At 47.2% G+C, this 72,089-nt stretch overlaps 2 protein-coding genes and 3 non-coding genes across 5 annotated transcripts; 4 read left to right on the top strand and 1 right to left on the bottom strand.

Annotated features, from left to right (window-relative positions):
- Positions 1–42,498: 42,498 nt before the first annotated feature.
- Positions 42,499–43,525, bottom strand: LOC119299720. Its single transcript, XM_037576880.1, has 2 exons — positions 43,297–43,525; positions 42,499–43,180 (listed from the first exon to the last, which is right to left on the bottom strand). The coding sequence occupies exons 1-2, from the start codon at positions 43,435–43,437 to the stop codon at positions 42,743–42,745; spliced, it is 579 nt and encodes a 192-aa protein (XP_037432777.1). The 5' UTR covers positions 43,438–43,525; the 3' UTR covers positions 42,499–42,742.
- A 173-nt stretch (positions 43,526–43,698) lies between these two features.
- TRNAR-ACG lies at positions 43,699–43,772 on the top strand. Its single transcript has one exon. It is a non-coding gene; the product is annotated as a tRNA-Arg (tRNA).
- Positions 43,773–43,846: 74 nt separating this feature from the next.
- TRNAR-ACG lies at positions 43,847–43,919 on the top strand. Its single transcript has one exon. It is a non-coding gene; the product is annotated as a tRNA-Arg (tRNA).
- Positions 43,920–44,632: 713 nt separating this feature from the next.
- Positions 44,633–44,705, top strand: TRNAR-ACG. Its single transcript has one exon. It is a non-coding gene; the product is annotated as a tRNA-Arg (tRNA).
- Positions 44,706–44,825: 120 nt separating this feature from the next.
- On the top strand, positions 44,826–47,042 carry LOC119299719 (mitochondrial import receptor subunit TOM5 homolog). Its single transcript, XM_037576878.1, has 2 exons — positions 44,826–45,029; positions 46,647–47,042. Exons 1-2 carry the CDS (start codon positions 44,943–44,945, stop codon positions 46,722–46,724), a joined length of 165 nt encoding a protein of 54 aa, XP_037432775.1. The 5' UTR covers positions 44,826–44,942; the 3' UTR covers positions 46,725–47,042.
- Positions 47,043–72,089: the final 25,047 nt, after the last annotated feature.

The following is a 72,089-nucleotide window of genomic DNA, read 5'->3' as shown; positions in this document are numbered from 1 at the left end:
TGGAGGCGACAAAAAGTTCGTCGTAAAGGGTTATGTCGATGCAAACTTTGACACTGATCCGGATGACTCTAAGTCTCAATCAGGATACATATTGAAAGTGGGAGCAATTAGCTAGAGTAGCTCCGTGCAGAGCATTGTAGACATAGAAATTTGCAAAATATAGATGGATCTGAATGTGGCAGACCCGTTGACTAAATTTCTCTCATAAGCAAAACATGATCACACCTTAGTACTCTTGGGTCTTAATCACATAGCGATGTGAACTAGATTATTGACTCTAGTAAACCCTTTGAGTGTTGGTCACATGGCGATGTGAACTATGGGTATTAATCACATAAAGATGTGAACAATTGGTGTTAAATCACATGGCAATGTGAACTAGAATATTGACTAGTGCAAGTGGGAGACTGAAGGAAATATGCCCTAGAGGCAATAATAAGTTTGTTATTTATATTTCCTTATATCATGATAAATGTTTATTATTCATGCTAGAATTATATTAACTGGAAACTTAGTACATGTGTGAATACATAGACAAAACAGAGTGTCCCTAGTATGCCTCTACTTGACTAGCTCGGTAATCAAAGATGGTTAAGTTTCCTGACCATAGACATGTGTTGTTATTTGATGAATAGGATCACATCATTAGGGAATGATGTGATGGACAAGACCCATCTGTTAGCTTAGCATAATGATCATTTAGTTTTATTACTATTGCTTTCTTCATGACTTATACATATTCCTCTAACTATGAGATTATGCAACTCCCGAATTCCGGAGGAACACTTTGTGTGCTATCAAACGTCACAACGTACTGAGTGATTATAAAGATGCTCTACAGGTGTCTTCGATGGTGTTTGTTGAGTTGGCATAGATCGAGATTAGGATTTGTCACTCCGTGTATCGAAGAGGTGTCTCTAGGCCCTCTCGGTAATGCACATCACTATAAGCCTTGCAAGCAATGTGACTAATGAGTTAGTTGCGGGATGTTGCATTACGGAACGAGTAAAGAGACTTGCCGGTAACGAGATTGAACTAGGTATCATGATACCGACAATCGAATCTCGGGCAAGTAACATATCGATGACAAAGGGAATGAAGTATGTTGTTATGCGGTTTGATCGATAAAGATCTTCGTAGAATATGTAGGAGCCAATATGAGCATCCAGGTTCCGCTATTGGTTATTGACCAGAGATGTGTCTCATTCATGTCTACATAGTTCTCGAACCCGTAGGGTCCGCACGCTTAACGTTCAATGACAATTTGTATTATGAGTTATGTGATTTGATGACCGAAGTATGTTCGGAGTCCCGGATGAGATCACGGACATGACAAGGAGTCTCGGAATGGTCGAGAGGTAAAGATCGATATATTGGAAGCCTATATTCGGACATCTGATTGGTTCCGAGTGATTCGGGTATTTTTTGGAGTACCGGCGAGTTACTAGAATTCGTCGGGGGAAGTTAATGGGCCTTATTGGGCTTTAGTGGAGAGAGGGAAGAAGGGCCACGAGGTGGCGCGCGCCTCCTCCCTGCCCAAACCGAATTGGACAAGGGGTGGGGGCGCGGCCCACCCTTTCCTTCTCCCTCTCCCTCTTTCCTTCTTTCCTACTCCGAAAAGGAAAGGGAATCCTACTAGGACTTGGGAGTCCTAGTAGGACTCCCTACACTTGGCGCGCCCCTAGGAGGGTCGGCCTCTCTCACTCCCTCCCTTATATACGTGGGTAGGGGCACCCCAAAGACACACCAAGTCTTTTCTTAGCCGTGTGAAGTGCCCCCCTCCACAGGTACACATCTCGGTCATATCATCGTAGTGCTTTGGCGAAGCCCTGCACGGGTAACTTCATCACTATCGCCACACCGTCGTGCTGACGGAACTCTCCCTCGGCCTCAACTGGATCAAGTGTTCGAGGGACGTCATCGAGCTGAACATGTGTTGAAGGCGGAGGTGCCGTACGTTCGGTGCTTGGATCGGTTGGATCACGAAGACGTTCGACTACATCAATCGCGTTACTAAACACTTCCTCTTTCGGTCTACGAGGGTACGTGGACACACTCTTCCTGCTCGTTTCTATGCATCTCCTAGATAGATCTTGCATGATCATAGGTAAATTTTTGAAATACTGCGTTCCCCAACACAATCCAGACTTTACTAACACTTTTCTAGCAGCTTTTGACAGCCCTTGGCCCTTCCATCCAGATACTTTGCCCTTAGAGCTCTCTCTCACATATTTAAAAGAACCATCCTTTGATCTCCCAACCACTGTTGGGAGTCCCAAATAGCGCTCACTTAGGGCCTCAGAGTCGATTCCGATAGCTTGCTTCAATGGGTCTTTATCCTCCTCTTTGCACCCTTTTCCAAAGAAAATGGATGACTTTTGTAAGTTCACTTTCCGCCCAGATGCTTCTTAATAATAGTTGGCATTACTACTTGGTATAGGTTCATTCCAGATACCATAATAGGAGGGAATTTCTTGGGTAGTTACACCTTAGATGCTTTCAATGCTATGGAAAATTTAGTTGGAACCCCGCCAAATAGAGTGAACAATACTGAAAAACCTTGCGGGCATCTTATGCATAGACTTGATATAAATTGAAAATAAAATGCCAAGTATGGAGAAGTTAGAGGAAATTGATACAAAAATGCATAATCACTTCACTAAGTTAGCCTCTTCAGTAGGGAGTGCGTTGAACTTACTAAAATATTTGGAGAAAGAACCCTTTACCGATAGAGTAGAACAAAGTTCAGCTAGAATAGATAAGTTAGAAGAGGTTATGAATGTTTTGGGATCAACTTTTGCTTCTATAAAAACTAAAGGAAAAATTTATAGGGATAAAAATATGAGATTTAACAATGTGCCTCCTCAACCAAATTTGGATGCTTCACCTAGTAAAGGAAAAGAGGATTTGAAGATTTACCTATGTGCCTAGGATTCCTCAACCAATTTTTCATGTTTCACCTACTAAAGGAAACCTAATTTTTTTCTATCACGGTTGTCATTCTTCTTAAGTGTGCTCAATGCCTCTCTCTCTCATAGATTCCATTGTATGGTTCATGAGCCTAATTTCATGGTAATTTGTACAACTTTAAAGACCCCTTATTATTGAAGACTGGTACTAATATAATGTGTCTCCTTCTAGCATCTTGTATGACCAAAAAATGAGGTTGGAAAAATTAGTTAGACATACTATCGCTATGAGGCCTCTCCACACCACAACGGCTTTCTCTCTCGAAAAAATAGTCATCACTTAGCTAATATTGACAAAAAACTTTCTTCACCTTTTTTTTGGTCATACAAAAACAAAAAACTAATATTTGTCATGACCAAAAAATTAGTTGTGTAGTTTTTGGCTGTCGTCCAAACATACCCCAAAACCGAACAAGATATGAAAAGTAGGGTGAGAAGGAGTCGATAGACTATGCTGAGTATTTAAATCCCCCTACCAACTCACAGATCGATTCAGGAAACTATATGAGCGTTTGATATCAACAAAATTCTGCTATTGTTGTAAAAGATTAAAGGAAACAAAATCCCTGCATTTCCCTAAAAAACTGAAAGACAACTGTAGCTTCTTAAGCCTGCACATGGACATTTTTTTCAAAGCAATTCTGATTCTGAATCCTTTTCTGTACTTCTGTATCTGTATCTGTACTACTATTAAACAAGCAAACATATTCACTGCTAAGTGCATCCCTCTTTACGTACACACAACATCCCAGATTAATTCATGCCACACGATGGGATCCACTCATTTAGATCTAACCACTAAGATAATAAGTAACCCTCATCGAAAGTACGCTTAGAAATTTCATAGGCGGACGAATACTCTGCCACGCAGAAGTGTCGCACCCACATAATCCCAATCTGAAATTAGCGCTAACCACCCACCTAATGCCCCTAATCTCACCCCTCCCTCGAGCGTGGGTGGCCACCGGCGAAGGATCCAGCGCTCCATCCCGTGGCGCGGTGGCCCCGCGCCCCCCTCCTCTCCGGCCACACCGGTCTCCTCCCTAACCACAAAGTGGGCGCACGCGGTGCGGGCTCCAGCGAACGCGGCCACGCACGATCCAGCAGTCGGCGGCGCCCACATCCCTCGCCTCTCTGGTCGCACGTCGCCTCCCTAACCACGAAGCGGGTGCACGCGGGGTGGGATCCGGCGAATGCGGTCGCTTGTGATCGAGCGGCACCCGCATCCCTCGCCTCTCCCATTGCAGGTCTCCTCCCTTCCTACGAAGTGGGTGCACGCACGGCGGCCACTCCGCCAACCGCCTCCAGGAGCTCTGCTTTCGCAACGGCGACATCTACATCAAGCTCGTCCAGCACATCGCTCAACTGGTGCGAAAAAGAGTTCCTAACTCTGTGTGGATACGCCTGAATTCGCTTTGGATTCATCGGTTGTAAGATTGCATAATTTTTTGGCCGAGGAACATCTACTTGTTTGCTTGTACTACCACAGGTGTATGTGCAGACGATGAGGGCGCCGATGCTCAAGAGTTCGTCCACGGAGTCATCAGGAAAGAGAATGGAGAATTGCCACAAACTGTTAGTTCCTTCATTGCATGACAACATTGTCTTACACCCTGCTGAAGAAACTTGGTTGTTGTATTTATTAGCAAAACCAAACAATCAGACTGAGTGTGCTTAGTTCAGTTGTTGGCCAACAGAGTATTCACCTTGAATCAGAACCTGGATTTATGCTCAGCTTGTTTTTAGTTTAGAAGAAACTCTGACATAAAATTTGTCTTTCCCCTATTCCCGGTGGTGTAGGTTTGCGTAATTCTTTCGTGTCCCGCTTGCAGGTGCTTCTCTTGTGCAAGTCCATGCCTCCACAACACATGATGGGCAAAAAAAATTTGTCAAGGTTGTTGTTATTATATAAGAAAAGACTGCAGTTCATTCATTCACTTATGTCAAGTTTGAACTCTTCAATTATGACAGCAGAGTTCTCCAACATGTTATTTGTCTTTCTCTTTTTTGACCCCTGTTTAGGCTTACAGGTTCAACACGACCACTTGGTGGATACTTCTGTAATGGATATCGCCACCGTGGATTTAGTAGTGAATGCTCTTCATTATATTTTCCCTACATTTGACTACAAGTAAAACCATTCAATGGGTGTGATACGTCTCCAACGTATCTATAATTTTTGATTGTTCCATGTTGTTTTATTATCAATCTTGGATGTTTTATAATCATTTTATAGTCATTTTTTGGTACTAACCTATTGACATAGTGCCCAGTGCCAGTTCCTGTTTTTCCATATTTTTTAGATCGTAGGAAATCAATATCAAACGGAGTCCAAATGGCACGAAACTTTATGATGATTTTTTATGGGCCAAAAGGAAGCATATGGGCCCTGGTTGCACCTAGGGGTGCCTCGAGGGGGGCACAACCCACCAGGGCACGCCAGGAGGCCCTGACGCGCCCCGGTGGGTTGTGCCCACCTCGGGTGCCCCCGGGACTGCCTCTTTGCTCTATAAATACCCAAATATTCCCAAAACCCTAGGGAAGTCGACGAAATATTCATCCAGCCGCCGTAGAGTCCAGAAACACCAGATCCAATTTAGACACCATCACAGAGGGGTTCACCACCTCCATTGGTGCATCTCCGATGATGCATGAGTAGTTCTTTGTAGACCTTCGGGTTCATAGTTAGTAGCTAGATGGCTTCATCTCTCTCTCTCTCTTGATCCTCAATACAATGGTCTCTTGGAGATCCATATGATGTAACTCTTTTGCGGTGTGTTTGTTGGGATCGATGAACTTGGAGTTTATGATCAGATCTATGTTTTTATATCCATGAAAGTATTTGAGTTTCTTTGATCTCTTTTATGCATGATCTCTTATAGCCTCGTATATCTTCTCCGATATTTGGGTTTTGTCTGGCCAACTCGATCTATTTATCTTGCAATGGGAAGAGGTGCCCGGTAGTGGGTTTGATCTTACGGTGCTTGATCCCAATGATAGAAAAGGAACCGACATGTATGTATCGTTGCTACTAAGGATAAAAAAGACGAGATCTATATCTACCGCCATATAGATAAATGGATCTTTTCTTCATCATGTCATCGTTCTTATTGCATTACTCCGTTTTTCCATGAACTTAATAAACTAGATGCTTGCCGGATAGCGGTCGATGTGTGGGGTAATAGTAGTAGACGCAGACAGGAGTCGGTCTACTAATCTTGGATGTGATGCATACGTAATGATCATTGCCTGGATATCGTCATGAGTATTTGAAGTCCTATCAATTTCCCAATAGTAATTTGATTATCCACCGTTTGCTATTTTTCTCGAGAGAAGCCACTAGTGAAACCTACGGCCCCCGGGTCTTATTTCTCATATATTTTCCTTTGCGATCTACTTTTTCCTTGCTTTTATTTTCAGATCTATTAATCCAAAATTCCAAAAATAATTTACTGCACTTTATTTTATTTGTGATCTATTTATCCAATATGTTACAACCTTTTTACCGTCACGCACCAATTTCTGGCGCCGTTACCCGAAAGGGATTCACAACCCCTTTAACACGTCGGATTGTGAGGTGTTGTTATTTGTGTGCATGAGTTGTTTATGTTGTGTTGCTTGGTTACCCTAATGGTTCGATAACCTTGGTTTCATAACTGAGGGAAATACCTACCGCCGCTATGCTGCATCATCGCTCCCTCTCCGGGGAAATACCGACGTAGTTCCAGCTCCCATCTAGGAGAATTTCTAGCGCCATTGCCGAGGAGGATCTTCAACATAACCAGGTTCCTAATCACAAATCTTATCTCCTCGCAATTTCATTATTTGCCATTTTCCTCTCGTTTTCGTCTCCCCCACTTCACAATAATTTGTCGTTTTTTTTGCCTCTGTTTTTCCGTTCGTCGTCTTCTTGCCGGATCTGTTTTTGTGTGTCAGACACTTGTTTGCCACTATGGAGAATTCCTCCTCTACTTCTTGCACTCCCAAGAACGAGGTTTTCAACTATAAACAAAGGGGAGGAGAAAGTTTAAAAGATGATTGGTATAGAATTTGCAATGCTCATAATAGATCTATCCATAAGCAATCTACCATTGTGCTTCCACGCTGTTTTTATGTAGGTATCACCACTTGGTATAGATTCATCCTTGATACGATTACCGGTGGAAATTTCTTATTGAGTCCTCCTTTTGATGCTCTTAATGCTATGGGAAATTTAGTGGGCTCACCACCTCTTATGGTTAATGAAACAATTTTGACTCTTGAGCATGTTATGGAAAGACTAGATGCTATTGAAAAGAAAATGCTCACTGAAGATCATATGGAAATTATACATAAAAATATGCATAATTTTGCCACAAATCTTGGATCAAAAATGGGCGATATTTTTAAGTTGTTAAAAGAAAGGGGTACTTTAATCCATGAAAGAATAGAAGAAAGTCCGTCTCTGATCAATAAATTGGAAAAAATCTTTACTAATCTAAGCACGGCCTTTACTACCACTAAAATTATTGAGGAAACTCCTGTAAAGAGTAGGAGATCCAAAAATAAGGGCGCAACTCCTAGTGATAGCAATAAAGGAGATCTTAAGATGATTAGTATCTACCCTGATTTTGTTGAAGTGATAAAAGATCCTTTTTGCAAGAATGAAATCTTTGAATTTATTCCTAGGAGTGTTGTTATTGAAAATATTTATGCTAAATCTTTGAGGGATTCTAAGTGCTTGATTGAAGAGTTGGACAAGGATGACAAAACTTAGATCCTTGCTATTTGCCTAGCTAAGGGCGTAAAACTATAGCGCTTGTTGGGAGGCAACCCAATGAATAAATTTATTTTTGCTTTTTGCTTCCTGTTCTTGAGTGTTATCACAATTATGCAACTGTTATGATTGTGTATTTTATGTTTTAATTAGTGTTTGTGCCAAGTAAAGCCTTTAGGATCTTCTTGGGAAATAGTTGTTTGATCTTGCTGAAAAAACAGAAACTTTTACACTGACGAAATTAATTTTCATTTTTTACCAGAGAGCGATAAAATACCCATTCCAATTGCAGTAGATCAATATACAAATTTCTCAGGTTGTCCTAATTTTGCAGAGTTTTTGGAGTTATAGAAGTATTCAAAATAGTCGGATTGCTACAGACTGTTCTATGGTGTGTGCTTATTTTGATGGCTCTATGGTTTTATTTGATGTGTTTTTGCCATAAAAAAGTTGGAATACAGTATATATAATATAAAAACAAAATATGAATTGGTTTGATACAACACTTATAGTAGTAGTTTATTATTTTTATACTAACGGATCTCACGAAGGCTTTGTTGAGTTTTGTGTGATTGAAGTTTTCAAGATTTGGGTTATCTTACGATGGATAAAGGAAGGATGTAAGATCCTAAGCTTGGGGATGCCCCAGCATCCCAAGCTATTATCCAAGAATGAGCAACCAACTAAGCTTGGGGATGCCTCCAAGTGGCATCCCCGCTTTCTTCCAACAACGATCGGTATTTTACTTGAAACTATATTTTTATTCGTCACATGATATGTGTTTTGCTTGGAGCGTCTTGTATGATTTGTGTCTTTGCTTGTTTTATTTTTTGTTTTAAGTTATCAATCCTTGCTGGACACACCTATTTGAGAGAGCCAAAATTATGTCATGACTTGTTAGAATTGCTCTCTATGCTTCACTTAAATCTTTTATGAGCTAGGACTTGCTCTAGTGCTTCACTTATATCTTTTTGAGCACGGTGTGCTTTGCTATTTTTGAAGAAATTCTCTCTTGCTTCACTTAAATTATTTTGAGAGAAAGAAATTCTTTTATGCTCATGATCTTCACTTATATTTGGTCGAGCTTATGAAAAGCAACTCATGAAAATTAGTCCCAAAGTGATAGATATCCAAGAAGGATAAAGTAAAGAAAATGTCATGAAGATCATTGGACAAAATGAACTTGATTCTTAGTAATAGTTTTGAGATATGATGATGTGATATGTAAGTTATGTTGATGAGTAATTGTGTTCTAGTAAGAATATTGATGTTAAGGTTTGTGATTCCCTATGCATGCATGAAAGTCAATAATCATGCAATGAAAATTATATCCTACTTGTAGTGCATTATTCGGTGTTAATTATGCTTAATGCTTGCTTATGAGTTTATTTGTTTCTTGGTTGGTCGCTTCCCAATATTTTTCTAGCCTTCATTTTGCACTAAGTATGACCTCTACTTGTGCATCCAAAATACTTTAAACCAGTTTTGTCATATGAGTCCAATATTATCTACCTATATGCGGTATTCTTTTGCCGTTCTAAGCAAATTTGTATGTGCCATCTCTAATTTTCAAAATAAACTTCTTTTTGTGTGTTTGTTTCGCTCGCGGAGCGGTGAGGGGTGGCTAATATTTTCCATGCTATATGTGTTATTCTCAAGATGAGTGTTTATTCACTTGTCATTGCACGAGAGTAAGGCAAAGATATTAGGGATGCCCAGTCCCGAAATGCAAAAAGAAATGAATTTACTTTATGTTGCCAAATAATAAATTCCTTAGAAAGTGTTGGTATGGAGGGCACCCGTGGATACGGTTAGCCATGGAAAGTTAAAGTTATGGTGGAGAAAGGAATAAACTTTATTTTCTATTTGGGAACCGCCTATGGCATATCTAGTATGGAAAGTGTTCGGAACTCTAAGTCGTTTTCGTTGGTGGGATGGATATACCTCCCAAAATGTTTTTATCTCAAATTTTTCGCTTTGAGCTCTGGCACCTCTACAAATCTCTACTTCCCTCTGTGAAGAGCCTATCTTTTACTTTATGCAATTTTTATTTTGGAATTTGAGTCATCTTCCCTTATAAAAAGCACCAACTAGGAGGCAATATGATCGTGCTCAAGTATTGGGTGTAGTTAATATTCGAGTGTGTTTCATGAATGGATCAATGTTTGAGCATGATGGGCTAGGGATAACTTGTTTTAGCATTGATATTTTGAAAGACATGGTTGCTTGTTGATATGCTTGAGTATCTAAATGATTATGTCAAAACTAGATATTGCTTTGAATCACATAAAAGTCCAAATGTCCATGCTATAAAGAAAAGGATATGATATGACTTGATGAACAGTACTCCACATCAAAAAAATTGTTTTCGTCACTTACCTACTCGAGGACGAGTAGGAGTTAAGCTTGGGGATGCTGATACGTCTCCAACGTATCTATAATTTTTGATTGTTCCATGTTGTTTTATTATCAATCTTGGATGTTTTATAATCATTTTATATCATTTTTGGTACTAACCTATTGACATAGTGCCCAGTGCCAGTTTCTGTTTTTCCATGTTTTTTACATCACAGGAAATCAATATCAAACGGAGTCCAAATGGCACGAAACATTACAATGATTTTTTATGGGCCAAAAGGAAGCAGATGGGCCCTGGTTGCACCTGGGAGATGCCCCGAGGGGGCACAACCCACCAGGGCACGCCAGGAGGCCCTCGCGCGCCCCGGTGGGTTGACCTCGGGTGCCCCTCGGACCACCTCTTTGCTCTATAAATACCCAAATATTCCCAAAACACTAGGGGAGTCGACGAAATATTCATCCAGCCGTCGCAGAGTCCAGAAACACCCGATCCAATCTAGACACCATCACGAAGGGGTTCACCACCTCCATTGGTGCCTCTCCGATGATGCATGAGTAGTTCTTTGTAGACTTTCGGGTTCATAGTTAGTAGCTAGATGGCTTCATCTCTCTCTCTTGATCCTCAATACAATGGTCTCTTGGAGATCCATATGATGTAACTCTTTTGCGGTGTGTTTGTTGGGATCGATGAACTTGGAGTTTATGATCCGATCTATGTTTTATATCCATGAAAGTATTTGAGTCTCTTTGATATCTTTTATGCATGATCTCTTATAGCCTCATATTTCTTCTCCAATATTTGGGTTTTGGCTGGCCAACTCGATCTATTTATCTTGCAATGGGAAGAGGTGCCCGGTAGTGGGTTTGATCTTACGGTGCTTGATCCCAGTGACAGAAAGGGAACCGACATGTAGGTATCATTGCTACTAAGGATAAAAAGACGAGATCTATATCTACCGCCATATAGATAAACGGATCTTGTCTACATCATTTCATCGTTCTTATTGCATTACTCTGTTTTTCCATGAACTTAATACACTAGATGCTTGCTGGATAGCGGTCGATATGTGGAGTAATAGTAGTAGATGCAGGCAGGAGTCGGTCTACTAATCTTGGGTGTGATGCATATGTAATGATCATTGCCTAGATATCGTCATGAGTATTTGAAGTCCTATCAATTGCCCAACAGTAATTTGTTTACCCACCATTTGCTATTTTTCTCGAGAGAAGCCACTAGTGAAACCTACGGCCCCCGGGTCTTATTTCTCATATATTTTCCTTTGCGGTCTACTTTTTCCTTGCTTTTATTTTCAGATCTATTAATCCAAAAATACTTTGCTGCACTTTATTTTATTTGCGATCTATTTATCCAATCTATTACAACCTTTTTACCGTCACGCACCAATTTCTGGCGCCGTTACCCGAAAGGGATTGACAACCCCTTTAACACGTCGGGTTGCAAGGTGTTGTTATTTGTGTGCATGAGTTGTTTATGTTGTGTTGATTGGTTCCCCTATTGGTTCGATAACCTTGGTTTCATAACTGAGGGAAATACCTACCGCCGCTGTGCTGCATCATCGCTCCCTCTCCGGGGAAATACCAACGTAGTTCCAGCTGCCATCAGGGTGCAACTGTTCTTTGTTTATTACCTTGTTCTCTCTCTCTCTCCCTCCCTCTTTTGAGCATACCACCTCGAAAGCTTTTAGACTTATGCTAATTTTTAGAATTATTTATGATAGAGAGAAGGACTCCGATCTGCATGCTTTGAAAATACTGATGAAATGAGAGTTTGCTTCCTGAAACATCTGTTAGTATTCAATGATTCCAAACAGGTCACGGACTTTCCACGCTCTCAGGCAGCAGCATTCTTTATCCAACGGTGATGTGATTTTATCCATCTGAAGATTGTGTTATCATTTGTTTAAATTGGAGTTATATTACACATGTGGCTTGCTGGGTATATTTTACGATAGTTACTTATGGAAAATTATTAGAGGTCATAGATGGGACAGCAGAGAACATTGTAGATACGTCGCAGTTGGGCACTATGATCATTGCCCCAATATCTCCTCTTTATGTTATGAAGATATGAAGATATGCATGTAGGTTTCCTTTTTTGGTAATTTTTGGAAATCATAATGATGTTAATATTATGGTTGTACTGCAATTTGCAAGGTTTCCTATGTCTGTGTGCACAAGGTTTCTGGTCATGCTATTTTGAAAATACCTTTTAGATGTGCTTGCTTTTCTACTGCTTGTTCAAAATTCATTTTTACTATTGGAACATGATGATAAATCTGATGCAAACTAGAATTCATTTTTCTTGTACAGAAAACAGAAGGATCAGGCTGTATGTGATATATATGCCTAGAAAATGAAAAGGATAATAGATTCCTAAGTACTAGAACTAACATACCATTCCAGGAAGTTACTTCTTGATGTCATTCTAGAAAATAGAAGGATCAATAGAATGTTCTCGATGATCATTTTAAGTGTCCTTTTAGGTGGCAACACCAAGTAGCAGGGCTTCATCTTAGAACTGATCAATATTCAATAGGACCATGTTCAAAATACTACATAGGTAATCTGGTCCAAACTCAGGGAATCTGGTCCAAACTCCACATCGCTGTCACAAACAAAGTTGGAGGCACAATTGAAAGATACTAGAGGGATTCTTCTTCCTGGCATTAAAAAGAGAATCTGGCTAGAGATTTCATGGCATGTCATTCCATTTATCTTTGCTTGTGTGCTTATTGTATCTGATGATATGATTGGCATTTATTTCATAATTGGCATATACTTTAGCACATGATATGTTTTGCTTTAATTATGGACAACAAGATACGTTTACTTATTGTGATCATATAAGTGAACAAACATATCCAAGGGCTAAAGTTTATATCTACTATGTATGTTTATTTTTCATTCACACATGTCTCATTGCCTTTTTTGCACTTAGAGAGCAGAAATGGAGATTTCTATCATTAAATGAGAACATTATTTATTTATTTTTTGCAAAATAGTAAATAATGAGCGCTCTTGTTTTTTTCAACTGACCTCAGTCCAAGATTCAAAAGTAAAAATAATGAGTGCGCGATCCAGCGGCCCGGGGGCGCCCACATCCCTTGCCTCTCCGATTGGAGGTCTCCTCCCTTCCTACAAAGTGGGTGCATGCAGAGCGGCCACCCCGCCAACTGCCTCCAGGAGCTCTGCTTTCGCAATGGCGACATCTACATCAAGCTCGGCCAGCAAATCACACAACTGGTATGGAAAGGAATTCCTAACTTTGTGTGGATACACCTGAATTCGCTTTGGATTCATCTATTGTAAGACTGCATAATTTTGTGGCTGAGGAACAACTGATTGTTTGCTTGTACTACCACAGGTGTATGTGCAGACGATGAGGGCGTCGATGCTCAAGAGGTCGTTCGCGGAGTCATCAAGAAAGAGAATGGAGAATTGCCACAAACTGTTAGTTCCTTCATTGCATCACATCATTGTCTTACACCCTGCTGAAGTAACTTGGTTGTTGTATTGATTAGCAAAACCAAACAATCAGATTGAGTGTTCTTAGTTTAGTTGTTGGCCAGAGTATTTACCTTGCATCAGAACCTGGATTTATGCTCAGTTTGTTTTTAGTTTAGAAGAAACTCTCACATAAAATTTGGCTTTCCCCTATTCCCGGTGGTGTAGGTTTTTTGCATAATTCTTCCTTGTCCCGCTTGCAAGTGCTTCTCTTGTGCAAGTCCATGCCTCCACAACACATGATGGGAAAAAAGTTGATGTCAAGTTTGTTGTTATTATATAAGAAAGGACTGCAGTTCATTCGTTCACTTATGTTAAGTTTGAACTCTTCAATTATGACATCAAAGTTCACCAGCATGTTGCCAAGAACTCCGACCATCAATTAATGAGATTTTTTTGCTTGTATCATTCATCGAACCATATGAATGAATACTCATATCGTGGCTCAACCAATACTTCACCATCTTTTTGCCCAAAGCAAACAATGTCAATATTTATATATTCTAAATGCAAATATTATCGCTTGTGTGCTCAAGTAAAATTTTAGTGCTTAAAAGAAAAGAAACCATTTTATCACTCCTACAGTCCATAGGGAGAGAGACAAGGAAATAAAACCTTCCACCACAATATTGTCTTCCTACTTATTTTTACTTACCAAAAAGAAACAACAATAAAGGAATTCTTTAAGAAAACAGATAAAAGATCATTTTCAGTTAGTAATGTACACCTCCAACTTGTCTTTTTTACTTCTTTTTTCTGTGCATGTGCACCCTGTTAAATGGTATACATATTGGAATTGAAATTGCAAGCAAAACAAAGTGATGGATGGTGGTCTACAAGATTATTTGGATAAATTCATCTCCAGGGTAAAAGAAGCCAACCAATGTGCGTGACGTTTGATTGGAAATAATATTGCCTTGAAAATGTATGTGTGCTTTCTTGCCATCTGACAGAATCAAACATTGATGCTCCCTTGCTAAGCATACCTTTGTAAATTCTCTTGGGGTGAAAAAGTATAACTTGCAATTTGCAAGTTGCAACATTGATCCCAAAATACATGGTGTTCACACATATCTATTTTATGTAGCCTGCGATCAACCAGAATGTTCAGAGTTTTGGGAAGCACCATCAATGATCTCTGTTTACTAGATGGGTAGGCGTGCTTTGCCGCGCCCGATAATACCAGGCTAATAGCTTTCAGTCGGCTAACACATGTTAATTAATTATACTTTTGTGCTACTTTGGCGGCAAGCATATATGAATCTGTCCGCCGATACAATAGCAAAGCTTATGAAAAAAAGTGCTAAATAAAAAGCTATATTGATATCCTGAACCATAACCAAGCTCCAGCGGTGTAAATTAAATAAGTTAAAAGTTCCACTACAGGGAACATGTCCTAGAAGCAGAAGTGCATTACAGACATTAGACAAAATCATGTACGCAAAGTTTAACATTGGACTCCCCATGAAATCATACAAAAACAATAGATTTTAAAACTTGAAATCAGACACAGCTATACACCTTAAAAAGACAAACACAAAACAGAAGTTCGACTATGAGACTCCATAAGATTTCTCTCACTTCACTTGAACAACACAATTCTTATCATAAATTTCTTCAGATATGCACAAGCACTTCATTTGCACCGAGTTGGCATATTCTTCTTCATTTCGTATTACCTTCTCTGATAACAAAATATATGCTCAGCTTACAAAATGACACGGATTACCAGGGGATGGGCCCTGCAGCCGGGCGTGCACACAAGCGACACGGATTCACAACGACGAACCGACGGAGCGTAACCTGCTAACTACACACTTGCATAGAGGGCCCACCCGACAGCCCACACTCATCGATCAAGCAGGAGGTTGCCCATTAAGGGAGGTTCGAGTTTTAGGAGATATGGAGATAAGTTATGAAAAAGATAAACTTCAACAACCTTAAACCTAACTCTCGCTAGATGTAAGTGATAGACCTTGCGGGTCGAGTAGGTTAGATAATCAGTGGTCCTACCTTCTGTTTATCCAGACGAGCTCGCGCTTGTGGCCGTGGTGGAGGGGCAATGGCGTGAGCGCGAGTGTGTGTGGGCGGCGGCGGTGGTTGAGCTTCTCGTCGTATCGCGCTAACCCTAGATCGGTAGGGTTGAGGTGGGGTTCTGGACATCGTGTCGCGTGCGGACGACTCCCCCACCCCTTTATATAGCGCGGCGACAGGGGCCCACCAACCATGGTTTGGTTGGGCACCCCCGATCAAGGCGCAGGTCAAGGGCCCGTCGAGCCATTGGGCTCGATCGGGAAGAGATCAACCTAACATTCTCCCCCTTGATCTCAACTTTACTTTTAACCTTATATTTTCTAGTTTATTTGTTTCATCACATATTGGTACATAGAACATGTTTCATCGTCACAGCTCAATTGCCGATAGAATCAGATAGCCACAATGTACCTTTCTGTTTTGAAACAAATTCTTTAACCTTGGGCCCTTTATCGTCCAGAAATCTTAGACTATACCATAAAACCCATGTCGACTGTGTGTTCTCCGAACACACCGGGCGGTAAGTCTTTAATAAGAAAATCTGCAAACACTTACCTGTTGCTTTTATGCTTCAAGCATTTCTACATAATTCCGGACTTTCTCCTTTACAACGCATAACTCTGTGTCAGTGTGTTTGGCATCAACACTTGACTTGTTGTCATAGGAGCGAAAAACTTAAAATGGTTATCACTATTGTCAACCATTATCAACTCCGAGTATAGGTCTCCTTAACCATTTTGCCTGTCCCTCGGCCTCATATCAAGCTATAACATATCTTTGCATCACATTGATGATAATTGTTTCATTCTTTGAAGCTTTTCCACACAAAAACTCCAAGTGTGAAAGTTAGCGACAATTGTGGATTCCGCTATACATTTCACAAGTCTTGTCTTTGTACTCACAATCTTTTGAGAGCGCTTATTTCTTTCAGCATGAGGCCGATATCTTTGACTCCATTCCATGATCTATATATGGACTGGACATTGCCAAAACAATCCGGATACGTGAACTATGTTAGGGTAAAATCATACTTTTGCATTCATTAAACTTCCAACAGCTGAAGCATATGGTACCATATCTGTTTTCAATCTTTTCTCATCAACCTTTGGAACACCATAGTTTCCAGTTGCATTACCCTTGACTATAAGAACAAGAGTAGGTTTTCTCGCATGCATACTTTAGAGACCTTTCTTAGGATGTCCATGCGACATTCCTAATACCCCATTTTTATTATTTTCTTGGTGAATCTCGATATTTATAATGAGAGACACTCTATCGAGAACATTCTTTTGAACTTTGCATGAATACAATTGTCCTCTCATTTTCTTTAACCCAAAATAACATTTGATTCTTCTAACCTTAAATGCCACAGTCTAGAGACTTGCTCTAGTCCATAAAAGACTTCTTGAAGAAGTATCCCTTGTGTTCTTTACTTTCATCTGATGTAACTCAGATCATGATGTCGGTTGTGATGTGCCACTAACATTCAATGTAATTTGTTCATTCTCTTTGCACAAAATCTTTCGATTTAAGTCGCGCTTTACACCTTTACATATTTCCTTTGGAGTCACATTGATCTTGTAGACCCTTTACAACCTACTGTTTATGCTCCATTGGAAATTACTTATGAGTCCCAAACATTGTCGGGATTCACCAATTTTATTTCATCTCACATAGTCTCTTATCATTTAGACAAACAGACACTTATGTAAGCTCAAATGAGCGCTTTAAATGAGGTGGGATCAACCTCCATTTGAATTTCACTATCATAGATTTTATAGTAATCAGAAGTATCTGATTTTTCTCATTCCTTGAGACCATCTATGTCTCAGGTACTGGCACTTCTTTCATATGGGGCAGTTGTTGCTCTGTCATTGCCAAGAGGAAAATTAATTCTATAGTCTTTCATTTCCAAGAGGCAATAGGTTTTACAGGGACCTTTATCACAAGATCCATGTTTACTCATTCCTCCTTTATAGAGCTAACAGCGGGTGTTGTATAGGTCATACAACATGCTCCCACAGATTACTCCATCTTCACTAAAAATGGCGTATCTTTAAACTATATTATTTGGGTTTATTCTGTTAAAACTTTCTTCTTTATGGCACTTTAAGCATCGTCTTAGTATTCCTTAGTCTGCTTTCAGAACTGTAAAAGATCCAGGAATACAACTATTTCTTTTCTTTAGGGGTATTATTATGACCGCCGTACTCCTCCAGACGATCACATTCTTCATCACATTATCTAAAGTATAGGGGAGTTTCATCATTCTTAATTTATCTCATATTTCTTTCTCCCCCTCGAAATGTGGCAAGAACTTTTCTACCACAATTTCGAAAACCATTCATAACTCTCGTGAATTGAGGAAACTTTGATTATCTACTTCATTCATCTGATTACTTCATACGAAATGAAGTTATCTGTTACCTGGTATGGGAGTACTTTTTCCTCATTCCATTTTAGAAACTCAACAGAGTTCTTTATCATTAGTACTTTTACAAGTCACACTTGCATATCATTCTTATCTTTATGTTCGTCTGTAACTTTTATTCTCTTTGGATTTATTGAGTGCTTAATGACTGTTACACATAAGGTGTACGGTCGATACTAGGAAAGCATAATAGCCACTCCATACTTTTCTCCCAGAGTGGGACACATTAAAAGCACATGAGTCATCATATCTTTTTCCTGTCATACAGGATAAGTCCTTTGCCAAAATTTCTCCCGCCATACAGGATTTTTGACATAATACTATGTCAACTTTACCCCGTTATACAGGTATTTTCCCAGACTTTTCCCGCCATGCGGGTTTTATCATAATCATCTTTTCCCGCTATGCGGGTAATTCCTTGTAAGGGACATAAATGCCAGAATTGGCTCTTTTGACTGCATATTCAATCATCAAATTCAGAAGTAAATTTGAATGCTCTTTGACACACATGCCTGATCCGACGTTGGTCAAATTAAACACGCATGTTGCTTGTTTCATTTCAAATCATGTTGACCGAAAAATCTTCTTCATAGAGAGTACATGAGAGACATTCATTAACCAAGACTCCCCATGATCTATCTCTTTTCTTTTGAAGCCATTCTTTAGAGAGAACATACTCCCTCATGTTATAAACCTTTCTTGGTCATCTTTCGGGTCACAAGTACCCAGCCATTCGCTTTCACAAATGAAAGCATGGAAAAAATTTAGTCTGAGAAAAATTAGCCAATAATTAACAATAATGAGCATAAAAAATAACCACATGTTGGTCTGGTTAAAAAATATGCACATTAAACCTTTAAAAATATATTTTATATTCTAAATCACCGCTGGGCAGAATTAGAATAAAACATCATCCTTCTACATTAATTCCGTATCACCGTTGGGCGGAAATGGAAATAATGCATATAGCTCATAAACAGTGTGATGATAGTATTTCTATTAAACAACATTGCTAAGAAATAACCATCATCATCAACTTTATTGCAGCGGGAACAGGAAATATACATTTTCTAGCTCAAGAGCATTTTTTTATCTTTATCTGTTCTCTGAAAATTGATCACTTTGATACAAAATTTATCAGAGATTTAAGCTTTGAACATAAGACTCATGGAATTATAGTACCGTTATCATCAACGTTGGTCAGAAAATAACAATACCATATTTTAACTTTAAAACAAATATCTTTCTTTGTCATAGCGGAAACTATCTTCATCTTATTTCACCCATAGATTGCTAAGAACAATTCTTCCAATTAAATTTTCCCGTGGTTCCAATTTAATTGGAGGATAAAACTTTTTCTTTGCAGCGGAAACTTTACAATATTCTAAAAAATTATGTACTCTTTTACTCTCTAAGCAATTTTAACCGGTTTGTTCAAAATTGCATTAGAGAAGCAACAATTTAATCTTTTACTTTAGTTCTATTCACTTTTAAAAGAGCAATTTTATTTTTATTTGCATCGGAAAACATGAATAAAAATTCATGAACTTTATTCTTTTGAGAAACATTTTTTTCTTTTTTGTTTTCTAGACAAAATTTGTTGAATTAATTTGAATAGAAACAAAACTATATTAAATTTGCCCAAAAACCTGGACAAAAAAATATATATAACAAAACGTGCCAGTGGCTAGTTTGGGCCATCCCACGACCCACGCGCGTCGTGCGCACCCTTTGGGCCGAAGCCGGCCCAGCCGCGCTTCCGCCCGACCTCCTAAACACTGCGCAACGCCCGGCCTCCTGAGTGGGTCTACTGGCCGGCGTCAGCCAGCGCTAGCGCGCATGAACTGCACTCGTAGCGGCGCCCAGCTCCACTTTCGGCCCAAAAGCCCAGCGCGGCTTAGGGTTTGCACTGCAACCGTCAGATGACATCGGACGGCCACCCGCTCTCCTCGCTGGATCAAAACCAGCAAGGTTGATCCAGCCGAAACCCTAGCCCGTTTAATTTCTTCCCCTCGTGCTGCTCTCTGCCTCTCTCGACCCGACCGCGGGTCACCGCGCCGTGCCGGTCGCCGACGACGGCGACGGAGTTGCTGCATCGCGCGAGCTCCCTTCCTTTTCCCCTCCCTTTCTCCTTTCCTTTCACCTCCTTTCCTCCCTCTTTCTCCCAACGCCACCAACGACAGAGAGACAGAGACATGCGGTCGATCCCTCCTCTGCTCCTTTTGAAGACGACGACGGTGGAGGAAAGGGCTTTGCCCCGGACGTCACCGTGCCGCGCGAGCCTTCTTTTTTTCCCCTTATTTTTCTCTTATCCACCACCACTTACAACAACAGAGAGAGAGAGAGAGAGAGATCATGCGGCTTTCCGATGCGGCGCCCCCGCTGACCCCTTTCCTGGCGTGCGCGAGCACCTCGAGGGTGAACGCGCCGCCATCAAATGGCTCTGTGGTGGTGCCCTTTGCCCCTGTGGGGTGAGTTCTTCTTTCAAACGGCTCGGCTTGTCGATGCCCGTCCGGATCAAGAGGAACGGCGCGGCCTTGAGGTGGCGCTACTTTCTTTATGGTGAGGATTCGTTCTTTGCCCTGTCGATTAGGGTTCCAGGGGAGGGGGTTTCTTTTCCCGGATTAGAACTCCCGTTTCCTTTTCCTGCCTAAAATCCTAAACCAATCTAGCTGATACAATTGATAGACCTTGCGGATCGAAGGTCAGATAATCGGTGGTGCTACCTTCTGTTTGTCCAGACGAGCTCGCACTTGTGGCCATGGTGGAGGGGCAATGGCATGAGCGCGAGTGTGCGTGGGTGGCGATGGTGGTTGAGCTTCCTGTCTAATCACGCTAACCCTAGATCGGTAGGGTTACAGGTGGGGTTCTGGACGCACGGTGAATCTCGTGTCGCGTGCGGCCGGCTCCTCCACCCCTTTATATAGCGCGGTGACACGGGCCCACCAACCATGGTTTGGTTAGGCACCACCGATCAGGACACGGGTCAAGGGCCCGTCGAGCCGTTGGTGTGACGCTCCCGATTCAATCGTATACTAATTATACACGTAAACGTGTATGATCAAGATCAGGGACTCACGGGAAGATATCACAACACAACTCTACAAATAAAATAAGTCATACAAGCATCATATTACAAGCCAAGGGCCTCGAGGGCTCGAATACAAGAGCTCGATCATAGACGAGTCAGCGGAAGCAACAATATCTAAGTACAAACATAAGTAAACAAGTTTGCCTTAAGAAGGCTAGCACAAACTGGGATACAGATCGAAAGAGGCGCAGGCCTTCTGTCTGGGATCCTCCTAAACTACTCCTGGTCGTCGTCCGCGGCCTGCACGTAGTAGTAGGCACCTCTTGAGTAGTAGCAGTCGTCATCGACAGTGGCGTCTGGCTCCTGGACTCCAACATCTGGTCGCAGCAAATTGGGTATAGAAAGAGGGAAAAGGGGGAGCAAAGCAACCGTGAGTACTCATCCAAAGTACTCACAAGCAAGGAGCTACACTACATATGTATGCATTGGTATCAAATGGAAAAGGGGTAACATATGTGGACTGAACTGCAGAATGCCAGAATAAGAGGGGGGATAGCTAGTCCTGTCGAAGACAACGCTTCTGGTAACCTCCATCTTGAAGCAGGAGAAGAGAGTAGATGGTAAGTTCACCAAGTAGCATCGCATAGCATAATCCTACCCGGCGATCCTCCCCTCGTCGCCCTGTGAGAGAGCGATCACCGGTTATATCTGGCACTTGGAAGGGTGTGTTTTATTAAGTATCTGGTTTTAGTTGTCATAAGGTCAAGGTACAACTCCAAGTCATCCTGTTACCGAAGATCACAGCTATTCGAATAGGTTAACTTCCCTGCAGGGGTGCACCACATTTCCCAACACACTCGATCCCCTTTGTCCAGACACACTTTCCTAGGTCATGCCCGGCCTCAGAAGATCAACACGTCGCGGCCCCACCTAGGCACAACAGAGAGGTCAGGACGCCGGTCTAAATTCTATGCGCGCAGGGGTCTGGCCCATCTCCCATTGCACACCTGCACATTGCATGGGCGGCCGGAGAACAGACCTAGCAACCTCCATTATAAAGGAAGTTGCGTTACGCGGTCCAACCCGGCGCGCGCCGCTCAGTCGCCGACGTCACGAAGGCGTCGGCTGATACCACGACATCGAGTGCCCATAACTGTTCCCGCGTAGTTGGTTAGTGCGTATAGGCCAGTAGCCAGACTCAGATCAAATACCCAGATCTTGTTATGCGATTTTGAAGTAACCGTGAACGCTGACCAGGGCCAGGCCCACCTCTCTCCTAGGTGGTCTCCGCCTGACTTGTCGCTCCGCCTCAAAGTAACAGTCGGGGGCTGTCGGGAACCCAGGCCCACCACTACCAGGGTGGAACCACCTGCCCCTTCAACCCCCAACATCTGAATCACTTGCGGGTACTCAATGTGCCGACCCGACTTTAGTCACAACATGTATAGTATGTATGTATAGTATATACCCGTGATCAACACCCGATGTGATCACGGCCTGATAGTATAGCATGGCAGGCTGACAAGAATGTAGGGCCACTGACGATAATCTAGCATCCTATACTAAGCATTTTGGATTGCAGGTAACAATTGTAGCAACAATGACAGTCTATGCATCAGAAAAGGATTAACGGAAAGCAGTAACACGCTACACTACTCCAATGCAAGCAGTAGAGGGAAGAGTAGGCGATATCTGGTGATCAAGGGGGGGCTTGCCTGGTTGCTCTGGCAAGAGAGAGGGGTCATCAACATCGTAGTCGTACTGGGTAGTAGCGGCGTCGGTCTCGATATCTAGCGAGAGAAGAGGGGAAGAAACAATAAATATTAAGCAAACAGATGCATAGCGATGCATGACATGACAAGTAGCGGTGCTAGGGGTGCCCTGACGCGGTATGAGGTGGTACCGGTGAAGGGGGGAAACATCCGGGAAAATATCCCTGGTGTTTTGTGTTTTCGGACAGATGAATCGGAGGGGGCAGTTGCGTGTTCGCTATGCTATGGATGCATGGCGGACGAACGGGTTGCGTATCCGGATTCGTCTCGTCGTTCTGAGCAATTTTTATGTATAAAACTTTTTCATCCGAGATACGGATTAATTTCTATGAATTTTTAAAGATTTAAACAATTTTTGAATTTATTATTAAATCTAAAACAGAGTCATTACACCAGCATGATGTCATCATGATGTCAGCGGTCAACACAGACCGTTGACTGGTCAATCAGGGCAGTGGGGCCCCTTTGTCATTGACCTAACTAATTAACAGATTTAATTTAACTAAACTAGTTCATTAGGCTAATTAAGCAAGGTTAATTAAGATAATTAATTACATAATTTATTAATTGTTTTTATATTTATTTATTTTTAAAATCTTTTTTTGAAAATAAGGGGCTGGGGCCCCACTGGGTAGTGGCCCAAAGGCCAAGCCACAAGGGCGGTTAGCGGGCACCGGGCGCTGGGCGCGAGCGCCCGAGTGGGTGAACCCGGGGCGCGGTGGAGGTCGTCGGGGCGAGGCCGTGGCATCGGCGGGGGTCGCCGGCCGGCCGCGGCGGGCAAAGGCGGACTCAGGGCGGCGAGCGGGACTGCAGGCGGCGGCCGCGGGGAGGCTGCGCAAGGCGCGGCCATGGGGCGCGGCCAGCGGCCAGAGGCGGGATGGACGGTGTCGGATTTCGGGTTCCCGCAGACCCTTGAGGTTCGAACACTGGGGTGCGCGCGGAGATTTCGCCTTCTACCTACCTGCTCCCCTCCGCCTCGCTAAGATCTAAGCTATGGAAAGAACAGCACAAGAGACACAGGGTTTATACTGGTTCGGGCTACCGTTGTGGTGTAATACCCTACTCCAGTTTGTGGTGTGGTGGATTGCCTCTTGGGCTGATGATGATGAGTAATACAAGGAAGAACAGCCTCGCGAGGGTCTGTTCTTGGCTGGGGCGACGAACTACTAGGAGGAGCTCAGTCACCCCCCTCTCTCTCTCTTTCTCTTCTTGATCCTCTCTCTGATTTTTCCCTCCTCCTACCCTGGGGGTGGCTAGTCCTATTTATAGGCAAAGGCCCTGGGCCTCTTCCCAAATATTGAGCGGGAAGGGCGCCAACAATTGGCCATTTTAGAGGGGGACATCTGGTACACTTATCCTGACTAAAGTTGGTCCTCGCCTGCCAAAGGCTCTGGTGATGACGATGGCTTGGGCTCCACAATGACTTCCTCCCTACCGTTGGGCTGGTCTTGGTCTCGTTGCACCGAAACGGGTGCCTTTGCTTGATGCCCTCGCCTGCGCTTGCTCCCTTTGCACCAAAGAGGAAAGGAGGACACTGCGCGGGCTGACGCCCGCCTGGCACCTTGGTCGTCATGGCTCGCGTCACGGGCACGTCGTGAGGTGCCCCGCCTTGATCTCTCCGCCTCCTTGCGAGCCAGCCTGATGAGGCCGTGCCTGAGGAAGCTCTGTGTTGTCCGCCCCATGAGGCTTGACCCCTCGCGAGGGTCTTGGGTCTGTGTTGATAAAGATGGGCCGTGCTGGGGCCCTCCTCGAGTCACGCCGCAGGCCGCAGGCAGGCAAGTCTGGGGACCCCCGTTCCCAGAACGCCGACAGTAGCCCCCGGGCCCAAGGCGTGCCCGGACTTGGCCGTGCAGGGAGGCGAAAGGGCAAGTGCGAAGCACCGCGGGACCTAACAGCCTGCGGCCTTGGTCTCCGCGTGGCGGTTGATTGGACATGGGCGTCTCCACTTCCCCACGGCGCCTCGGCAACTGCATGGATTGGACAAGTCCATGCATGCAAAGCGGGTCATGATTACCTGTGATCATGGGGACCGATGGTTGGCCCTCGCCAGTTATAAGTACGGATCGGCGCGCGCCCTTCCAGTTCATTCCCCCTTGCTTCTCCTTCTTCTTCATGGCCCCGTCGAGGAGGTTCTCGGCCGTAGAGAAGGGGAAGGCTCGCCAGGTTGAGCCTGCCTCTCCCTCGCCCAAGCGCGGCCGAGGGCGCCCTCGCAAACATCCCGTGGCCACCACGGCAGCTCCCCGCGGCCGTGGAGACGATTTCCAGCATGGTTACGGGCGGACTGCTGCGGCCGGGGGGCGCGCTTTGGTCACGCGTCCCCCTAGGCCACGCTTTCGCGCTGCAGAGGTGCTGCCGGAGTTCGTTGTGTGGTCGGCGGAGCCGACTAGCACCCGGCTTCAACTTCCTCGCTTCCTCCTCGGCGAGCTCCCGGCCGGCGCCCCGGGCGGCCTCTGGCTTCAGGCAGACGGCTGCTGCAGCCGGGCCTCATGGGCTTCACTGGAGGTCTCCGCAGCCGGGAGCCTAGCCTTGACCCGCGGTTGGCAGACGTTTGCCCGCGCGCATGGCCTGAGCCGTCGGTGCACCCTGCACTTCAAGTTTGACGGTGATGCCACCCTCTACGTGAGGGTGTTTGGGGAAGATGGTCGCCGCGCAGGGTGCTGTCCTGAGGACGACGACCGCAACCGGGAACCCAGCCCCGGCGATGATGGAGAGGGCGGCGCTCGCGTGATTGGCGGCGCTCAGGGTTCCCCAAGCTTCACCGGTTCTTCTTCAGGCGGCGACTCTTCTAGCGATGACCGCGGTCAGCCCCCACGCCGTCGTACCTGCTTGGGAGGTGGTAGCGTGTCTGCCCGCCGTCGCGTTTCGGTGAAGCGCGAGAGGGAGTCTACCTGAGCCCCGGAGGCAGCTCGAGCCTTCCCTGCAGTCCGGTGTGAGGCGATCTGCGCCTGATTTGTTCTTTCTTTTCCTTTTTCCTACGTAAAAAGACAGTAGCGTGGAGCCCCGCGGGGGCGTGTTTAGGTTATTGCTGTTAATCATCGCTTTGCTTCCGTTATCGTGCCTTCCGGATATGTGCCCGCGCGTGGATAGTTCCCGGCCCCAACCGTGGGGGGGCGACCGACCCAGGCCATGTGTTCGTGTCGCGGTGCCCGTGGGGCACGGACTGGAGGGGTGCTCCTGTAATGGACCCAGGTCGCGAAACCTTTGAACGACTAGGACAGGAACACTCGTGAGAGCGCTCGGCTGCCCCCCTCGCGAGGCCTTGCATAAGAGAAATCGAGGCAGGAGAGTGAAAAGTCGAAGAACCATGAGCCAAAGACGGCAAAAACTTTGAATGAGAATGAACAAGCCAACTGCGGAAAGCAAATGAAAAAGCCGCGTCCGGCACCTAATCTAGTCTTCGACGTCTTCTCACCAGTGCGGAGCTAAGTGCTTCCACTGGGCGTGGAGGGAGCCCCAGGGCCTGAGGCCGGCGCTCCTGAGACTCCGGGGCGTGTACAGCCCCAACTCATTATTACGTGAGAGTGTCACGGGCGGCGAGCTTCACAGGCGTTGGCCTTCTTCACAGGCTCCGGGCCTTTCTTGGGGGAAGCAGGCTTCACGCGCATTTGCCCTCTTCACAGGCTCCGGGCCTTTTCCAAAATGCGACAGCTTCACAGGCATTCGCCTTCTTCACAGGCTCTGGGCCTTTTCCAAAACGCGACAGCTTCACAGGCATTCTCCTTCATCACAGGCTCTGGGCCTTTTCCAAAACGCGACAGCTTCACAGGCATTCACCTTCTTCACAGGCTCTGGGCCTTTTCCAAAACACGACAGCTTCACAAGCATTCGCCTTCTTCACAGGCTCTGGGCCTTTTTAGGGGTAGAACCTCCGGAGGTGCTGGATGTTCCATGCGTTCTGGACTGGCACCCCCTCCTAAGTCTCCAAGCGCGCGGAGCCGGGCCTGAAAACATGAACAACCTTGAACGGGCCCTCCCACATGGGAGAGAGCTTGTGTAGTCCCTCCCTAGAGAGAACCCGTCTAAGCACGAGGTCTCTTACCTCGAGAGTTCTGCGGCGGATGTTGCGGCAGTGATATCGTTGCAGTGCTTGTTGGTACCTCGCCGCTCGAAGCGCGGCTTCTCGGCGACATTCCTCCCCCAGCACGAGGTCCATCCCCCGCATGGCGTCCTGTTGTGCCTCCTCGAACGCCAGGACCCGTGCGGAGCGACGTCTGACCTCGTGAGGGAGGACCGCTTCGGCTCCGTAGACCAGGAAGAACGGGGTCTCTCCAGTCGGCTTGGTCGTGGTTGTGCGGATGGACCACAACACGGACTGAAGCTCGTCGTACCAACCTCTGCCGCAGGCCTCCAGCTTCTTCTTAAACGTCCTGGTCTTGAGGCCCCTCAGGACCTCTGCGTTGGCTCGCTCGGCCTGGCCGTTGCTTCGGGGGTGCGCCACCGAAGCGTAGCATATCTGCGTTCCAAGGTTAGCACAGTATGTTTTGAAGAGGTTACTGGTGAACTGCGAACCGTTGTCTGTGATGATGCGGTTCGGCACCCCGAACCGGCTCACGATGCCCCTGATGAACTTGACGGCAGAACCCGCGGGGATGGTGCGGACGGCCTCTACTTCAGCCCACTTGGTGAACTTGTCCACGGCGACGTAGAGGTAGCGGTAGCCCCCTGGCGCCCGAGGAAACGGGCCCAGGATGTCCAGCCCCCAGACTGCGAATGGCCACGAAAGGGGTATAGTCTGCAGGCCTCCTGCCGGCTGATGGATTTGCTTGGCTGGAACTGGCAGGCCTCACAAGCTTTCACCAGTTCGATGATGTCATTGAGTGCGGTGGACCAATAAAACCCACTGCGGAACGCCTTGCCGACGAGGGTCCGTGATGATGAATGATGTTCACAGTCTCCGCCGTGTATATCTTCCAGCAGTTCCTTTCCTTGCTCCCTGGAGATGCAGCGTAGGGATACATCGTTTGGTCGCTTCTGGTAGAGCTCTCCATCCTTGATGCAGTATGTCGTGGCCTGCCGTGCCACACGCTCCGCTTCCTCCTCCTTCTCCGGCAGGGTCCCTTGTGTTAAGTAACTCCGGAGCTCCGTGATCCAGCGCCCCTCCTGAGGTTCCATCGTCAGGAGCAGGCATGCTCCTGAGGCCGGGCCACAGATCGGGGCTCCTGAGGCAGGTGGCTGGGGGAGCTCCTCCCGAGGTTGAGCCGTGTTTGACAATGACGGCAGAGCTAAGGGCTTGAAGAGCCGCTCCTCGAAGACGCCCGGCTCCTGAGGTAACCGCCTGGACGCCCGTTTGGCGATGTCGTCGGCCTCCTGATTGGTGCCACGGGGCATATGCTGCAACTCCAACCCCCAGAACTGCTTCTCCATCCTGCAGACCTCCGCAAGGTAGGCTTCCATGTGCTCATCTTTCGGCTCGTACACCTTGTTGGAGAAATTGACAAGGAGCTGCGAATCGCCCTTGATGGTGAGGCGTTTCACCCCCAGGGCAGCTGCGGCCTTCAAGCCCGCTATTAAACCTTCATACTCCGCTATGTTGTTGGAGACCTTTTCACCTTGCTGGAAACAGAGCTGTACAGCGTAGTAGAGCTTGTCCTAAGTGGGCGATATAAGCACCGCCCCAGCCCTAGCGCCATGCCTGGAGAACGCCCCATCGAAGTACATGACCCAGCTTTCTAGCGCCTCGCTTCCCCGGGAGAGGGACCGATCCTTGTCGGCCTTGAGGCCTGGTGCCTCCGTCCATTCTGGCACAAAGTCCGCTAATGTTGCTCCCTTGATGTCTCTGGTCGTGCTGAATTTGAGCTGAAATGCTTGTAGTTCTATGTTCCACTCAGCGACCCTTCCAACTGAGTTAGGGCTCCTGAGCACTCTCTCTAGGGGGTATGACGAGACGATCTTGATGGGGTGACCCTGAAAATAGTGCCGCAGCTTGCGTGAGGCCACCAGTAGCGCGAGGAGGAGCTTCTGAGGCATGGGATGCCGTGCCCTCGCGTCCCGCAACACCGTGCTGACGAAGTACACTGGGTGCTCAATGAGGTTGGGTGCGTCAGTGCTGGTGGCGCCCTCCGGGGACCATGGCGCCTCCTGAGGCGATGAGGCCTCCTGAGGCTGGCCATCTGGGAGAGGGGCCTCTTCCACCTCCGGTGCACTCCTCTGCGGCGGCTGATCCTCCTCAGACGTGGTGGCGGTTTCTATGGGCCTTCCTTGTTCCTGTTTTGCCTTGTCCCGGGCTGCTGATGTGGTTTTGATTCGACGCTCCTCCCTAACCGCCACCAGGGCTGCGCTAGCGGAGTAGGGAGTGGCGGCGAGGTAAAGCACCAGGGGCTCTTGAGGGCGCGAGGCCACCATGACCGGAGGGCTGGTCAGGTATCTTTTGAGACCCTGGAACGCCTTGTCGATCTCTTCAGTCCATTCAAAGGGCCCTTTTTTCTTCATTAGCTGGAAGAAGGGCAGCGCTCGCTCCCCCAACTTGGAGATGAAGCGCCCCAGCGCGGTCACGCGCCCAGTGAGCTTCTGCATTTCTCTGAGGGTCTTTGGCGGGCTCATGTCCTCGACCGCCTTGACCTTTTCCGGGTTAGCCACGATGCCTCGGTGGGACACGAGGAAACCCAAGAGCTTGCCCGAGGGGACTCCGAACACACACTTCTCTGGGTTGAGCCGCATGTTCACTGCGTTGAGGCTCGCGGAGGTTTCCTCCAGGTCTTGTATCAGGGTCCTGGCCTCCCGAGACTTCACCACAATGTCATCGACGTAAGCGTCAACATTCTTCCTGAGCTGCGGGCCCAAGGTGATGTGCATTAGCCACTGAAAGGTCGCCCCTGCGTTACGCAGCCCGAATGGCATGCACGTGTAGCAGTACACCCCACACGGGGTTAGGAAGGCTGTCTTTTCGACGTCTTCTACCGCCATCTTGATCTGGTGATACCCAGAGAAGGCATCCAAGAAGCATAGCAGGTCGCATTCTGCGGTGGAATCGACGATCTGGTCGATGTGGGGGAGCGGGAACGGATCTTGCGGGCATGCCTTGTTGAGGTTGGTGAAGTCGACACACATGCGCTCCTTCCCTCCCTTCTTTGGTACAACGACAGGGTTGGCCAACCAATCCGGGTATCGGACCTCGCGAATGACCCCCGCGGCTTCTAGTTTGCGGGTCTCTTGGACGATGAAGGCCTGCTTTTCTTTGGACTGCCGCCTTGCCTTCTGCTTCACAGGGCGCACGTTGGGGCACACGTTGAGGTGATGCTCGATTACGCTCCTAGGGATCCCCGCTAACTGGTTAGGCTCCCAAGCGAATACCTTCTTATTTGCGCGCAGGAACCTGACCAGGGCCTCCTCCTGCTCGGGCTCGAGGTTGGCGCCTATGGTGAAAGTGGCATGGGTGGACCCGTCCTCATCGACGGGTATCTGCTTGGTTTCTGCCTTGTCTTGGGTGAACAACTGTTTCTTCTTGGCGGGTGCAGCCCCCTTGGGTTCGGGGGTCTCCGAGTCGGCGGGCTGTGCCGACGCTGCCGTCTTGAAGGCGAGCTTGAGCACTCGCAGCGCGTCTCCGGTGTCCCCGTGCACGGTGAGGACACCGCTGCTTCCGGGCATCTTCATGAGGTTGTACGCCGGGTGCGTCGCGGCCATGAACTGGGCCAGCGCTGGGTAGCCGAGGATGGCGTTGTAGGGGAGGCCGATGGGGGCGATGTCGAAGTTGACCAGCTCCGTGCGGAAGTTGTTGTAGGTGCCGAAGGTTACTGGGAGTCAGATCTGTCCCAAGGAGCTAGATGATCCGCCCCCAACGCCTGTGAAGGGCCGGCTGGGTTGCAGCCATTCCAGGGGTATGCAGAGGAGGTTGAAGGCCTCAACCGAGAGCACGCTGAGACCCGCACCGCCATCAATGAGAGTTCTGGTGACGGCCACCTGGCAGATGGTGGGGGTGCATAGCATGGGGAGCGCACCCGAGCAGGCCGAGTTGGAGGGGTGGTCCTCCGAGCTGAAGGTCAGGCCGGCCTTGGGCGCCGCCCAGTCCGGGAGAGCCCCCTGCCGCGTGGAAGCGACGCTGACCCGGCGGATGAACGGCTTGACGTGGTGACTTGTAGGCGGCGCCTGCGAGCCGCCCAGGAGGGCCGCGACGACCGGGGGTGTTGGTGTAGCATGGTGGGCGGGGAAGAGGCTGCAGAGCTCTTCCCAAGAGGCCATGGAGGCTGCCGGCAGGTGGAGCAGCCATGCGCGCGGAGCGCCGGTGAGGGCCGTGGGGAGCCAGTTGGCCATGACCCTATCGCCTCCTCGTACGCCAGCAAGAAGGCCAGCGGATCAGTCGCGCCGCTGTAGCACGGCGGCGTCGTTGGCTTGAACTTGTCCGGCCACCGTACCCGTTGCAGGGCTGGGGCCAGGGCTCGGAGCCCCCTGGCCCCCGTGCTGGCGCCGGCGGCCGGAGCAGGTGACACGCTACTCATCGCGAGGCAGGTCGTGGCGGTGGCGGAAGGGAGAACTCCGGTGCACCCCTACCTGGCGCGTCAAATGTCGGATTTCGGGTTCCGGCAGACCCTTGAGGTTCGAACACTGGGGTGCGCACGGAGATTTCGCCTTCTACCTACCTGCACCCCTCCGCCTCGCTAAGATCTAAGCTATGGAAAGAACAGCACAAGAGACATAGGGTTTTTACTGGTTTGGGCCACCGTTGTGGTGTAATACCCTACTCTAGTGCGTGGTGTGGTGGATTGCCTCTTGGGCTGATGATGATGAGCAATACAAGGAAGAACAACCTCGCGAGGGTCTATTCTTGGCTGGGGCGACGAACTGCTAGGAGGAGCTCAGTCACCCCTCTCTCTCTCTCTCTCTTCTTGATCCTCTCTCCGATTTTTCCCTCCTCCTACCCTGGGGGTGGCTAGTCCTATTTATAGGCAAAGGCCCTAGGCCTCTTTCCAAATATTGAGCGGGAAGGGCGCCAACAATTGGCCATTTTAGAGGGGGACATCTGGTACACTTATCCTGACTAAAGTTGGTCCTCGCCTGCCAAAGGCTCTGGTAGTGACGATGCTTGGGCTCCACAATGACTTCCTCCCTGCCGTTGGGCTGGTCTTGGTCTCGTTGCACTAAAACGGGTGCCTTTGCTTGATGCCCTCGCCTGCGCTTGCTCCCTTTGCACCAAAGAGGAAAGGAGGACACTGCGCGGGCTGATGCCCGCCTGGCACCCTTGGTCGTCATGGCTCGCGTCACGGGCACGTTGTGAGGTGCCCCGCCTTAATCTCTCCGCCTCCTTGCGAGCCAGCCTGATGAGGCCGTGCCTGAGGAAGCTCTGTGTCGTCTGCCCCACGAGGCTTGACCCCTCGCGAGGGTCTTGGGTCTGTGTTGATGAAGATGGGCCGTGTTGGGCCCCTCCTCGAGCCACGCCGTAGGCCGCAGGCAGGCAAGTCTGGGGACACCCGTTCCCAAAACGCCGACAGACGGCGGCATGGTCGGGCGGAGCCGACGCGGGCCAGCGCGGCCCAGCGCGCGGGACAGCGGACGCCGACAGCGGTCTGGGTGAGTGCCAGGGGACGGCGCAGCGTGGCACGGGCAGCAGGGGCGGCAAGAAGCAGCGGCGGCTGCTAGCGTAGCGAGCAGCATCAGGCAGAGCAACACAGGCGAGAGCGGGGGTGAGGGCCGGCGGGGAACGACTGTGGCATAGGTAGAGGCTCCACGGAGGCGACGGCAAGCGGCGGTGGCAGCAGCAGGATGCAGAGCAGCAGCAGCAGCACAAGCCAGTGGCGGGAGGCGAGCAGGCTGCGGGCGCACGCAGCAAGCAGCCGCAGCTCGCGGGGGCACGGCCAAGCGCGCAGGAGGACGACAGCGGTCGCGGCGGAACGGGGCGCAGGCAGGGCGCGCATGCGACGGGGCTATGTAGCAGCGCGGCAGACGGAGGTGCAGGCTCAGGGGAGTGGCCGCGGGCGTGCACGGGTACTAGTGAGCAAGGCGAGCAGGGGAGCCGAGCGAGGGGGTAGGGCGATGGCCACGACATGATGACGGCGTTCCAAGGCGGGGGTTGGCGGAAGGAGAGAGAGGGAGTGGCATTCACCGAGGAGGCGCAAGGAGGCCCGTCGAGTGGGTTAGGAGCAGTAGGTGGCCGGCGGCGTCGTGGTTCGTCAGCAACCCGAGGAGGAAGAAGCTTCGATCCAGCGCTACAACGGTAAGGAGCTCCAACGGGTGGCACCGGTGGATGTAGAGGATGACGCGAAGCAGACGGATGCGGTTCTAGTCGTCGGGGCACATGGTGACGTGGTAGGGCGAGATGGCTGGCGATGCGGGCGCACGGCGACGGCGAAGAGCGGCGGTGGTGCGGATCTGGCGATGAAGACGAGGGGAAGAGGAAATGAGGAGGGGTCGACTAGGGTTTCGTACCGGGGGAAGACATAGGCGAGGGGGGAGCATTGGATGGGCGCCACGGCATCGCCCTGTGCCGTGGCGGCCATCGCCGGTGTCCATGGTAACGTGAACATGGGAGATGGGGAGGGAGCGTGCGTCTGGGCCAGCCTGCTAGGTAGATGGGCCTTGAGGCCCAAGGTAGGGGGCTTCTCTCTTTTCTTTCTGCAATTTCCTGTTCTTTCTCTTTATAGTTTTCTGTTATCCTTTTTGTTTCTTTTATTTTTAGGTTTACAAAATATAATACTAGCCCCTAATTCAACATTAGTAATTTATGCCACTGCCACATTTAGTTTTAGAATTTAATTAAAATACTTTGCAATTATTATTATTCAAAAAGCATTTAATTAATTGTTTTAGTCCCTCTTTTAGTTATTTTAAGGCATTTAAGTACTTTATAAATATGTTGGTTCACCGCCATAAGTGTTTATGGAATATTTGCCACGCAATTAACATTTTAGTTATGACGTTAAGAAAACTTTAAATTTTGACTTTTATTTGAATTTGAATTTGAATCGGTTTCAAACTAACGCGAGATTAGCAACAATAACCGAGGTGACGTGGCACCATTAACATGGGATTACTGTAGCTTAATTATCCGGGCGTCACAATTCTCCTCCACTACAAGAAATCTCGTCCTGAGATTTAGGAGCGGGAGTAAGGGGGAAGAGATTAGGTTATGAAATTCTAACGAATCTTCTCGGTCGTGGTTGCTCTTCTCGAAGAAGTTGATCGCTCCGTTGATGTCGTCATTCCTTAGCTTCGGGTTATCAGGATAAGTCATCAGCCTTTCTTGGTGAACTTCATCGTACTTATCAATAAGAAAGGGGCATCCCGACAACGATAGAATGCTAACAGGGGAAATCATCTGGGGGTTATCGCATGAATGATCACATGAGTAACTCTCGAATTGGTCAAATGGAACACATCGAGAGCCGAGCAAGAAGGTACGGTAAGAAGTTTCAAGTGGCTAGTCAATCGTTCGTTGCCTAAACAGAGTGTGAAAGGGTTTTAGAGCAACGGGGATAAGTATTATGTCTGATACCAGAATTGATGATCTCTTAGAAAGTGGCTTGTGAATTACATACGAAACCAAGCATGAGGAATAACCTTTAGGAGCTGGGGTGTACAGGAGAGTCAGGTTTCGATCCTATGGAACTGTGGGTTATGGGCCCACCATGTGGGTTAAAAGTAGGAGGAGCGGTGACATCTTGCATGGTCATGATAGCAAGGCATGTCATAGGGTAGCCTGTCAGTTATATCGGCAACAACGTCAGTACCAAGGGCGAGGGATGAAGAGAACCATTTTCTTGCTCGTTAAACGAGGCGGACCAATAGGCAAAGTTCTCGTCCATCGGTAGCTACCGGAATGTCATCAACAATAGTAACACGGTCTTGCTGACGGGATTGTACACCGAGGTGTTTACATAAGCAGGAGAATATTACTGCTTAGATCATATAGATCACAAGTAACGTTAAACCAACCAATGGAAAGGGAAATAAGATTATCATATTAAACAGAACAATGGAAAGGAAAAATGTGTTTAAACACATATTTCAAGGGTATATCCTTCCCAAGGACAAGCAGAACATGATATCCATGACAGGAAAACTCTTTGGGTAGGGGAGAGAAATTTCATGACATTACCCATACAGCGGTGTTTGGACAATTGAGCAGGAAACATTTAGCACTGGGCTTCAAATGTTCTTGTTGAAAATCGGAGTACTAAATACATGCTTCGAGATAGCACCGACATGGTCTTCAAGCAAAGGTCAGACTTTGGATACACAAAGGACCCATCAGGAACACTCATAGAATAAGTCTTACAATTTCATCATGGAATAATGGTTATAACTTTGCTAAAAAGGATACTATAACAATAGGTCCTCCGCCTAGGTGTTTTAGGCATGACATCACCTTACCGAGTCTTATAAAGACCAATGTTATAACTCTTGGAAATATGTTCCAACCATCATATCTGACCGATATTCAGGTCTGATTGGTGTTAGGATACCTCAGATTCATGATGCCTGAGAAGAAAAGGTGCAATATAGATTGATGAAATGACATTGTAAGAGTCTTGGGAAATGAACTATGGAAGCGAGTTCCGAAACAAGAGTTCATCATTAAACCAAGGAGAGGATGAGGAGGTGGCTGATGGACTCAGTGAAAATCCATCGAAATTTCCAGAAAGATGGATTCCCACAATTAGGTGAACAAGGAGATAACATTTGTCAGATCAAATGATATAGTGATGTATGCTCAAGGAAAACATACACAATTAAACATTGGTTGAAAGGTGCACCCGAACATGGGCTTGGGTATCATGATCAATGTTAGAATGGTGATTCCATAACCAATAGTCTAAGAATGAACTGTTGACCATTAACTTCAAAGCAATAGGGTCGCTAGAAGTTTTGAATTTCGCACGTCATAGTTCAATTGTCGGTTTTTCGGTTAGAAACGACACGGGGACCAAGATATGAACAAAGATGGAAAGAAGTATTAATATATCAAGAATTCTTAAGAGGTGGTGAAATTGTCACAACATTCTTAACATAAAGGAAGGTAACACTCCAAGGTAGAACATAACATAAGTTGGATAGGAAGGAGTTCCATAACATGAACAAGTTTGTTTTGGAGGGAAGGCAATAATGTTGTCGATAATAACACAAATCAGTGAGGGGCAAGGATGTTATTTATCATTATGAGTTCGATTGGTATCCTGGAAGATCTCAAAATGTTGATAATGATCACGACACATTTGTCAAGAGATTCATGAAGATGTAATCGATCGGCGATGACATCAAATCAAAGGAATGATGAAGCGAAAGGTTATTGGAACCACGGGTACGACACAAATTTGAAATCAAGCTTGCTGTTCAAGGCAAAATGACATGACGAGAAAGATCAACATAAGCTTAGCTCATCGTCGAAAGTTGTGCTCCGGGATTAAGGACCAGGTAGTACAGTTAAAATTGGCATGATAATGATATAGCCGAGCAAGCTAGAAATGACGTGATCGAGTTCAAACTCATAAGTAATGAAGGTTACCAGGAGTTGTTTAATCGCGGTGCGGACTTGATTAAGTTATCGGTGTCTTTGAGTGTTTAATAACTCAGAGCCCGTGAAAAATTTGGAATCAGTGAGAATGTAGTACTTGATGAAGAACTCATAAGTTATGCAGTTCCGTGATAATCTCGAGATACCAGGGGGTAATACTCAACGAAATACCAAGTAGAGGTTGGACTGGGGTATTCCTCTACAAAAGACAAGTGCTTAAACTTGCACGAGAAATGGTATTTAAAGGACAACATGGTCAAAACCACGATTGCAAAAGACCAGATCCTAGATATAAGATGAACTTATACCGAGGAATAATTAATTTAAGAGAAGCTTCCATGATAAGATCTACATCGTGTCCATGGGCATGAACACAAAGTTCAAGGTCGACTCCCACTTCTCCAATGCATGATCATTCATTCACTGCTCTTATAAAAAAATGATTTGTGTGTGAAAACCTACCTGGCGAATTACCAGAGTAAGACCATAGAAAACTTTTTGGGCTCACAGATTAAGGAAGGCATAGGTCCAACCCATCGGGGCATCTTAGGAACATATAACACAACCATCAGGAGTAATAAACAGAAGCTCGAAAGTAGAGCATGGTTGACAAAAGGAGAGGATACAATTTACCAAAGGCATTATGTATCGGAGAAAGGAGTCACAAGGTGATTAATTATGAAGGACACTATCGAATAATAATCCAATGGTGGATATGGCCATCCACAACAGAGTTGATGTGAGTATCGGTACCCAATCAGAGGAAGAAAGAATGCAAATGCATCGATTTATAGAACATCTGAATAATTCAACATTTAAATAACAAAGGAATTATGATTTTCAAATCAAGGGACCAGGAGCAAACGCTTTGATCAAGGATGGATAAGTTGAGTACACTTAGGGTTACAATTGATGGCAATATGATTGGTCGAGATCCAACCCATGATTAAAATGACGTCTGAGCCAGAAAGATGAATTCTAGGATCTGATTGAGGATGCAAGCATTCGCAACATATTGAATAAATGGACTCAAAAAGGATAATGACAAAGGATGCTATGAATATTGCTGGTCATATGGAACACATCCATAATGCAAGCATACAAGTATTTGCTGGGCAATAGCGGGCTGAGGATTACCGGAAGATCAGTTAGTATTTTCAATGTATCTTGTGAATCATATGAACAACGAGGGATGAATAAATCCTCAATAAGTGTGAGGAATTATTCTTAGGTGTAATCATGCAGGAAGAAGCTGCAAGGCAGTAGGCATAAAGGATTCTCAAAAAAATCGAAGAGCAATTCAAGGCATCTTGTAATAACAAGAGCAATGGGGACTGATTGTATGAATGGCAAGTGTAAGACGTTACCCATAAGGATATATCAGTGGTAGAGAATTGCAAGGATGGTGGGCACAAGGGTCTCGGGAAAACATCGAAGGGTATCTTCAGAACCTTCTGGTGACGCAAACGATCATCTGGAATAAGGGGCTCTCCAGGTGAAAGTACTTACGAGAACCTAGAGTCAAATTTAGTAAAATCATTTAACCCGAATAGAAGAGAGATCAGAGTCCCGGAGTAAAGATCAAGGAGTAAAAGATCCTAATACCACCCAATGGCTACGTGGGCCCGTAAGACACACAACCATGTTAGTAAAAAGTTTTGCAATGTCTAGACTCGACTTCGGCCAAGGAGTGGGGAAGGGGGATTCCTATAGGCAGTCGGCTCTGATACCAACTTGTGATGCCCCTGATTCAATCGTACACTAATCATACACATAAACGTGTACGATCAAGATCAGGGACTCACGGGAAGATATCACAACACAACTCTACAAATAAAATAAGTCATACAAGCATCATATTACAAGCCAGGGGCCTCGAGGGCTCGAATACAAGAGCTCGATCATAGACGAGTCAGCGGAAGCAACAATATCTGAGTATAGACATAAGTAAACAAGTTTGCCTTAAGAAGGCTAGCACAAACTGGGATACAGATCGAAAGAGGCGCATGCCTCCTGCCTGGGATCCTCCTAAACTACTCCTGGTCGTCGTCAGCGGCTTGCACGTAGTAGTAGCAGTCGTCATCAATAGTGGCATCTGACTCCTGGACTCCAATGTCTGGTCGCAGCAAATCAGGTATAGAAAGAAGGAAAAGGAGGAGCAAAGCAACCGTGAGTACTCATCCAAAGTACTCGCAAGCAAGGAGCTACACTACATATGTATGCATTGGTATCAAATGGAAAAGGGGTAACATATGTGGACTGAACTGCAGAATGCCAGAATAAGAGGGGGATAGCTAGTCCTGTCAAAGACTACGCTTCTGGTAACCTCCATCTTGAAGCAGGAGAAGCGAGTAGATGGTAAGTTCACCAAGTAGCATCACATAGCATAATCCTACCCGGCGATCCTCCCCTTGTCGCCCTGTGAGAGAGCGATCACCGGTTGTATCTGGCACTTGGAAGGGTGTGTTTTATTAAGTATCCGGTTTTAGTTGTCATAAGGTCAAGGTACAACTCCAAGTCGTCCTGTTACCAAAGATCATGGCTATTCGAATAGATTAACTTCCCTACATGGGTGCACCACATTTCCCAACACGCTTGATCCCCTTTGTCCGGACACACTTTCCTGGGTCATGCCCGGCCTCGGAAGATCAACACGTCGTGGCCCCACCTAGGCACAACAGAGAGGTCAGCACGCCGGTCTAAATCCTATGTGCGCAGGGGTCTGGGCCCATCGCCCATTGCACACCTGCATGTTGCGTGGGCGGCCGGAGAACAGACCTAGCAACCTCCATTACAAAGGAAGTTGTGTTACGCGGTCCAACCCAGCGCGCGCCGCTCAGTCGCTGACGTCACGAAGGCTTCGGCTGATACCACGACGTCGAGTGCCCATAACTGTTCCCGTGTAGTTGGTTAGTGCATATAGGCCAGTAGCCAGATTCAGATCAAATATCCAGATCTCGTTAAGCGTGTTATTTTGAAGTAACCGCGAATGCCGACCAGGGCCAGGCCCACCTCTCTCCTAGGTGGTCTCTGCCTGCCCTGTTGCTCCGCCTCAAAGTAACAGTCGGGGGCCATCGGGAACCCAGACCCACCACTACCAGTGTGGAACCACCTGCCCCTTCAACCCCCAACATCGGAATCACTTGCGGGTACTCAACGAGCCGACCCGACTTTAGTCACAACATGTATAGTATGTATGTATAGCATATACCCGTGATCAACACCCGACGTGATCACGCCCCGATAGTATAGCATGGCAAACTGACAAGAATGTAGGGCCACTGATGATAATCTAGCATCCTATACTAAGCATTTAGGATTGCAGGTAAGGTATCAACAGTTGTAGCAACAATGACATGCTATGCATCAGAATAGGATTAACGGAAAGCAGTAACACGCTACACTACTCTAATGCAAGCAGTAGAGGGAAGAGTAGGAGATATCTGGTGATCAGGGGGGCTTGCCTGGTTGCTCTGGCAAGAGAGAGGGGTCGTCAACACCGTAGTCGTACTGGGTAGCAGCGGCGTCGGTCTCGGTGTCTAGCGAGAGAAGAGGGGGAAGAAACAATAAATATTAAGCAAACAGATACATAGCGATAAATGGCATGACAAGTAGAGGTGCTAGGGCTACCCTAACGCGGTATGAGGTGGTACTGGTGAAGGAGGAAACATCCGGGAAAATATCACCGGTGTTTCGCGTTTTCGGACAGATAAATCGGAGGGGGAAAGTTGCGTGTTCGCTATGCTAGGGATGCGTGGCGGACGAACGGGCTGCGTATCCGGATTCGTCTCGTCGTTCTGAGCAATTTTTATGTATAAAACTTTTTCATCCGAGTTACAGATTAACTTCTATGATTTTTTAAAGATTTAAACAATTTCTGAATTTATTATTAAATCTAAAACAGAGTCATTACACCATCATGACGTCAGCGGTCAACACAGACCGTTGACTGGTCAAACAGGGCAGTGGGGCCCCTTTGTCATTAACCTAACTAATTAACAGATTTAATTTAACTGAACTAGTTCATTAGGCTAATTAAGCAAGGTTAATTAAGATAATTAATTACCTAATTTATTAATTGTTTTATATTTATTTATTTTTCAAATCTTTTTTTGAAAAAAGGGGGTGGGGGGCCCACTGGGCAGTGGCCCAAAGGCCAAGCCACAAGGGCGGTTAGCGGGCACCGGGCGCTGGGCGCGAGCGCCCGAGTGGGTGAACCCGGGGCGCGATGGAGGTCGCCGACGCGAGGCCGTGGCATCGGCGGGGCTCGCCGGCCGGCCGCGGCGGGCAAAGGCGGACGCAGGGCGGCGAGCGGGACTGCAGGCGGCGGCCGCGGGAAGGCTGCGCGAGGCGCGGCGATGGGGCGCGGCCAGCGGTCAGAGGCGGGACGGACGGCGACATGGTCGGGCGGAGCCGGCGTGGGACAGCGGGCGCCGGCAGCGGTCTGGGTGAGCGCCAGGGGGCGGCGCAGCGTGGCACGGGCAGCAGGGGCGGCAAGAAGCGGCGGCGTCTGCTAGCGTAGCGAGCAGCATCAGGCAGAGCAACACAGGCGAAAGCGGGGGTGAGGGCCGGCGCGGCGCGGCTGTGGCGTAGGTAGAGGCTCCACGGGGGGCGACGACAAGCGGCGGTGGCAGCAGCAGTATGCAGAGCAGCAGCGGCAGCACAAGCCAGTGGCGGGAGGCGAGCGGGCTGCGGGCGCGCGCAGCAAGCAGCAGCAGCTCGCGGGGGCACGACCAAGCGCGCAGGGGGACGGCAGCGGTCACGGCGGAACGGGGCGCAGGCGGGGCACGCATGCGACGGGGCTACATAGCAGCGCGGCGGACGGAGGTGCAGGCTCAGGGGAGTGGCCGCGGGCGTGCGCGGGTACTAGTGAGCAAGGCGAGCAGGGGAACCGAGCGAGGGGGTAGGGCGACGGCCACGGCATGACGACGGCGTTCCAAGGCGGGGGTTGGGGGAAGGAAAGAGAGGGAGTAGCGCTCACCGAGCAGGCGCAAGGAGGCCCGTCGAGTAGGTTAGGAGCAGCAGAGGTGGCAGGCGGCGTCGTGGTTCGTCAGCGACCCGAGGAGGAAGAAGCTTCGATCTAGCGCTGCAGCGGTGAGGAGCTCCAACGGGTGGCACCGGTCGATGTAGAGGATGACAGTGAAGCAGACAAATGCGGTTCTAGTCGTCGGGGCACATGATGGACGTGGTAGGGCGAGATGGCCGGCGATGCGGGCGCACGGCGACAGCAAAGAGCGGCGGTGGTGCGGATCTGGCGATGAAGACGAGGGGAAGAGGAAATGAGGAGGGGCCGATTAGGGTTTCAGCCCGGGGGAAGACATAGGCGAGGGGGGAGCGGTGGATGGGCGCCACGGCATCGCCCTATGCCGTGGCGGCCATCGCCGGCGTCCATGGTAATGTGAACAGGGGAGATGGGGAAGGAGCGTGCGTCTGGGCCAACCTGCTAGGTAGATGGGCCTTGAGGCCCAAGGTAGGGGTGCTTCTCTCATTTCTTTATGCAATTTCCTGTTCTTTCTTTTTATAGTTTTTTTATCCTTTTTGTTTCTTTTATTTTTAGGTCTACAAAATATAATACTAGTCCCTAATTCAACATTAGTAATTTATGCCACTGCCACATTTAGTTTTAGAATTTAATTAAAATACTTTGCAATTATTATTATTCAAAAAGCATTTAATTAATTGTTTTAGTCCCTCTTTTAGTTATTTTAAGGCATTTAAGTACTTTATAAATATGTTGGTTCACCACCATAAGTGTTTATGGAATATTGGCCACACAATTAACATTTTAGTTTTGACATTAAGAAAACTTTAAATTTTGACTTTTATTTGAATTTAAATTTGAATCGGTTTCGAACTAACGCGGGATTAGCAACAATAACCGAGGTGACGTGGCATCGTTAACGTGGGATTAATGTATCTATCCGGACGTCACAGTTGGACTCGATCGGGAAGAGATCAATCTGACAGTATTTATCCGGACGTCATAGTTGGGCTCGATCGGGAAGAGATCAATCTAACAGTAAGTGCCTGTAAACATGGTTTAGGGCCTATATGATGAATGTTACCTTGACTTTGTATATGTGTCATTTTCTTATACTAACTTTAGTATAAAATTGAGTCATCTATTTTGGAACGGAGGGAATACATTTGAATAGGACTAGATGTATCTTTGAGAAGATCATTACCCGAGCACGTGCAAGCTTACTAATAAAGATACCCAAAAATTAAGACAGAAGTGCTTCCATCAGAAGTTCGACAACGCCCCTTAATACAAAAACCTGCAGTATTGCAACCGAATGGCGCATCGTATAAATATCAGCCCATCTTTACAGAAGTAGATTAACTCTACGCAAGATCATTGGTGCTAGAATCAAACGCGGCAATTGACACTCGGTCGATGCTGAAGCAAGCAGAGTTCGTCGAGATCAGCCGGAGGAGCCCTGGAGCCTGGACACGAAGCTGGACGCGGCGAACGCGGCGGAGCCCCCGGCGACGCAGACGAGGGCGGCGACGGCCTGGAGCGCCACCTCCCAGGGGTACTGCTCGGGGACGAGGAAGACGACGGCGGGGCCGGCGGCCAGCAGCAGGAGCGCGAGGCCCTGCAGCGAGCCGGGGGTGCCAGGGTCGGTGGCGGCCGACAGCACCCCGAGCTCCTCCGCCTTGGACAGCAGCCCGAGGCGCTCGACCGCCGACAGCGACAGCCCGGCGCGCTCCGCCGCGGACAGCAGGCCCGCCTTCTCCGCCTTGGTCAGCAGCCGTAGCTTCTCCACGTTCGTCAGCAGCTTCACGGGCGCCGACCCCTTCGTCGTCGCCGGCCGCGGCGGGCCCGCGGGCTTCCCCACCGGGAACACCGTGGTAGTGCCCTGCATGCGCCACACGCGCGCGTCGGTATATTGCAAGTTCTTACACGCACGCACGCATGGAGTCTGACATGAAATAGATTGATAGCGCAAGGGATTAACGGCAGGCGCTAGCTTACCGACGATCTTTTCGTGCCGCCGGAGCTGGGCTTCGGGCCCTTGGTTGCCATGGCGGTGACACTGGGAGTAAGGCGGCTCCTCCTGCCGGACGGCCTCGCCGTGGTCGCAGCGACGGTGTTCGGCGAAAGAAGCGACGCCATTGTTGATCCACCTCTGTCCTCGCCTCGTCGATGGGATCCCTGCTCTGCTAGGTAATGGTTCAGGACTTGGCGACGTGCAAACCTTTGTCCCCTTTCGCTTCGGTGGAGTGGTGTAGCTGGTGTGTGCGGTCTCGGCTGATCCATCCAAGCAGGAGACGTGGCATCTCTCCAGCGCTACGAAATCCAACGTTGGCGACGAATGACTATTAAATCACGGAAGTAATGTTTAGTAAGATGCTAGGCGAAATGATATCATCAAATGACTCCGTGGCCCAATGGATAAGGCGCTGGTCTACGAAACCAGAGATTCTGGGTTCGATCCCCAGCGGGAGTCGTATTCATTTTTTGCTCTTTTATTATGTACGGCCCAACCAATATATAGTGACAAAGCCCAAAAATTACAACAATTGACTCCGTGGCCCAATGGATAAGGCGCTGGTCTACGAAACCAGAGATTCTGGGTTCGATCCCCAGCGGAGTCGGATTTTTTTTTGTTTTTCCTATATTCTCCTTTTTTTCCCCTTCCTCCTTTTTCTCTTTTTTTAATCTTTTTGCAGGGGAGTCGCAACACAAAATTCGAGTGCAAAGCCCAACAGACCGATATAGAGAAGAAGTGGGCTCCTTAACATAACACGTAACCGGCCGCCGCGCGAAGAAGAAAAAAACCCTAACCAGATAGAACTCGTCGGAGGGAGCGGGAGGAGATCCAAAGGGCGGACATGGCGGCGGCGAAGGCGGCGTTGGAGAAGATGAGGGCGTTCTGGGACTCGCAGTGCAACAACGAGGAGAACTGGGCGGTCAACTATGTCAGCCCCTCTCCCTCCTCTCCCTTCGATCTAGTTATTTATGCGTCGCCTACTTATTAATTACCCTGTTCTTGCTTCCCGCAAAAAGAAAAACCTGTTCTTGCGTCATTGCTGAGATATGGGATTACTAGTATGGTAGTCTGTTTTGCTAACTGATACGGGTGAGAGATTCGGTTTAGAATTTGGATGGTTAGGTTGTTCGCCGCCCTTTTGATGTGTAGTATATGACCCAGGAACTTGCTAGCACATCGTGAAGCCATGTGTGGTTCTGTTATGTTGTGCTTCAACAGCTTTGCTTGTGAATTGTGATGCTGCTGCTCAAGGCTTGGGGCACAATTATGTACGGCCCAACCAATATATAGTGACAAAGCCCAAAAATTACAACAATTGACTCCGTGGCCCAATGGATAAGGCGCTGGTCTACGAAACCAGAGATTCTGGGTTCGATCCCCAGCGGAGTCGGATTTTTTTTTGTTTTTCCTATATTCTCCTTTTTTTCCCCTTCCTCCTTTTTCTCTTTTTTTAATCTTTTTGCAGGGGAGTCGCAACACAAAATTCGAGTGCAAAGCCCAACAGACCGATATAGAGAAGAAGTGGGCTCCTTAACATAACACGTAACCGGCCGCCGCGCGAAGAAGAAAAAAACCCTAACCAGATAGAACTCGTCGGAGGGAGCGGGAGGAGATCCAAAGGGCGGACATGGCGGCGGCGAAGGCGGCGTTGGAGAAGATGAGGGCGTTCTGGGACTCGCAGTGCAACAACGAGGAGAACTGGGCGGTCAACTATGTCAGCCCCTCTCCCTCCTCTCCCTTCGATCTAGTTATTTATGCGTCGCCTACTTATTAATTACCCTGTTCTTGCTTCCCGCAAAAAGAAAAACCTGTTCTTGCGTCATTGCTGAGATATGGGATTACTAGTATGGTAGTCTGTTTTGCTAACTGATACGGGTGAGAGATTCGGTTTAGAATTTGGATGGTTAGGTTGTTCGCCGCCCTTTTGATGTGTAGTATATGACCCAGGAACTTGCTAGCACATCGTGAAGCCATGTGTGGTTCTGTTATGTTGTGCTTCAACAGCTTTGCTTGTGAATTGTGATGCTGCTGCTCAAGGCTTGGGGCACAATTAGGGCATGGAAAAAAGCCAATGAAGTTGATTTAGGCATTCTGACTCTGTACCGCTAAGACGCTTCGCTTGCTAATGCTATCGATTTAGACTTCTGTACTTGCCTATCTGCAAGATGAGACTATAATGTGGCGTTGGTTGTCGGTACTGTCTTGTGGCGTTTGTGACGTACTAGTAAATTCATATAACTTCTAACTTGCTACGTTCGCTTGCTAATGCCATCGGTTTAGCCTTCTGTACTTGGCTATCTGCAAGATGAGACTATAATGTGGCGTTAGTCGTCAGTACTGACTTGTGGCGTTTGTTACGTACTAGTAAATTCATATAACTTCTAACTTTCTAGGTTCTGCACAACTATGGCTGTGTCTAGATCCACCTCTAAATTTCTGGCGTGATCTTGTGGATCTTCTAAATTTCTGCCTGAGAACCGACGTTTTTCTGTTGGTGAATCCCAAACTTTAAGTTATGCTTGATATTGAAGTTTTGCTGTTGGTTAATGGATATTCTGATGTATTTTGAGTTATGTCTGGTAGTTGATCCTTTATATTTTATTGTCCCATGTGTTATTTTTTGACTAAAAGAGGAACCTTCATGTTTATTGAGGTGCAAAAGGATTTGAATTTGTGCTCCCCCTTGTGTTCTGCTATGTGATCCTCTCAAGGTTCCACACTATGATCGCAATTCATAGGATATATGTAGGATCTAGGACAACAAATCATGGGATTTTAAAGAATTGGTAGTATTAGTCAGTCGAACCTTGTTTCCTTCGCTGATGAATCGCTTACTTTAGTTACTTATGAATCACTTACTTTAGTTACTTATCCTTACAATTTTGGTAAACCATGCCTGGCAATGATCCTGTGGATCTTTTAATTTTCTGCCTGAGATGTTTGAAATCTCTGCCTGAAAACCAATATTTTTTATTGTTGGATTCCTAACTTTTAAGTTATGCTTGACATTGAAACTTTGCAATGGTGGATCCTATCTCTGAATTTGTCGTCTGACAGCTGAACATTTGTATTTTTTTCTCCTATGTGTTCTTTCTGGCCATAAAGTGGAACCCCCAGTTGTGGTGAGGCGCAAAATGATTTGAAATTGTTCCTACATGTTATCTCTTGGTACTACTTGAGTACTGTAATTGGGCTGGGCTGTTATTGGGTTAAGGAATACTAGATTAACTGCTTGCAGTTTATAGTGATATTGTACCCTTGTTGTTTAGGACAATATCTCCTGTTGGTACAAAAACCTCTTACTACTGTTTTTTTATTTGTTCATTTACAGAAGGTGCTAAAGGCTGCTGGTATATTTGCTGGATCCGTCTTCCTGATGCACAACTTTGGCCATAATATGGTCATCTAAACGGGACTAGATAGGGCAATAATGGACATTCAATGGTGTGGTGTTGCACTGCCTTTTTCGTTTTCTCATCAACATGGTCATCACACATGTTCTTAGTGTGGATTAAGGAGTGAAACTGTTGTTCTTAGACATTGGTTGGTAATAATGGCAGCCAAAATAGTACTTTATATGTATTACTCTATCAGGTGTTCTCATGCTTTGTGAATTATCAGGCAAGTCGTCGCAAACTTGTTGGGGATCCCTTTTTGTTAGGTCTTCTTGAACTTTGTCCTCCAGTTCATGCAGTGAATTAAGCCGGTGATACTATATTGCTGTGAATATTTACATCTTCCTGATTTCTGGTGATTGTTGCTGTTAGAGTAAAGCTCTGAATGCTATTCTCTCATCCGGAACACAGCTAACCGCAGGGGTGTTTCACAAGCAGATGCAAAAATTCTCAAAGTATCTAGGATGGAGAAATCTGCAAGCTGATCTTATGCATCTGATCACCAAAATTTCATGTATTTGCTCTGTGCTGACAACAGGATAGTGTAAGCTATCTTTGAATAGTTTGAATTGTTTACCACATGTGTCACGTGGTACATGATAGTGTGAGCTAGGGCACACCTTGCGTTTGTTTATTTGGTCAAAATGAGCGTGATTTGCGAGATCACTCAAGAATTGAGAGTGTAGGCTGTGAGAGATTATGACCGGACTTGCTACTAGATGCGACTATGTTACAGCACCAATTGTTTTGTTTGTGTGTGGCTGATAGGTGGCCCCTAAAATTGTAGGGGAACGTTTAAATCGGGTAACCGATCTCAGCGCTCGGTCGATCACCTCCTTCTCTTCTCCATTTCCCTATGTCTGCACGCGCCACTCAACTCGTCCGCTGACCATCGACCTGCGCTAAACCCAACCACATGGCCTGAAAAGGGCAGATGCTATGCTGTGAGCTAGTGACGGAAGGGCAGTGTTGCAAGCCACGGAGTCAGAGCGGACGGTGCTGCGAGCGGCAGACGGTGTTGTTGTGAGCAGAGGTACTCGTCACTGCAAAGGCCAGTGGCTATTGCTGCGGAGTCGAGTCGGTGCATTGAGCTCGGCAATGGGCGGTGCTACGACTCAGGCATGTCTTCGTTCGGTGACTCGCGGTGCTACGACTCACATCGCGTGCTGTTGTGTGTCAAACGACAATGGTGTGACGAGCTGCGAGCTCGGCAACGGCTGGTGGTACGATCGTCGCCAGCGGAGACCTGTGTGTCTGTGCTGCAACCGGAGACGCGATGTGCTACGAGGCGGGCGGTGGTGCTTGTCAGCAGGGGCGGCTGGGCTGCCCCGGGCCTCCTTTGTATATTGTAGCAACTGCTACGGTACTATGCTATAATAAACAAGGGATCTGGGCCTCATGACTCTTTTTCCAATTTTAGTTCTTGGCTAGCAAGTCACATGACACTCTACACATGCAATTTTAGAGTCTAGGCAGCGAAAAGTAGATACATTGCAAGTAATAGTAATGTAGCATCCATGTGCTGCTGCTGCTGATGTGTTCCTCTCTTGTTGATATGATATTCACATGTGTACAGAGATGGATAAATGAATTCAGAGGGGAGAGAAGACTAGATATTTTTGTGCCCGTGTGTGTAGTATATTTGACTGAGCTGAGTAGAATGTTGCTTGTAGCTATAGCTATGAAATACCCTCTGTCCGAATTTTTTTTTTGGTGAATACGCTTAGCAGCGTATCATTTCATTGATAGGTGGGAGGGGTGGAAAGTACAAGGTACAGGTAGCATCCGTACAGACGTACGCTGGAAGGCGTCTGGAGGGATGCATCGAGCAGAGGGAGGAGGATGCTCAGCCTCACTACAATGATCAGGTTACAGGAATAATAGAGGCTAGTCCCTTGGCGCCGGCCTTAGCCCATAGGCGAGCGTCATCCTGGATGGAGACCACCAGACCATCAGTGGAGGGTTGTAAGCCGTCGAAGATGGCGGCGTTGCGATGCTTCCAGATGGCCCAAGCGGTTAGAGCGACGATGGAGTTGAGCCCTTTACGGAGTCCGCTCGGCGAGGTGGCGGATGCAAGCGCCCACCAAGCGAAGAAGGTCGTCGCGCCGTCCATGGGAGGAGTGGTGAGCCGGCACCAAGCCAGGATCTCGTGCCAGGTTATCCGGGCAAAGACGCATCCCGCAAGGAGGTGGTCGATGGATTCTGTCTCCTGGTGACATAGGACGCAGGCGGTGTCGAGCGTGAGGTCGTGACGAGCGCGGCGCTCAGCCGTCCAGCACCTGTCCAGAGAGGCGAGCCAGAGGAAAAACTTGGTGTTCAGGGGGGCCCAGCTCCTCCAAAGAAGCTTCCAAGAGGGCGGCGTAGTGGATCCGTGGAAGAGAGCGTGATAGCAGGATTTGGCCGAGTAAATGCCGTTTGACGTCCAACGCCAGGATATCTTGTCGGGTGTGGTAGTGAGGGCCACGCCTTGGAGTTTGCGCCAGAGGCGGATGTACTCAAGGGCCTCCGGGATCCCGAGCGTGCCGTGGATGTCACGAATCCAGGCATGCTGCTCAAGGCCCTCGCAGACCACGGTGCGTCGCTTGCGCCGGCTCGGTACGAGGGAGAAAAGGCCAGGGGCGATCTCGGATACGGCCTGGCCCTCGAGCCAGTGATCGGTCCAAAAGAGGCAGGTCTTCCCATCTCCAAGATGCCAGGATGTGGAGGCGCGGAAGAAGCGAGATGTCACATCGTCCGTGGGGAGCTGTAGATGATGCCAAGGCCGCGCGGGGTCGGTGGCTTTGAGCCAGAGCCAGCGGCAGCGCAGGGAGATCCCAGTGAGGTACAAATCGCGCACACCAAGCCCGCCGAACTCGATGGGTCGACATACGCGGGGCCAGCTCACCAAGCAGCTGCCAGATCGGGCGTCGCGTCGGCCATGCCAGAGGAAGTCGCGGATGATCCGCATGATCTTCTTAAGGATGGATGGGTTGATGACGATGGCCATGAGGATGTGCACGGGCATGGCAGAGAGCACGTGGCGTACGAGTGCAAGGCGCTCGCCACGGGTCAGGAGTGCGGCTTTCCAGGTGGCCAGCTTCCGCATAATCTTGTCCACGAGCGGCAGCAAGGACGAGGAGGGCGTCTTGCGCACGGATAGAGGCAGGCCCAGGTAAACCACGGGGAAGCTGGAGACGGCGCACGCGAGCGTGGAGTCGATGATCGAAGGCACCTCCTCGTCGCATCGGATGGGAGTGGCCGAGCACTTGAGGAAGTTCGTGCGTAGACCCGATGCCTCCCCGAAGATCCGTAGCAGCTCGCGGAAGGTGGCAAGCTCCGTGGTAGTCGGATGGCAGAAGACGACCACGTCGTCAGCGTACAGAGAGATGCTGGAAGCGGCGTGGCGAGTGGTAAGCCGTTGTAGCATTCCCGCGCTGACCGCGTGCTGGAGGAGGGAGTTCAGGGTGTCGATCACAATCGCGAAGAGTAGCGAGGATATCGGATCGCCTTGGCGAAGCCCGCATGCATGATCCACCGGGGGTCCTGGATTGCCGTTGATGAGGACCCGCGTGGATGCGGTGGAGACCAGGATGCACACCCATTCGCACCAGCGTTGCCCGAAGCCAAGGTGGCGGAGAGCTTGAAGGAGGAAGGGCCAGGACACGGTGTCGCCCTCTGTCCGAAATTATTTGTTTGAAATTACTTGTCTTAGGTACATCAGTATCAAGACAAATTTTATCTTCTTGCTAGCTTCATCTTCTTTTTCGTTACCTTCCATAATAGACCTTTTGACAAGAGTATAGTGGCATGTTCGATTCATAGTCACAAGTTGTTAGATGTTCCAGACCAGTAAGGGCAACTCTAACCGATCCCTTATCCTGCAGTAAGGGAGTATATTTGGGTTTTTTCTCTCTTCTAAACACACCTAGCCAAGCCCTAATAAACCGTTAGTGGAGTAAAAAATTTACTCCATCCCCAATGCTCTCTTTATATTTACTCCGGAGCTCGGCGGCTGAGTAAAAAATCCCCACTCTCTCTTCCTCTCCCTCGCCTACTCTTCTCCCCCTCGCCCGCCGCCGGCAAGACCCCCGCCCCGATTCGTCGCCCTTCTTCCTCCCGATAGCCGGACGTGGTGGCCGCGGATCCCCTCCGCCGATCCGCGCCGCCACGCCCGCGGGCCGTCGTTTGCGGGCGCTTCCTCAAGCCGCCGCCGCTCGGCCGATCCGCCCGCCGCCGCGCCCCCACGCGTTTTGCGGACTTCCCCGACCTCCCTCCACCGCGGTCGCCGTCGAAGACCTACCTGGGCGTTCGGCAGCGGTCGTGGGGGATGTGGGTGGCCAAAATCACCGTCTGCGAGACCCACAAGCCGAAGTGGATCGGCTCCTTCCACACCGCTGAGCTCGCGGCCATGGAATACACCGGTGGCAGGTCCGGGTCCACTGCAGCGATGCGAGGCTGAACTTTGTTAGGGAACGTAGCAGAATTTTAAAATTTTCTACGCATCATCAAGATCAATCTATGGAGTCATCTAGCAATGAGGGAGAAGGGAGTGCATCTACATACCCTTGTAGATCGCGAGCGGAAGCGTTCAAGAGAACGGGGTTGATGGAGTCGTACTCGTCGTGATCCAAATCACCGATGACCTAGCGCCGAACGGACGGCACCTCCGCGTTCAACACACGTACGGTTGGGAAGACGTCTCCTCCAACTTGATCCAGCAAGGGGGAAGGAGAGGTTGATGGAGATCCAGCAGCACGACGGCGTGGTGGTGGAAGCAACGGTGATCTCGCAGGGCTTCGCCAAGCTCAGGGAGAGGGAGAAGTGTCACGAGAGGGAGAGGGAGGCGCCAGGGGCTAGGGTGCGGCTGCCCTCCCTCCCCCCCACTATATATAGGACCCCTAGGGGGGCGTCGGCCCTAGGAGATGCAATCTCCAAGGGGGGGCGGCCAAGGGGGGTGGAGTGCCCCCCAAGCCAAGTGGGGCGCCCCCACCCCTAGGGTTTCCAACCCTAGGCGCAGGGGGGCCCATGGGGGGCGCACCAGCCCACTAGGGGCTGGTTCCCCTCCCACTTCAGCCCATGGGGCCCTCCGGGATAGGTGGCCCCACCCGGTGAACCCCCGGGACCCTTCCGGCGGTCCCGGTACAATATTGATTACCCCTGAAACTTTCCCGATGGCCGAAACTTGACTTCCTATATATAAATCTTCACCTCCGGACCATTTCGGAACTCCTCGTGACGTCTGGGATTTCATTCGGGACTCCGAACAACTTTCGGGCTACCGTATACTAATATCTCAACAACCCTAGCGTCATCGAACCTTAAGTGTGTAGACCCTACGGGTTCGGGAGACACGGAGACATGACCGAGACGACTCTCTGGTCAATAACCAACAGCGGGATCTGGATACCCATGTTGGCTCCCACATGCTCCTCGATGATCTCATTGGATGAACCACGATGTCGAGGATTCAATCAATCCCGTATACAATTCCCTTTGTCAATCGGTACGTTACTTGCCCGAGACTCAATCGTCGGTATCCCAATACCTCGTTCAATCTCGTTACTGGCAAGTCACTTTACTCGTACCGTAATGCATGATCCCGTGATCAACCACTTGGTCACATTGAGCTCATTATGATGATGCATTACCGAGTGGGCCCAAGAGATACCTCTCCGTCATACGGAGTGACAAATCTCAGTCTCAATTCGTGCCAACCCAACAGACACTTTCGGAGATACCCGTAGTGCACCTTTATAGTCACCCAGTTACGTTGTGACGTTTGGTACACCCAAAGCACTCCTACGGTATCCGGGAGTTGCACAATCTCATGGTCTAAGGAAATGATACTTGACATTTGGAAAAGCTCTAGCAAACGAACTACACGATCTTTAAGCTATGCTTAGGATTGGGTCTTGTCCATCACATCATTCTCCTAATGATGTGATCCCGTTATCAATGACATCCAATGTCCATAGTCAAGAAACCATGACTATCTTTTGATCAACGAGCTAGTCAACTAGAGGCTCACTAGGGACGTGTTGTGGTCTATGTATTCACACATGTATTACGATTTCTGGATAACACAATTATAGCATGAACAATAGACAATTATCATGAACAAGGAAATATAACAATAACCATTTTATTATTGCCTCTAGGGCATATTTCCAACAGTCTCCCACTTGCACTAGAGTCAATAATCTAGTTACATTATGATGAATCGAACACCCATGCAGTTCTGGTGTTGATCATGTTTTGCTCTAGGGAGAGGTTTAGTCAACGGATCTGCCACATTCAGTTCCGTATGTACTTTACAAATATCTATGTCTCCATTTTGAACACTTTCACGAATGGAGTTGAAGCGACGCTTGATATGCCTAGTCTTCCTGTGAAACCTGGGCTCCTTGGCAAGGACAATAGCTCCAGTGTTGTCACAGAAGAGAGTCATCGGGCCCGACGCATTGGGTATGACTCCTAGGTCGGTAATGAACTCCTTCACCCAGGTTGCTTCTTGTGCTGCCTCCGAGGCTGTCATGTACTCCGCTTCACATGTAGATCCCGCCACAACGCTTTGCTTGCAACTGCACCAGCTTACTGCCCCACCATTCGAAATATACACGTATCCGGTTTGTGACTTAGAGTCATCCAGATCTGTGTCGAAGCTAGCATCGACGTAGCCCTTTACGACGAGCTCTTCGTCACCTCCATAAACGAGAAACATATCCTTAGTCCTCTTCAGGTACTTCAGGATATTCTTGACCGCTGTCCAGTGTTCCATGCCGGGATTACTTTGGTACCTTCCTACCAAACTTACGGCAAGGTTTACATCAGGTCTGGTACACAGCATAGCATACATGATAGACCCTATGGCCGAGGCATAGGGGACGACACTCATCTTTTCTCTATCTTCTGTCGTGGTCGGGCATTGAGCCATGCTCAATCTCCTACCTTGCAATACAGGCAAGAACCCCTTCTTTGACTGATCCATATTGAACTTCTTCAATATCTTTTCAAGGTACATACTCTGTGAAAGACCAATGAGGCGTCTCGATCTATCTCTATAGATCTTGATGCCTAATATGTAAGCAGCTTCTCCAAGATCCTTCATTGAAAAACACTTGTTCAAGTAGGCCTTTATGCTTTCCAAGAATTCTATATCATTTCCCATCAACGGTATGTCATCCACATACAATATGAGAAATGCTAGAGAGCTCCCACTCACTTTCTTGTAAATGCAGGCTTCTCTATAAGTCTGCGTAAACCCAAATGCTTTGATCATCTCATCAAAACGAATGTTCCAACTCCGAGATGCTTGCACCATCCCATAGATCGAGCGTTGGAGCTTGCACACCTTGTCGGCATTCTTAGGATCGACAAAACCTTCCGGCTGCATCATATACAATTCTTCCTTAAGGAAACCATTAAGGAATGTCGTTTTGACGTCCATTTGCCATATCTCATAATCATAGAATGCGGCAATTGCTAACATGATTCAGACGGACTTCAGCTTCGCTACGGGTGAGAAAGTCTCATTGTAGTCAACCCCTTGAACTTGTCGATAACCCTTAGTGACAAGCCGAGCTTTATAGATGGTTACATTACCATCCGCGTCTGTCTTCTTCTTAAAGATCCATTTATTTTCTATGGCTCGCCGATCATCGGGCAAGCCAGTCAAAGTCCATACTTCATTTTCATACATGGATCCTATCTCGGATTTCATGGCTTCCAGCCATTTGTCGGAATCCGGGCCCGCCATCGCTTCTTCATAGTTCGAAGGTTCACCATTGTCTAACAACATGATTTCCAGGACAGGGTTGCCGTACCACTCTGGTGCGGAACGTGTCCTTGTGGACCTACGAAGTTCAGTAGCAACTTGATCTGAAGTTTCATGATCATCATCATTAACTTCCTCTCTAGTCGGTGCAGGCACCTCAGGAACATTTTCTTGAGCTGCGCCACTTACCGGTTCAAGAGGTAATACTTCATCGAGTTCTACTTTCCTCCCACTTACTTCTTTCGAGAGAAACTCTTTCTCTAGAAAGGATCCATTCTTGGCAACAAAGATCTTGCCTTCGAATCTGAGGTAGAAGGTATACCCAATAGTTTCTTAATGGTATCCTATGAAGACGCATTTTTTCGACTTGGGTTCGAGCTTTTCAGGTTGAAGTTTCTTGACATAAGCATCGCATCCCCAAACTTTTAGAAACGACAGCTTAGGTTTCTTCCCAAACCATAATTCATACGGTGTCGTCTCAACGGATTTCGACGGAGTCCTATTTAAAGTGAATGCGGCAGTCTCTAAAGCATAGCCCCAAAATGATAGCGGTAGATCGGTAAGAGACATCATAGATCGCACCATATCCAATAGAGTGCGATTACGACGTTCGGACACACCATTACGCTGAGGTGTTCTAGGCGGCGTGAGTTGTGCAACTATTCCACATTTCCTTAAGTGCATGCCAAATTCGTGACTCAAGTATTCTCCCCCACGATCTGATCGCAAGAACTTGATTTTTCTGTCACGTTGATTCTCAACCTCACTCTGAAATTCCTTGAACTTTTCAAAGGTCTCAGACTTGTGTTTCACTAAGTATACATACCCATATCTACTTAAGTCAGGGTGAGAACATAACGATAGCCACCGCGAGCCTCAACACTCATTGGACCGCACACATTAGTATGTATGATTTCCAACAAATTGGCTGCTCGCTCCATTGTTCCTGAGAACGGAGTCTTGGTCATTTTACCCATGAGGCATGATTCGCACGTGTCAAATGATTCGTAATCAAGAGACTCCAAAAGTCCATCTGCATGGAGCTTCTTCATGCGTTTGACACCTATGTGACCAAGGCGGTAGTGCCACAAGTATGTGGGACTATCATTATCAACCTTACATCTTTTGGTATTCACACTATGAATATGTGTAACATTACGCTCGAGATTCATTAAGAATAAACCGTTCACCAGCGGAGCATGACCATAAAACATATCTCTCATATAAATAGAACAACCATTATTCTCGGATTTAAATGAGTAGCCATCTCGAATTAAACGAGATCCTGATACAATGTTCATGCTCAAAGCTGGCACTAAATAACAATTATTGAGGTTTAAAACTAATCCCGTAAGTAAATGCAGAGGTAGCGTGCCGACGGCGATCACATCGACCTTGGAACCATTCCCGACGCGCATCGTCACCTCGTCCTTCGCCAGTCTCTGCTTATTCCGCAGTTCCTGCTTTGAGTTACAAATGTGAGCAACCGCACCAGTATCAAATACCCAGGAGCTACTACGAGTACTGGTAAGGTACACATCAATTACATGTATATCACATATACCTTTAGTGTTGCCGGCCTTCTTGTCCGCTAAGTATTTGGGGCAGTTCCGCTTCCAGTGACCACTTCTCTTGCAATAAAAGCACTCAGTCTCGGGCTTGGGTCCATTCTTTGACTTCTTCCCGACAGCTTGCTTACCGGGCGCGGCGACTCCCTTGTCGTCCTTCTTGAAGTTCTTTTTACCCTTGCCTTTCTTGAACTTAGTGGTTTTATTCACCATCAACACTTGATGTTCCTTTTTGATTTCCACCTCCGCTGATTTCAGCATTGAATATACCTCAGGAATGGTCTTTTCCATCCCCTGCATATTGAAGTTCATCACAAAGCTCTTGTAGCTCTATGGAAGCGACTGAAGGATTATGTCAATGACCGCATCATCCGAGAGATTAACTCCCAGCTGAGTCAAGCGGTTATGCAACCCAGACATTTTGAGTATGTGCTCACTGACAGAACTGTTTTCCTCCATCTTACAACTGAAGAACTTGTCGGAGACTTCATATCTCTCGACCCGGGCATGAGCTTGGAAAACCATTTTCAGCTCTTCGAACATCTCATATGCTCCGTGTCTCTCAAAACGCTTTTGGAGCCCCGGTTCTAAGTTGTAAAGCATGTCGCACTGAACGAGGAAGTAATCATCAGCACGTGACTGCCAAGCGTTCATAACGTCTTGGTTCTCCGGGATGGGTGCGTCACCTAGCGGTGCTTCTAGGACATAATCTTTCTTGGCAGCTATGAGGATGATCCTCAGGTTCCGGACCCAGTCCGTATAGTTGCTGCCATCATCTTTCAGCTTGGTTTTCTCTAGGAACACGTTGAAGTTGAGGACAACGTGGGCCATTTGATCTACAAGACATATTGTAAAGATTTTAGACTAAGTTCATGATAATTAAGTTCATCTAATCAAATTATTCAATGAACTCCCACTCAGATAGACATCCCTCTAGTCATCTAAGTGAAAACATGATCCGAGTCAACTAGGCCGTGTCCGATCATCACGTGAGACGAACTAGTTAACATCGGTGAACATCTTCATGCTGATCGTATCTTCTATACAACTCATGCTCGACCTTTCGGTCTTCCGTGTTCCGAGGCCATGTCTGTACATGCTAGGCTCATCAAGTCAACCTAAGTGTATTGTGTGTGTAAATCTGGCTTACACCCGTTGTATTCGAATGTTAGAATCTATCACACCCGATCATCATGTGGTGCTTCGAAACAACGAACCTTCGCAACGGTGCACAGTTAGGGGGAACACTTTCTTGAAATTATTACGAGGGATCATCTTATTTCAGCTACCGTTGTTCTAAGCAAATAAGATGTAAAACATGACAAACATCACATGCAATCAAATAGTGACATGATATGGCCAATATCATTTGCTCCTTTTGATCTCCATCTTCGGGGCTCCATGATCATCGTTGTCACCGGCATGACACCATGATCTCCATCATCATGATCTCCATCATCGTGTCTTCTTGAAGTTGTCTCGTCATCTATTACTTCTACTACTATGGCTAACGCTTTAGCAATAAAGTAAAGTAATTACATGACGTTTATGTTGACACGTAGGTCATAAATAAATTAAGACAACTCCTATGGCTCCTGCCGGTTGTCATACTCATCGACATGCAAGTCGTGATTCCCATTACAAGAACATGATCAATCTCATACATCACATATATCATTCATCACATCCTTTTGGCCATATCACATCACACGGCACATGCTGCAAAAACAAGTTAGACGTCCTCTAATTGTTGTTGCAAGTTTTTACGTGGCTGCTATAGGTTTCTAGCAAGAACGTTTCTTACCTACGCCAAAACCACAACGTGATATGCCAATTTCTATTTACCCTTCATAAGGACCCTTTTCATCGAATCCGATCCGACTAAAGTGGGAGAGACAGACACCCGCTAGCCACCTTATGCAACTAGTGCATGTCAGTCGGTGGAACCAGTCTCACGTAAGCGTACGTGTAAGGTCGGTCCGGGCCGCTTCATCCCACGATGCCGCCGAATCAAGATAAGACTAGTAACGGCAAGCAAATTGACAATATCGACGCCCACAACTGCTTTGTGTTCTACTCGTGCATAGAAACTACGCATAAACCTGGCTCTAATATCATTGTTGGGGAACGTAACAGAATTTTAAAATTTTCTACGCATCACCAAGATCAATCTATGGAGTCATCTAGCAACGCGAGTGCATCTACATACCCTTATAGATCGCGAGCGGAAGCGTTCAAGAGAACGGGGTTGATGGAGTCGTACTCGTCGTGATCCAAATCACCGATGACCTAGCGCCGAACGGACGGCACCTCCGCGTTCAACACACGTACGGTTGGGAAGACGTCTCCTCCAACTTGATCCAGCAAGGGGTAAGGAGAGGTTGATGGAGATCCAGCAGCACGACAGCGTGGTGGTGGAAGCAATGGTGATCTCGGCAGGGCTTCGCCAAGCTCAGGGAGAGGGAGAAGTGTCACGGGAGGGAGAGGGAGGCGCCAGGGGCTAGGGTGCAGCTGCCCTCCCTCCCCCACTATATATAGGACCCCTAGGGGGGCGCCGGCCCTAGGAGATGCAATCTCCAAGGGGGCGGCGGCCAAGGGGGGTGGAGCGCCCCCCAAGCCAAGTGGGGCACCCCCACCCCTAGGGTTTCCAACCCTAGGCGCAGGGGTTGGCCCATGGGGGGCGCACCAGCCCACTAGGGGCTGGTTCCCCTCCCACTTCAGCCCATAGGGCCTTCCGGGATAGGTGGCCCCACCCGGTGGACCCCCGGGACCCTTCCGGTGGTCCCCGTACAATACCGATTACCCCTGAAACTTTCCCGATGGCCGAAACTTGACTTCCTATATATAAATCTTCACCTCCGGACCATTCCAGAACTCCTCGTGGCGTCCGGGATCTCATCCGGGACTCTGAACAACTTTCAGGTTACCGTATACTAATATCTCAACAACCGTAGCGTCACCGAACCTTAAGTGTGTAGACCCTACGGGTTCGAGAGACATGCAGACATGACCGAGATGACTCTCCGGTCAATAACCAACAACGGGATCTGGATACCCATGTTGGCTCCCACATGCTCCTCGATGATCTCATCGGATAAACCACGATGTCGAGGATTCAATCAATCCCGTATACAATTCCCTTTGTCAATCGGTACGTTACTTGCCCGAGACTCGATCGTCGGTATCCCAATACCTTGTTCAATCTCGTTACCGGCAAGTCACTTTACTTGTACCGTAATGCATGATCCCGTGATCAACCACTTGGTCACATTGAGCTCATTATGATGATGCATTACCGAGTGGGCCAAGAGATACCTCTCCGTCATACGGAGTGACAAATTCCAGTCTCGATTCGTGCCAACCCAACAGACACTTTCGGAGATACCCGTAGTGCACCTTTATAGTCACCCAGTTACGTTGTGACGTTTGGTACACCCAAAGCACTCCTACGGTATCCGGGAGTTGCACAATCTCATGGTCTAAGGAAATGATACTTGACATTTGGAAAAGCTCTAGCAAATGAACTACACGATCTTTAAGCTATGCTTAGGATTGGGTCTTGTCCATCACATCATCTTCTATATCTAAATAGCTGCCCCCCACTACCTGATTTTCCTGGCTTCTCGTGAGGCCACGTCATCGCTAACCCCCCACCCTTGATCGCACCACTACGTCATCACTAATCCTCCCGCAGGCCCCCCGCTGCTGGTCGTTTGGTTTACCATGGACAAACCCGCAGATGGGCTCATGACTTGGTTGATAGCCCATAGTGGCGCCCCGTGTAATTAGGTTAATCTGCTCAAGAAAATGTACGTACTAATTAGGTTCATCTTTTTCTTTTGAGAATTAGGTTCATCTTCTCCGCTACGGGTGTTATCTCCACCGCTTGCTCTTCTGTTCCCCACGGCCATAATCGATGAGATTTGCCGGCCAAAAGTGCAGGCACCAATGCAATGAAATGGCAACACTAATTCATCCTCTCACATTAATTACCTCACCTTTATTACCCGCTGCGAGTTATCTCCGCTGATTTCTCTTCCGCTCGTCATCACCACAACGAGGAGATGACCCATCCACAAATGCAGGCATCAATGCAATGAAACGGCACCATTTATCTCCTCCCATTAGCTCGCCCTATACAAGTCACTAGAACAAGCTTCAGCCACGACCCCTCTGAAGGAAATATGCCCTAGAGGCAATAATAAAGTTATTATTTATTTCCTTATAATCATGATAAATGTTTATTATTCATGCTAGAAGTGTATTTACCGGAAACATAATACATGTGTGAATACATAGACAAACAAAGTGTCACTAGTATGCCTCTACTTGACTAGCTCGTTAATCAAAGATGGTTATGTTTCCTAACCATGAACAATGAGTTGTTATTTGATTAACGAGGTCACATCATTAGCAGAATGATCTGATTGACATGACCCATTCCATTAGCTTAGCACCCGATCGTTTAGTATGTTGCTATTGCTTTCTTCATGACTTATACATGTTCCTATGACTATGAGATTATGCAACTCCCGTTTACCGGAGGAACACTTTGGGTACTACCAAACGTCACAACGTAACTGGGTGATTATAAAGGAGTACTACAGGTGTCTCCAATGGTCGATGTTGGGTTGGCGTATTTCGAGATTAGGATTTGTCACTCCGATTGACGGAGAGGTATCTCTGGGCCCTCTCGGTAATACACATCACATAAGCCTTGCAAGCATTACAACTAATATGTTAGTTGTGAGATGATGTATTACGGAACGAGTAAAGAGACTTGCCGGTAACGAGATTGAACTAGGTATTGGATACCGACGATCGAATCTCGGGCAAGTAACATACCGATGACAAAGGGAACAACGTATGTTGTTATGCGGTCTGACCGATAAAGATCTTCGTAGAATATGTAGGAGCCAATATGGGCATCCAGGTCCCGCTATTGGTTATTGACCGGAGACGTGTCTCGGTCATGTCTACATTGTTCTCGAACCCGTAGGGTCCGCACGCTTAAGGTTACGATGACAGTTATATTATGAGTTTACATGTTTTGATGTACCGAAGGAGTTCGGAGTCCCGGATGAGATCGGGGACATGACGAGGAGTCTCGAAATGGTCGAGACGTAAAGATTCATATATTGGATGATATGGTTAGGCCAAGGGGTCAAGCCCATGAGGCTTTAGGTCGGTGCAAAAGGAGTCTTGCGGAGGCCAGGTGGCCAAACGCCGGAGACCCTGGCGTCTGGCCCTGGGCCAGACGCCGAGGCCCATGGCGTCTGGGCCAGACGCCAAGGATTGTGGCGTTTGGTCCTGGAGTCCGAGTGGGACTCTTGCCTTTCGGGCAAAACCGACTTTGAGGAGGCTTTTGCTCCAAGTTTCGACCCCGGGGCTCAACATATAAATAGAGGGGCAGGGCTAGCACCAAAGACACAACAAGTTGATCCACGTGATCTATTCCTTAGCCGTGTGCGGTGCCCCCTGCCACCATATACCTCGATAATACTGTAGCGGAGTTTAGGCGAAGCCCTGCTGCTGTAGTTCATCAAGATCGTCACCACGCCGTCGTGCTGACGGAACTCTTCCCCGACACTTTGCTGGATCGGAGTCCGGGGATCGTCATCGAGCTGAACGTGTGCTCGAACTCGGAGGTGCCGTAGTTTCGGTGCTTGATCGGTTGGATCGTGAAGACGTACGACTACTTCCTCTACGTCGTGTCATCGCTTCCGCAGTCGGTCTGCGTTGGGTACGTAGACAACACTCTCCCCTCGTTGCTATGCATCACATGATCTTGCGTGTGCGTAGGAATTTTTTTTGAAATTACTACGAAACCCAACAGTGGCATCCGAGCCAGGTTATTTATGTTGATGTTATATGCACGAGTAGAACACAAGTGAGTTGTGGACGATACAAGTCATACTGCCTACCAGCATGTCATACTTTGGTTCGGCGGTATTGTTGGACGAGACGACCCGGACCAACCTTACGCGTACGCTTACGCGAGACCGGTTCCCTCGACGTGCTTTGCACAGAGATGGCTTGCGGGCGACTGCCTCTCCAACTTTAGTTGAACCAAGTATGGCTAAAACGGAGTCTATTTGACAAACTATCGTTGTGGTTTTGATGCGTATGTGAGATTGGTTCTTACTTAAGCCCGTAGCAGCCACGTAAAACATGCAACAACAAAGTAGAGGACGTCTAACTTGTTTTTGCAGGGCATGTTGTGATGTGATATGGTCAAGGCATGATGCTGAATTTTATTGTATGAGATGATCATGTTTTGTAACCAAGTTATCGGCAACTGGCAGGAGCCATATGGTTGTCGCTTTATTGTATGCAATGCAATCGCGATGTAATGCTTTACTTTATTACTAAACGGTAGTGATAGTCGTGGAAGCATAAGATTGGCGAGACGACAACGATGCTACGATGGAGATCAAGGTGTCGCGCCGGTGACGATGGTGATCATGACGGTGCTTCGGAGATGGAGATCACAAGCACAAGATGATGATGACCATATCATATCACTTATATTGATTGCATGTGATGTTTATCTTTTTATGCATCTTATCTTGCTTTGGTTGACGGTAGCATTATAAGATGATCTCTCACTAAATTATCAAGAAGTGTTCTCCCTGAGTATGCACCGTTGCCAAAGTTCGTCGTGCCCAGACACCACGTGATGATCGGGTGTGATAAGCTCTACGTCCATCTACAACGGGTGCAAGCCAGTTTTTGCACACACAGAATACTCAGGTTAAACTTGACGAGCCTAGCATATGCAGATATGGCCTCGGAACACGGAGACCGAAAGGTCGAGCGTGAATCATATAGTAGATATGATCAACATAACGATGTTCACCATTGAAAACTACTCCATCTCACGTGATGATCGGTCATGGTTTAGTTGATTTGGATCACGTAATCACTTAGAGGATTAGAGGGATGTCTATCTAAGTGGGAGATCTTAAATAATATGATTAATTGAACTTAAATTTATCATGAACTTAGTACCTGATAGTATCTTGCTTGTTTATGTTGATTGTAGATAGATGGCTCGTGCTGTTGTTCCGTTGAATTTTAATGCGTTCCTTGAGAAAGCAAAGTTGAAAGATGATGGTAGCAATTACACGGACTGGGTCCGTAACTTGAGGATTATCCTCATTGCTGCACAGAAAAATTACGTCCTGGAAGCACCGCTGGGTGCCAGGCCTGCTGCTGGAGCAACACCAGATGTTATGAACGTCTGGCAGAGCAAAGCTGATGACTACTCGATAGTTCAGTGTGCCATGCTTTACGGCTTAGAATCGGGACTTCAACGACGTTTTGAACGTCATGGAGCATATGAGATGTTCCAGGAGTTGAAGTTAATATTTCAAGCAAATGCCCGAATTGAGAGATATGAAGTCTCCAATAAGTTCTATAGCTGCAAGATGGAGGAGAACAGTTCTGTCAGTGAGCATATACTCAAAATGTCTGGGTATAATAATCACTTGATTCAATTGGGAGTTAATCTTCCGGATGATTGCGTTATTCACAGAATTCTCCAATCACTGCCACCAAGCTACAAGAGCTTCGTGATGAACTATAATATGCAAGGGATGAACAAGACTATTCCCGAGCTCTTCGCAATGCTGAAAGCTGCGGAGGTAGAAATCAAGAAGGAGCATCAAGTGTTGATGGTTAACAAGACCACTAGTTTCAAGAAAAAGGGCAAAGGGAAGAAAAAGGGGAACTTCAAGAAGAACGGCAAGCAAGTTGCTGCTCAAGAGAAGAAACCCAAGTCTGGACCTAAGCCTGAAACTGAGTGCTTCTACTGCAAGCAGACTGGTCACTGGAAGCGGAACTGCCCCAAGTATTTGGCGGATAAGAAGGATGGCAAGGTGAACAAAGGTATATGTGATATACATGTTATTGATGTGTACCTTACTAGAGCTCGCAGTAGCACCTGGGTATTTGATACTGGTTCTGTTGCTAATATTTGCAACTCGAAACAGGGACTACGGAATAAGCGGGCACTAGCAAAGGACGAGGTGACGATGCGCGTGGGAAACGGTTCCAAAGTCGATGTGATCGCAGTCGGCACGCTACCTCTACATCTACCTTCGGGATTAATATTAGACCTAAGTAATTGTTATTTGGTGCCAGCGTTGAGCATGAACATTATATCTGGATCTTGTTTAATGCGAGACGGTTATTCATTTAAATCAGAGAATAATGGTTGTTCTATTTATATGAGTAATATCTTTTATGGTCATGCACCCTTGAAGAGTGGTCTATTCTTATTGAATCTCGATAGTAGTAATACACATATTCATAATGTTGAAGCCAAAAGATGCAGAGTTGATAATGAAAGTGCAACTTATTTGTGGCACTGTCGTTTAGGTCATATCGGTGTAAAGCACATGAAGAAACTCCATGCTGATGGACTTTTGGAACCACTTGATTATGAATCACTTGGTACTTGCGAGCCGTGCCTCATGGGCAAGATGGCTAAAACACCGTTCTCCGGTACTATGGAGAGAGCAACAGATTTGTTGGAAATCATACATACCGATGTATGTGGCCCGATGAATATTGAGGCTCGTGGCGGATATCGTTATTTTCTCACCTTCACAGATGATTTAAGCAGATATGGGTATATCTACTTAATAAAACATAAGTCTGAAACATTTGAAAAGTTCAAAGAATTTCAGAGTGAAGTTGAAAATCATCGTAACAAGAAAATAAAGTTTCTACGATCTGATCGTGGAGGAGAATATTTGAGTTACGAGTTTGGTGTACATTTGAAAAACTGTGGAATAGTTTCGCAACTCACGCCACCCGGAACACCACAGCGTAATGGTGTGTCCGAACGTCGTAATCGTACTTTACTAGATATGGTGCGATCTATGATGTCTCTTACTGATTTACCGCTATCATTTTGGGGATATGCTTTAGAGACGGCCGCATTCACGTTAAATAGGGCACCATCAAAATTCGTTGAGACGACGCCTTATGAACTGTGGTTTGGCAAGAAACCAAAGTTGTCGTTTCTTAAAGTTTGGGGCTGCGATGCTTATGTGAAAAAGCTTCAACCTGATAAGCTCGAACCCAAATCGGAGAAATGTGTCTTCATAGGATACCCAAAGGAAACTGTTGGGTACACCTTCTATCACAGATCCGAAGGCAAGACATTCGTTGCTAAGAATGGATCATTTCTAGAGAAGGAGTTTCTCTCGAAAGAAGTGAGTGGGAGGAAAGTAGAACTTGACGAGGTAACTGTACCTGCTCCTTTACTGGAAAGTAGTTCATCACAGAAAACTGTTTCAGTGACACCTACACCAGTTAGTGAGGAAGCCAATGATAATGATCATGAAACTTCAGATCAAGATACTACTGAACCTCGTAGATCAACCAGAGTAAGATCCGCACCAGAGTGGTACGGTAATCCTATTCTGGAGGTCATGCTACTAGATCATGATGAACCTACGAACTATGAAGAAGCGATGGTGAGCCCAGATTCCGCAAAGTGGCTTGAAGCCATGAAATCTGAGATGGGATCCATGTATGAGAACAAAGTATGGACTTTGGTTGACTTGCCCGATGATCGGCAAGCAATTGAGAATAAATGGATCTTTAAGAAGAAGACTGACGCTGATGGTAATGTTACTGTCTACAAAGCTCGACTTGTCGCAAAAGGTTTTCGGCAAGTTCAAGGGATTGACTACGATGAGACATTCTCACCCGTAGCGATGCTTAAGTCCGTCCGAATCATGTTAGCAATTGCCGCATTTTATGATTATGAAATTTGGCAAATGGATGTCAAAACTGCATTCCTGAATGGATTTCTGGAAGAAGAGTTGTATATGATACAACCAGAAGGTTTTGTCGATCCAAAGGGAGCTAACAAAGTGTGCAAGCTCCAGCGATCCATTTATGGACTGGTGCAAGCCTCTCGGAGTTGGAATAAACGTTTTGATAGTGTGATCAAAGCATTTGGTTTTATACAGACTTTCGGAGAAGCCTGTATTTACAAGAAAGTGAGTGGGAGCTCTGTAGCATTTCTGATATTATATGTGGATGACATATTACTAATTGGAAATGATATAGAATTTATGGATAGCATAAAGGGATACTTGAATAAAAGTTTTTCAATGAAAGACCTCGGTGAAGCTGCTTACATATTAGGCATTAAGATCTATAGAGATAGATCAAGACGCTTAATTGGACTTTCACAAAGCACATACCTTGACAAAATTTTGAAGAAATTCAAAATGGATCAAGCAAAGAAAGGATTCTTGCCTGTATTACAAGGTGTGAAGTTGAGTAAGACTCGATGCCCGACCACTGCAGAAGATAGAGAGAATATGAAAGATGTTCCCTATGCATCAGCCATAGGCTCTATCATGTATGCAATGCTGTGTACCAGACCTGATGTGTGCCTTGCTATAAGTTTAGTAGGGAGGTACCAAAGTAATCCAGGAGTGGATCACTGGACAGCGGTCAAGAACATCCTGAAATACCTGAAAAGGACTAATGATATGTTTCTCGTATATGGAGGTGACAAAGAGCTCACCGTAAAAGGTTACGTTGATGCAAGCTTTGACACTGATCCGGACGATTCTAAATCGCAAACCGGATACGTGTTTACATTAAACGGTGGAGCTGTCAGTTGGTGCAGTTCTAAACAAAGCGTTGTAGCGGGATCTACATGTGAAGCGGAATACATAGCTGCTTCGGAAGCAGCAAATGAAGGAGTCTGGATGAAGGAGTTCATATCCGATCTAGGTGTCATACCTAGTGCATCGGGTCCAATGAAAATCTTTTGTGACAATACTGGTGCAATTGCCTTGGCAAAGGAATCTAGATTTCACAAAAGGACCAAACACATCAAGAGACGCTTCAACTCCATCCGGGATCTAGTCAAGGTGGGAGACATAGAGATTTGCAAGATACATACGGATCTGAATGTTGCAGACCCATTGACTAAGCCTCTTCCACGAGCAAAACATGATCAGCACCAAGGCTCCATGGGTGTTAGAATCATTACAGTGTAATCTAGATTATTGACTCTAGTGCAAGTGGGAGACTGAAGGAAATATGCCCTAGAGGCAATAATAAAGTTATTATTTATTTCCTTATAATCATGATAAATGTTTATTATTCATGCTAGAAGTGTATTTACCGGAAACATAATACATGTGTGAATACATAGACAAACAAAGTGTCACTAGTATGCCTCTACTTGACTAGCTCGTTAATCAAAGATGGTTATGTTTCCTAACCATGAACAATGAGTTGTTATTTGATTAACGAGGTCACATCATTAGCAGAATGATCTGATTGACATGACCCATTCCATTAGCTTAGCACCCGATCGTTTAGTATGTTGCTATTGCTTTCTTCATGACTTATATATGTTCCTATGACTATGAGATTATGCAACTCCCGTTTACTGGAGGAACACTTTGGGTACTACCAAACGTCACAACGTAACTGGGTGATTATAAAGGAGTACTACAGGTGTCTCCAATGGTCGATGTTGGGTTGGCGTATTTCGAGATTAGGATTTGTCACTCCGATTGTCGGAGAGGTATCTCTGGGCCCTCTCGGTAATACACATCACATAAGCCTTGCAAGCATTACAACTAATATGTTAGTTGTGAGATGATGTATTACGGAACGAGTAAAGAGACTTGCCGGTAACGAGATTGAACTAGGTATTGGATACCGACGATCGAATCTCGGGCAAGTAACATACCGATGACAAAGGGAACAACGTATGTTGTTATGCGGTCTGACCGATAAAGATCTTCGTAGAATATGTAGGAGCCAATATGGGCATCCAGGTCCCGCTATTGGTTATTGACCGGAGACGTGTCTCGGTCATGTCTACATTGTTCTCGAACCCGTAGGGTCCGCACGCTTCAGGTTACGATGACAGTTATATTATGAGTTTATGCATTTTGATGTACCGAAGGTTGTTCGGAGTCCCGGATGTGATCACGGACATGACGAGGAGTCTCGAAATGGTCGAGACATAAAGATTGATATATTGGAAGCCTATGTTTGGACATCGGAAGTGTTCCGGGTGAAATCGGGATTTTACCGGGTTACCGGGAGGTTACCGGAACCCCCCGGAAGCCATATGGGCCATCATGGGCCTTAGTGGAAAGGAGAAAGGGGCAGCCCAAGGGGGCTGCACGCCTCCCCCCTTCCCCTAGTCCTATTAGGACTAGGAGAGGTGGCCGGCCACCCCTCTCCCTCTTTCCCCCTTGGGAATCCTAGTTGGAATAGGATTGGGGGGGGAGTCCTACTCCCGGTAGGAGTAGGACTCCTCCTGCGCCTCTCTCTCTTGGCCGGCGCCCCCTTCCCCCTTGGCTCCTTTATATACGGAGGCAGGGGCACCTCTAAACACACAAGTTGACACAAGTTGATCCACGTGATCGATTCCTTAGCCGTGTGCGGTGCCCCCTGCCACCATATTCCTCGATAATACTGTAGCGGAGTTTAGGCGAAGCCCTGCTGCTGTAGTTCATCAAGATCGTCACCACGCCGTCGTGCTGACGAAACTCTTCCCCGACACTTTGCTGGATCGGAGTCCGGGGATCGTCATCGAGCTGAACGTGTGCTCGAACTCGGAGGTGCCGTAGTTTCGGTGCTTGATCGGTTGGATCGTGAAGACGTACGACTACTTCCTCTACGTCGTGTCATTGCTTCCGCAGTCGGTCTGCGTTGGGTACGTAGACAACACTCTCCTCTCGTTGCTATGCATCACATGATCCTGTGTGCGCGTAGGAAATTTTTTGAAATTACTACGAAACCCAACAGTTAGCAATTGCCGCATTTTATGATTATGAAATTTGGCAGATGGATGTCAAAACTGCATTCCTGAATGGATTTCTGGAAGAAGAGTTGTATATGATGCAACCAGAAGGTTTTGTCGATCCAAAGGAAGCTAACAAAGTGTGCAAGCTCCAGCGATCCATTTATGGACTGGTGCAAGCCTCTCGGAGTTGGAATAAACGTTTTGATAGTGTGATCAAAGCATTTGGTTTTATACAGACTTTCGGAGAAGCCTGTATTTACAAGAAAGTGAGTGGGAGCTCTGTAGCATTTCTGATATTATATGTGGATGACATATTACTCATTGGAAATGATATAGAATTTCTGGATAGCATAAAGGGATACTTGAATAAAAGTTTTTCAATGAAAGACCTCGGTGAAGCTGCTTACATATTAGGCATTAAGATCTATAGAGATAGATCAAGACACTTAATTGGACTTTCACAAAGCACATACCTTGACAAGATTTTGAAGAAATTCAAAATGGATCAAGCAAAGAAAGGATTCTTGCCTGTATTACAAGGTGTGAAATTGAGTAAGACTCAATGCCCGACCACTGCAGAAGATAGAGAGAATATGAAAGATGTTCCCTATGCATCAGCCATAGGCTCTATCATGTATGCAATGCTGTGTACCAGACCTGATGTGTGCCTTGCTATAAGTTTAGCAGGGAGGTACCAAAGTAATCCAGGAGTGGATCACTGGACAGCGGTCAAGAACATCCTGAAATACCTGAAAAGGACTAAGGATATGTTTCTCGTATATGGAGGTAACAAAGAGCTCATCGTAAAAGGTTACGTTGATGCAAGCTTTGACACTGATCCGGACGATTCTAAATCGCAAACCGGATACGTGTTTACATTAAACGGTGGAGCTGTCAGTTAGTGCAGTTCTAAACAAAGCGTCGTAGCGGGATCTACATGTGAAGCGGAATACATAGCTGCTTCGGAAGCAGCAAATGAAGGAGTCTGGATGAAGGAGTTCATATCCGATCTAGGTGTCATACCTAGTGCATCGGGTCCAATGAAAACCTTTTGTGACAATACTGGTGCAATTGCCTTGGCAAAGGAATCCAGATTTCACAAAAGGACCAAACACATCAAGAGACGCTTCAACTCCATCCGGGATCTAGTCTAGGTGGGAGACATAGAGATTTGCAAGATACATACGGATCTGAATGTTGCAGACCCGTTGACTAAGCCTCTTCCACGAGCAAAACATGATCAGCACCAAGGCTCCATGGGTGTTAGAATCATTACAGTGTAATCTAGATTATTGACTCTAGTGCAAGTGGGAGACTGAAGGAAATATGCCCTAGAGGCAATAATAAAGTTATTATTTATTTCCTTATAATCATGATAAATGTTTATTATTCATGCTAGAATTGTATTTACCGGAAACATAATACATGTGTGAATACATAGACAAACAAAGTGTCACTAGTATGCCTCTACTTGACTAGCTCGTTAATCAAAGATGGTTATGTTTCCTAACCATGAACAAAGAGTTGTTATTTGATTAACGAGGTCACATCATTAGCAGAATGATCTGATTGACATGACCCATTCCATTAGCTTAGCACCCGATCGTTTAGTATGTTGCTATTGCTTTCTTCATGACTTATACATGTTCCTATGACTATGAGATTATGCAACTCCCGTTTACCGGAGGAACACTTTGGGTACTACCAAACGTCACAACGTAACTGGGTGATTATAAAGGAGTACTACAGGTGTCTCCAATGGTCGATGTTGGGTTGGCGTATTTTGAGATTAGGATTTGTCACTCCGATTGTCGGAGAGGTATCTCTGGGCCCTCTCGGTAATACACATCACATAAGCCTTGCAAGCATTACAACTAATATGTTAGTTGTGAGATGATGTATTACGGAACGAGTAAAGAGACTTGCCGGTAACGAGATTGAACTAGGTATTGGATACCGACGATCGAAACTCGGGCAAGTAACATACCGATGACAAAGGGAACAACGTATGTTGTTATGCGGTCTGACCGATAAAGATCTTCGTAGAATATGTAGGAGCCAATATGGGCATCCAGGTCCCGCTATTGGTTATTGACCAGAGACGTGTCTCGGTCATGTCTACATTGTTCTCGAACCCGTAGGGTCCGCACGCTTAAGGTTACAATGACAGTTATATTATGAGTTTATGCATTTTGATGTACCGAAGGTTGTTTGGAGTCCCGGATGTGATCACGGACATGACGAGGAGTCTCGAAATGGTCGAGACGTAAAGATTGATATATTGGAAGCCTATATTTGGATATCGGAAGTGTTCCAGGTGAAATCGGGATTTTACCGGAATACCGGGAGGGTTACCGGAACCCCCGGGAGCTATTTGGGCCATAGTGGGCCTTAGTGGAAAAGAGAAAGGGGCTTCCCTAGATGGGCTGCGCCCCCCCCCCCCTTCCCCTAGTCCTATTAGGACTAGGAGAGGTGGCCGGCCCCCTCCTCCTCTTTTCCCCTCCGAGGAATCCTAGTTGGACTAGGATTGGAGGGGGAATCCTACTCCCAGTGGGAGTAGGACTCTCCTGCGCCTCCCCCCCTTGGCCGGCCAGCCTCCCCTCCTCTCCTCCTTTATATACGGAGGCAGGGGCACCTCTAAACACACAAGTTGACACAAGTTGATCCACGTGATCAATTCCTTAGCCGTGTGCGGTGCCCCCTGCCACCATATTCCTCGATAATACTGTAGCGGAGTTTAGGCGAAGCCCTGCTGCTGTAGTTCATCAAGATCGTCACCACGCCGTCGTGCTGACGAAACTCTTCCCCGACACTTTGCTGGATCGGAGTCCGGGGATCGTCATCGAGCTGAACGTGTGCTCGAACTCGGAGGTGCCGTAGTTTCGGTGCTTGATCGGTTGGATCGAGAAGACGTACGACTACTTCCTCTACGTCGTGTCATCGCTTCCGCAGTCGGTCTGCGTTGGGTACGTAGACAATACTCTCCCCTTGTTGCTATGCATCACATGATCTTGCGTGTGCGTAGGCAAAAATTTTGAAATTACTACGAAACCCAACACCCTCGCTGTCGAGCTCGGCCACAAGGTGCTCGATGTACGCGGGAGACTGACCATGAAGCCCTGTGTTGGCTATGGCTATCCCATCCTCGACAAAAAGGTAGTATCATCACTGGATTCCTTTATAATTCTTTCTGTCTACCAGTTCAATTGGTTTACGTACCAGATTCTGTTTGCATCGGAAGTCTTTGGGC

Source organism: Triticum dicoccoides, chromosome 5A (assembly GCF_002162155.2).
Source record: "Triticum dicoccoides isolate Atlit2015 ecotype Zavitan chromosome 5A, WEW_v2.0, whole genome shotgun sequence".
NCBI classification, from domain to species: domain Eukaryota; kingdom Viridiplantae; phylum Streptophyta; class Magnoliopsida; order Poales; family Poaceae; genus Triticum; species Triticum dicoccoides.
This window is presented reverse-complemented; position numbering and strand designations above follow the sequence as displayed.

Bases quoted from the DNA above. Each gene is read 5' to 3' on its own strand.
- LOC119299720 (XM_037576880.1), bottom strand. From the start codon at position 43,437: ATGGCGTCGCTTCTTTCGCCGAACACCGTCGCTGCGACCACGGCGAGG. The intron at 43,181-43,296 runs GTAAGCTAGCGC...TGGCGCATGCAG, and splicing joins GCGGCACGAAAAGATCGTCG to GGCACTACCACGGTGTTCCC.
- LOC119299719 (XM_037576878.1), top strand. From the start codon at position 44,943: ATGGCGGCGGCGAAGGCGGCGTTGGAGAAGATGAGGGCGTTCTGGGAC. The intron at 45,030-46,646 runs GTCAGCCCCTCT...GTTCATTTACAG, and splicing joins AGAACTGGGCGGTCAACTAT to AAGGTGCTAAAGGCTGCTGG.